This window comes from Phacochoerus africanus, chromosome 3, assembly GCF_016906955.1.
Source record: "Phacochoerus africanus isolate WHEZ1 chromosome 3, ROS_Pafr_v1, whole genome shotgun sequence".
NCBI lineage: Eukaryota > Metazoa > Chordata > Mammalia > Artiodactyla > Suidae > Phacochoerus > Phacochoerus africanus.
The window spans coordinates 3920377-3981324 of NC_062546.1; the positions used below are offsets into that span (position 1 = coordinate 3920377).

General features: G+C 46.8%; 3 protein-coding genes across 7 annotated transcripts; 2 read left to right on the top strand and 1 right to left on the bottom strand.

Moving 5' to 3' along the window:
- Positions 1-35053: 35053 nt before the first annotated feature.
- PRELID3B (PRELI domain containing 3B) lies at positions 35054-44803 on the top strand. 3 transcript variants are annotated; one of them, XM_047770745.1, is made up of 7 exons: positions 35129-35278; positions 39408-39576; positions 40687-40776; positions 41150-41220; positions 41340-41442; positions 42066-42189; positions 42760-44803. In XM_047770745.1, exons 1-7 carry the CDS (start codon positions 35247-35249, stop codon positions 42789-42791), a joined length of 621 nt encoding a protein of 206 aa, XP_047626701.1. In that variant the 5' UTR covers positions 35129-35246; the 3' UTR covers positions 42792-44803. The 3 variants fall into 3 exon arrangements, with proteins under 3 accessions (XP_047626702.1, XP_047626701.1, XP_047626703.1); XM_047770746.1 differs by lacking the exon at positions 42066-42189 and having other exon boundaries at positions 35054-35278; XM_047770747.1 differs by lacking the exon at positions 42760-44803 and having other exon boundaries at positions 35130-35278; positions 42062-42131.
- A 573-nt stretch (positions 44804-45376) lies between these two features.
- Positions 45377-49204, top strand: ATP5F1E (ATP synthase F1 subunit epsilon). 2 transcript variants are annotated; one of them, XM_047770750.1, is made up of 3 exons: positions 45377-45531; positions 47307-47433; positions 47944-47962. In XM_047770750.1, exons 1-2 carry the CDS (start codon positions 45500-45502, stop codon positions 47428-47430), a joined length of 156 nt encoding a protein of 51 aa, XP_047626706.1. In that variant the 5' UTR covers positions 45377-45499; the 3' UTR covers positions 47431-47433; positions 47944-47962. The 2 variants fall into 2 exon arrangements, with proteins under 2 accessions (XP_047626706.1, XP_047626705.1); XM_047770749.1 differs by lacking the exon at positions 47944-47962 and adding an exon at positions 49048-49204 and having other exon boundaries at positions 45378-45531.
- Positions 49205-53097: 3893 nt separating this feature from the next.
- Positions 53098-58470, bottom strand: TUBB1 (tubulin beta 1 class VI). 2 transcript variants are annotated; one of them, XM_047770752.1, is made up of 4 exons: positions 58288-58470; positions 54851-54959; positions 54433-54543; positions 53098-54316 (listed from the first exon to the last, which is right to left on the bottom strand). In XM_047770752.1, the coding sequence occupies exons 1-4, from the start codon at positions 58342-58344 to the stop codon at positions 53244-53246; spliced, it is 1350 nt and encodes a 449-aa protein (XP_047626708.1). In that variant the 5' UTR covers positions 58345-58470; the 3' UTR covers positions 53098-53243. The 2 variants fall into 2 exon arrangements, with proteins under 2 accessions (XP_047626708.1, XP_047626707.1); XM_047770751.1 differs by lacking the exon at positions 58288-58470 and having other exon boundaries at positions 54851-55139.
- Positions 58471-60948: the final 2478 nt, after the last annotated feature.

Here is a 60948-nt window from a genome sequence, read left to right on the forward strand (position 1 = left end):
TTCCCGTCATGGCTCAGTGGTTAGCGAATCCGACTAGGAACCATGAGGTTGCGGGGTTCAATTCCTAGCCCCGCTCAGTGGGTGAAGGATCTGGCGTTGCCGTGAGCTGTGGTGTAGTTTGCAGATGCGGATCCTGCATTGCTGTGCCTGTGGTGTAGGCCGGCGGCTACAGCTCCAATTAGACCCCCAGCCTGGGAACCTCCGTATGCCACAGGTGTGGCCCTAGAAAAAAGACCAAAAAATAGCAATGATAATCTTCTGTTTTTATAAACAGTGCTGTAGTGAACATCTTCCTAGCACTATCCTCATACAAATTCATTATTATGTCTTTAATGCATATTTCTAGAAGTGGATTTTTTGGAGTTCCTTGATGGCCTAGCAAGTTAAGGATCCAGGGTTATCAGTGCTGTGGCTCGGGGCACTGCTGTGACACGAGTTTGATCCCTGGCCAGGGAACTTTCACATGCTTCAGATGTGGCCCAAAAAGAAGAAAAAAAAAAGTGGACTTGTTGGAGCAAAAATAAAGCTAAGTTGAGAGTTCCCATTATGGCTCAGAGGGTTACAAACCCGACTAGTATCCATGAGGATTCGAGGTTCATCCTCACCCAGTGGGTGAAGAATCTGGCCTTGCCGTGAGCTGTGGTGAAGGTCATCAGCTGCAGCTCCCATTGGACCCCGAGCCTGGGAACTTCCCTATGCCGCAGGTGCAGCCTTAAAAAGCAAGAAAATAAAAAACTAAATAAATAGATAAAGCTAAGTCTTTGGAAATGTATTGACAAATTGCCTTCGAAAATATTGATGCAGTTTATACTTCTTGTCATATCCTACATCTTTTTTGGTAAGTTAATCATTTCTGCCAGGATATGTAACAGGGTTTTTAAAAAAATGATCACCTGCCATAAAACCTGCTGGTACGAAGCCTATATAAATCTTTGTCACTGATTTGCACGTATGGATTTTCCCTATCTTTTTTGCTAAAAAGGACATCCAGTATTGTGCTTTAAAAGTATCTGGGGAGTTCCCGTCGTGACTCAGTGGTTAACGAATCTGACTAGCATCCATCAGGATGCAGGTTCGATCCCTGGCCTCGCTCAGTGGGTTAAGGATCCGGCATTGCCATGAGCTGTGGTGTATGTCACAGATGTGGCTCGGATCCTGCATTGCTGTGGCTCTGGCGAAGGCCAGCAGCTACAGCTCCGATTGAACCCCTAGCTTGGGAACCTCCATATGCCGGGGGTGCAGCCCTAAAAAATACAAAAAAATTAAAAAATAAAAGTATCTGGGAGATATGACACTTTCTTCAAGGTATGTGGAAAACCCTTTATCAAGTCAGCACCATTTTTAAACAGTCAACTATAACGATTGGGTTGTTGACGTTCAGTAAGTTGGTTTGAGCAACAGCTCACTGCTTGGTTCATCCTAAAACTAGGTATTCCATTTGTATAGTCAGATGCCGCTTCTGAAAATTCATCACTTCTGTTCCTCAGAGGCAATGTCTGCTCTTCCCTCTGCTGCGTGGCCATCATGATGTTGGACTTGAGCTTTTCCTTAAGGCGATGGTGGTTTATGTCCTGTCACCTTTAGGCTGGTGAAGCACCGCTTTGGTGATGACCTAATCTCCCTTCATGGGAAATAAAGTAAAGTAGTGCCAAAGAAATGCCATCTCATGCACCTTGCAAGTTCTGCATATAATTAGGAATAGAAGAAAACGAACATTCCGTGAACAAGACGAATAGCAATTTTAATCTTTATGGCTTTATTTTGTGTTACTTCTAGGATTTTATGAATAAATTACACAGTAGGAATTTGGATATACCCACTTGGAGTAGAACTTAATAATTGGTGAATTGGTGGGGTTTTTTTACAGCATTCTACTTTATCATAACAGGAGTTTTTATCTTTTTTTTTTTTTTTTTTTTTTTTTTTTTGCTTTCTGGGGCTGCACCTGCAGCATATGGAGGTTCCCAGGCCCAGGGGTTGAATTGGAGCTACAGCTGCCGGCCTACACCACAGCCACAGCCACACCAGGTCTGAGCTGCCTCTGCGACCTATACCACAGGTCATGGCAATGCCAGATCCTTAACCCACTGAGCAAGGTCACGGATCGAATCCAAAACCTCACGGTTCCTAGTCAGATTCATTTCTGCTGTGCCATGCTGGGAACTCCAGGAGTTTCTGTCTTTTCAAAGCCTGACTTAATAAAGTCGATACTCCATAAGCAACGGCAGGCCCTGTTTCTAAAGGAAAGTGTTATTGTAGCTTGAGGAGTGTGCAGAGGTATGGAGTCCGCTGGACTATTTGGGAACATTAAAATAACTAATTCATGAAGACTGGGAGAAACTGGAAGATATTGAAGGGGCAATTTTTAGCCTAGATGCATGGCACAGGCAATCATTGTGGTCATAATGAACAAATCATTTCTGCCCCAGGAAGAACGGTTCTGATTTAGAGTGAGAAAGTGATTTATAATTCATACTCCCAATATATTAGCGTGCTCTGGGAACATACCTGCTTCCTGGTGTCATCACTGGTCTTTTTCTCAGAATTGAGATATCCCAAATAGAGCTAAAATACAGGAATATTTATTACACAGTTCATTAGTTTCAACCACTGGGACCTAATTAATAACTCTCTAGTTAATGACTAATTTTCTGATTTCTATTCTAAAACAGTTCCTTCTTTATTAGTATTGAAATAATGAACAATTTTCATTCTCTGCATTTTGATTTTATTAAATGTTTAAAGTTTCTAGTCTTTCATGTTAATATGAGTTTGTCCCTTAGATTGTATAATTAAGCTATTTCTACTCACTAAACCATTTAGATTTTAGGTCACTTTATTCAGAAAAGGCTTATATGTTTTTGAAAAGAACTTGTTCAGTCTGCTTTAAAAGAGTGTCATTGGGGAGTTCCCTTCATGGCTCAGAGGTTAGCGAACCCGACTAGGATCCATGAGGATACAGGTTCGATCCCTGGCCTCGCTCAGTGGGTTGAGGATCCGGCATTGCCATGAGCTGTGGTGTAGGTCGGCAGCTGTAGCTCCAATTTGACCCCTAGCCTGGGAACCTCCACATGCCACAGGTGCGGCCCTAAAAAGCAAAACATTTAAAAAAGAAAGCCATTGGAAAAAAGCAAAATTTCTTCCCTAACCTAGTGGACATTGCCTACCCCTTCCTCCTCCTCCCCCTTCCTCTCTTCTTCCCACATTCTCTCTACTCCGATAATATCCTTCGCTCTTGGTGAAATTCTCCACCTTGAGGTCCCTGCCTCTCACTTGGGAGCCAAGGCAGGGATGCAGATGTGCCCTCTCCCCAGTTCCCAGCAGCCAGGTTGTGGGCATGTACCTAGGCTCAGCCAGTTGTACACTCCTGCCCATGGCTTTAGAATTTTAGGGAGTGATCCTAAGAAAGAGATGCACCTAAGCACGGTGGCAGCAGAGTTGGCCCTGAAGCGTGGTGGTGGCCAGCGTGCAGACAGGTGCCAGTGAGGGAGACCCGGCCGCACGCTCCTCAACAGGGGGTCTGGGTGCTCTGGGCTCCCTGATCCTGCACACCTCGCTCGCATCACAAGATGTCCCAGCCTTCTCTTTGGTTCTGCGAACTGTCGATGTCCTTCCAGTAAAGTCCTGTCCTCTCAAGTTAATCAGGATCTATTTCTGTCGCTGGCAGTCAGAACCCTTGACTGATACAGTGTGTGTCTCAGCTAAAACTTGAGACACAAATCTGCGGTTTGTCACTGATTGACTCTATTAATAGAGAATAAATTTGAAATTCAAATTCAATAAATATTTGTTGAGGAATGATCCTGCTTAAGGCTTTATTCTGAGGAATGAAAAAAGGCTAAAGATGGTTTTCTTTTTCAGACCCACACGACAGAGCCCATCACGCAAAGTCCTGCGGTTTGGTTAGGAACCAAAACTGGGGGCCTGTGAGAAGGTGGAGAATCACTTCACTTGGCTGACCCAGGAAGACTCCCTGAAGGAGATGAGGCCTGAGTTGGCCTCAGCCCTCTAAGTTTGTCACAAAGGATCACCACATTCTCCATTTCTTGTTGAGGACAGTGATGTGCTGAGAGCTAATGGAGAGGGGTTAAAAAAAAAAAAAAAAAATTCTGAAGAGGTAGGTCTTTTTTGAACTGAAATATAGTTGATTTGCAATGTTGTGTTAGTTTCAGGTATTCAGCAAAGTGATACACACACCCCCCCATCTACATATTCCTTTTCAGATTCTTCTCCGTTACCGAGTATTGTAAGATGCTGAGCATAGCTCCCTATGCTGTGCAGCAGGTCCCATGTACAGTAGGTGTGTCTGCTCATCCCAAACTCCTTGTTTGTTCATCCCCACCCTTTCCCCCCTTGGTAACCACAAGTTTGTTTTTTAGGTCTATTTCTGTTTTATAAATAAGCTCATTTGTATTATCTTTTTTAGATTCCACATATAAGTAATATCATATGATATTTGTCTGTCTTTGTATGACTTACTTCACTTGGTGTGATAATCTGTAGGTCTGTCCATGTGACTGCAGATTGCGTTATTTCACTCTTTTTCATGGCTAATATTCTATTGTGTGTGTGTGTATATATATATATATATATATATATATATATCACCACATCTTTTTATCCATTCATCTGTTGATGTCATGTAGGTTGTTTCCATGTCTTGGCTGTTGTGAATAGTGCTGCTATGAACATAGGGGTGCATTATCTTTCCAAATTAGAGGTTTCTTCTTTTGGGGGGGTTGCTGGATCACATGGCAGCTCTATTTTCAGTTTCTTGAGGAACTTTCATGCTGTTCTCCATAGTGGCTGCAGCAGCCTATGTTCCCACCAGCACTGGGCTCGCTTTTCTCCACGTCCTCACCAGCATTTGTTATTTGTAGGCTTTTTGATGATGGCCTTTCTGACGGGTGTGAGGTGGTACCTTGTTGTAGTTTTGATTTGCGTTTCTCTAATAATTAGCCATTAAGAAAATGCTTTCTGGAAATGGCAGACTAGTACATCAGGGAACTCTTGAGCTGAAACCCTGATCTCACCTGGAAGTCACTGGAAGCAGGGCAGGATCAGCCACACGGTGGGCACCACAGTCCTGCATCCCTGCTTCGTCAGGAGAGCGCCTCCTCCTGGCCCCTGCCTTCTCTGAGCTGAGGGCAGAAGTGCCCAGTGAGACGGGCTGTCCAGTGACATCCCGTGAAGACATCCTCTCTGTTGAGAGATGAACGGAGCTATGAGCACGTCAGTGGTTCCACTAAAAAAATATTTAGTTGGTTGAAATGCAGCTCTTTCTCACAGTGGGCTGAAGGCTGAGTGGATCGTTCTTGTGCCATTAACTCCTGTTTCCTGGTAACACTAACATTGTTTCCAAAGTTCCCCTCCCAAAAGGCGAAGTACTCATCGTCATGCTTTGTCGGCTCCAAAAAAAATTAAAGACATAAATGAAAGCATCAGAAAAATAGAACACAAAAAGTTTGAGTTTCATTATGGCTACTCTCTACTCTCATCTCATTTCAGCTGACCATTCTACATTTGAACAAGGTAAAAAGCCATTTCTCAACTCTGATTTCCTATAGCAAAGGGTAGAAATATTTTGGAATAATTTGCAAATTGTTCCCGTGTGTTACATGGACCAAGAGGAGGCATTTGAATAGTCTGTACTTTAAAATATTAGATATGCTGCATTTAAAATTCATTTACTTGGAAAATCTTAGACTTCTTTTGCAAAGATAAAAAAGTAAAATTTAAATGTTTTCTTTAAAGAAACGTCCTTCTGTCTGAGAACATGCATCTGCAAATCCGGACACAGGCGACGTAGAAGTTCAAGGATAGGCTGAGAGCAAGCGGGTGCCTCGAACTCACAGAGACCTAGGTCCCAACCCAGGGGTCTTCTCTTGCTAGTGTGTGACCTTCCCACTCTGCAGATGGCAAAGTCAAGGCTCAGAAGGTTAAGGGACCCACTAGCTGGCCAGTAATGAGCCCAGCAGAAACCAAAGCAGCCTGCACCCAGACCTGTGGGCTCAGCCATTCTTATCCCCACGACAGCACTGGAGCTCACATTCTCTTGGGCTTGCTGTTGGGCTTCCAAGGTAAAGAGACGAATCAAGACTGCATGTCGCCCCTGTGACAGTCTACGTGATGCAACTGGAAAAAATTAGCCACCTAGCAGGAGAAGGTACGCTCCCTCTGGTTCTTTGTCCTCTAGCTCTCTCTCCGGTTCTCCCTCTTCCCCTTCCACTGTGTCCTCTAGCTCACCCTCGCTTGCTAAGGGCACAGGCCAGACCCCGGCATTTAGCTGTGATGCTCTCTTCGCGCCCAGGGCAGCTGCGTATCAGTGTCCAGGCTGTGCACTGTGCCATATCTAAAGGGGTGCCATGCACATCACAGATTAACTTATATGAGGACACACAGGTGGCACAGAGATTGTGGGCATCCGAAACACGTCTTGGTACAGCCAGAGAGTGGGCACCCTGGGTAAGCCCATACTTGCATGCACGGAGGGGCTCGTGCCTGCATGTGTTCTCTGAAACACGACCTCAGGGCTGCTCTCAGCCCTTCTGCATCATGTCCCCACTCCCTCACCGGACAGGAACCCGACTTGGCTCCCTCCTGAGAGTGAGGGTAATGGGGGGGACAGGGTGAGAAGAAATGTGACTGCTGCCCCTCCTTTCCCTTCCTTCCGGCATCCCCACACACCCCCTCTCCCCAAAACTCTGCCTCTTGCTGAGCAGGAGCTGCATCCTCTTCATCCTTCAGAACGGAGGTTAAGTGTCCCCTGCTAAGGTAGGCAGACCCATCTTCCTCAGCAGCCATCTGCCTCTCCCTCTGTTTCCACAAGGCATCCTTGGTGTTTTGATCATGCTCGGCTCTCTCATGCTCTCCCACACTTTGTAATGAATAAGGTGTTTGCTTGTTAAGAATAATCTTTCTCCCCCACTAGAGCGTAAACTCTGTCAGGTCAGGAGCCATCTCGTTTTTGTTCTGTTATCTAGTGGGCACATAACAGGTACCAGATAAATACTGGTTGAATGAGTAGATGATTAGAACACTAGAAAAATCTAAAAGAATCAGCTCTTAAAAGATTCTTACTGTTTCCTCAGAACTTTAAAATTCTTCCATAGAAATTTCCTTTGAGAGAAAAAAATTAGTGGGTGCCCCTTTCACATGGAAAAGGTGTTTATAATGACAGTGAAGCCGAATGGTATGAATATAGGCCTTGAATAAAAGCTAACCTGCTAACCTTTCTCGAATAAATCCATTAGTCTCTCTCCTCTTTTATAAATGAAGACAATGCAAGGAGCACCGGTCTGTTTCTTCTGTTCTCCCCTTTGAAGTTTGGCTTCTGAAGTAAAATCTCCGTCTTCCATGTTGGAACAGGAAACTGAAATGGAAGAGATCTGACCTTTCGTGGAGGCTGTAACTTAGTCACTTGAAGTCAGCAGAAGGTTGTGCACTGGTGAGTGTGAATCAGTCTTAACTACTTAGGGCTCCCTTTTTCTGTTCTAACACCCTGTCACTGGAAAGACACCAGAGTGAAAAGCCCATTGTATGATCTCTTCAGGCCCTGTCCCTGCAAAGGGAGATGAAACAAACAAAGCCACCCAAGTTCCTTCCTTCCCACTGACATTTCTCACACCGTGTTTTTAAGAAATACAGTCTTCTTAAATTATCCAAAACGTCTTGAATGTTCTTGGAGAATAAATGAGGCCATTTTCAAAATTATAGGTGAATAAAGAGCCTTCCTTTCTCATTAGAGCTTGACAATAGAGACTGCGTTTAAGAAGACATTTAAATGTATCCCATTGCATTCTGTTCAAGTTCTGAAAGTGGTTCCTGTGGAACTTCCAGATGGAGTTAGATAATTAAGTGCATTATCTTGGGGTAGTATTGCTTGTTTAAATGATTGATAGCCTGGTCATTCATGATTTGTTATGGTCAGGATAACTCTCTGCAACCCATACTTTGGGTCAACATTTTGTTATTAAAGAAACTCTTTTTGAAACTCCAGTGTCAGTGTTATTATGAGTCAGCCAAGTTGGATACTTTATTTCCACAAGTGCTATGAGTCATTTGAAATTATGTATCATTCATAAGCAGAAAACTTTTCAAATTCTGTTGTATCCCACCTACTTGTGACATTTTGATTCTTTATAGAGTGGGAAAAAAACAGTATACATTGTAATTTGGTGTCTATTCTTCAGGTAATTGACTTAATAAGTTGAAATGAAATCGTGTGCCACCCAGTTTGCATAAGAGATGTGGCATTAAGCACTAACTTTCTGAGAGTGGCATCAAAGTTCAGCACGGTAACTCTGAAAGTTGTTTTTCCCCCTTGTAAGAGCTGGGAGGAGAGCAGGCAAGTTTTTCTACCTCAGAAGAGCTCCTGAGCTCATCAGAATAAAGGACATTTAATACATTTCTACTGAATTTTAGGCATCAAAGTCCATATCTGGAGGCCTCACACTAGATAAGATGCACACTGGGTGGGGTCCTGCTGCGCACTGAGCGGTGAAATGGACATTTTCTGTGACCTTCTCTTAATGCATTTCAGTCTTCCTTACGTGATACAGTGGTGTACTGCCTCACTGAAACCGGCTGGATTTTGATTCTCATTTCTTAAGAATTCATAGAATCCAATAACAGTGCCTTCTAGACAGAGGGCACAAGGGAGAGAAGTCCACATTTTGGGTAGAGTTTCTCCCTGCACCCGTTTCGGAGGAGTAGGGAGGTGCATGTGTCACATTCATTTAGTCTCTGTGACCGAGTGACTTGTTTGGTTTGTGTGTCTGTGTATTTCTCATTGCTGCTACCAGTTCAGGAGCCTCCCGTGCTCCTTGCTCCACACAGCGTAGGCTGCGAATTACTAGCTCCCCCTCTTCCCCCCTGCGGACCCTGCTTCCTCCCCGACCCAGCGCTGTGCTTCCTAAGCTCCTCTCTCCTGCCCTTCCTTCTCCCACCCACCTTCCCAAGAAAGAGACTTAGGAACTCCTAAGAGCAATTCCATGTACTCCAAAGATTGCTGTGAAATTCCATTTATGCCCTTGTTTCTTCAAGACAGCAATATAAAGCAGGGGGGATAGTCAGGCTCCCTGCAACCAAACAATAGGACAGTCAAAGCCGGAAACATCCTGTTTGGAAGAAGCTACTAAGTGAAATCAGAGGAGAAGACAGCATTCTTCATTTGGCCAGGAAGCACTTGGGAAGCATTGCTCTGGATCAGGAAGTGTGATGGCTTTGCCACTCCTGGACCAGTGAGGAGGCCTGTGCTGTCAGGAAAGAAGAGTGGGCTCTGGAGCCCTCGGGCTCTCCAACAACGAGCCAGCTGTGTGACCTTGGCTACACTGTTGTTAAAGTGGCTGCACTTGGACAGTGGCTGCAGCAGGGATGGTACTTGGATGTCAGAGTTTTGAACGGACCCGATGAAAGCGGGGGAAGGTGAGGGAGAGGAGGGCTCACGGGAACCCGTGTCTCCAGTCTGGGTAACTGAGGGCAGGGTGGTTTGCAGGAGGAACAGCAGGACTTACCACCTTGGTTAGAAACCCAGGGCAAAGTAAAAGGTGACTTCAGAGCTGCACTGTGCATCAGTGCTTTGCATTGCCACCCCCGCCCCCACACCTGCCACCCATGGCCATCCTCCAGGCTGCTCCAGTCCCTGTTACCTGCCCTCTGCTTTATTCTGAAACTGCCCCCAGGCGGTTCTTCTTGCTCAGTGGCACATGGCAGCCAGTCAATAGAGGTGGTGTCTCTTGCTTACACGGTGGAGGGGAATCGTGTAGAAGCCCTGCCAGATCTTCATCTTGCACCTCTAGCCTCCATGACCACGAGCAAAGTTTCTGCTGTTTAAGCCACTCAGTAGGGGTGCTTTCTCCTGGCAGCCCTAGCAAACTAAAACCCTCGCTCCCGGCCTAAGGACCCAACGTCATCCCCTGAAAGGTGCTCTGAAAAGGTTCTTGAGTGTCTGACTTCAGCAGTGCCACGGAGGCTGACCGAGCCTCTGTCTTGGTCCCGGGGCTCCTCGGGAGCCCTGCTCCCCTCCGTGCACTCTCAAACTCCCCACATGTGACATACACCTGATTTTTCCCAATAACAAATGAATCAAGAACTGTCAGTTAAACTCCCACCTGAACCAACCTCTCCTAGCCTCCTATTCAAAAATTAAAATCTTTACAAAGAGGCTTTCTTTTAAAAGATAAAACCAAGATGACTGCATGTGATGTTCTCTCTGCCAGTATTTTCGAGGACATTCACCAGTGGAAGTGCCCAGTAGAATCCCAGGGCATTGGGAAACTTTCAGCTTTTCATCTTAATACCCCAGATAACAAAACAAGTAAATGTTTGGGGCTCCTTTTAAAAACATCTTAAGGAACCATACCTGCTTTCAAAAGAGGTTTCAGTTAAAATACTTGATGACCACAAAATTACCATTGAGAATAAGTAATAAATTCTCCCCATCTATGTTCTACAATTAGTTAACAGTTTTTTTAAATGTTTAAATCATTTTTGGAAGTCTTTCCACTACAAATGTAAGCTGTTAGGGTAATACAGTATGAACCCTGAGATGTATGAAACAGATAAACTATTATTCGTTTTAACCACAGGGCTTTAAGATTCTTTTGTAAATGATTTAGTTTATAAATGTTTGGTTTTACATTATTTTACAGCTCATCTATTGCAAAAAAAGAACTAAATCTCCAGTTCCTAATCAAACAAAAGGTTTACTGAGAAGGTTCTAGATGCCCAGTTCTAAATTTGGTGCTTGGGGGGGGGGAATATACTGAGACATAAACTTTGACCTCAGTAAATTTGTGGAATTCCCCTTTAGTCTGCTTGTAAAGATTAGAAAATCTGTGCAGTTCAAAGCTAAAGAGGTAGAAAGATTCCTACACGCAGTCGCTGATCCAAGAGGACCGAAGTCCTGGCAGCTGTGGCGAAACCACGGGGGAGGGAGGACGTGGACCTTTCTTTCAGCCACACCTGGAGGGAGTGCGGTCTGGATTCTGGGAAGGCTCTTCTCTCCTCCGGCTGCCTGGGCTTTGCTGCCCCCTTTGGCTTCTTCAGCCCGAAGAAGCACTGCCCCTCCCCTGCCTTCCTCCTCACGTGGCCTTTTCCCTTGTGTGGCTGTGTCTGGATCCAAATGTCCCGCTTTTATAAGGACACACTGGCCATCGGGCTCACCCTGATGACCTCGTCTTAACTTGATCATCTACAAAAATTCTGTTTCCGCACAAGGTCTCCCTACGGATGGGGGTTAGGGCTTCAGCATCCTTGGGAGCTGGGGGCATAATCTCATCTGTAACAGGGGTCGGTCTTTTCTGTAAAGAGCCAAATAGTAGATACTTGAGGCTTTGCTGGCTGTGAGGCCTCTGCAGCACCTACTTCAGCCCGTGGCTTTGGCCTCAAATGCGTGGTTGACAGTATGCAAACGTGTGGGGGTGGCACCATTCCAGTAGAACTTTATCTGTGGACAATGAAATTTGAATCTCATGGTTTTTGTGTGTCACAAAGTACTATTTTAATTTTTTCCCCCAACCATTTTAAAACTGCAATGATCTTTCGTTCATGGGCTGTACAAAAGCGGGCGGCTAGCTGGATCTGACCCTCGGGCTGTGCTTTGTCCACTCATGCTTAAGATCACCTGCATACATTCTTCCCCAGGATCTCTGTACCTGGAGGTATCCCGACTGCGGAATGTGCCTGTGGCACATCGGAAAGCGGCAATCTAATCCCTGTCTATTGTGAGAAAGCAAAACAGTTTACAGAGAGTCAGTGTCCTAGAGCTGCAGCAGCCCTGACAGTCTTCTAAAAAGGGAGGATCAGTAGAAGCCTCAGAAAATTGAAATGCTGGAGACTGCATTGAAAACCAAGGAAATCTGCACCCTGCTTGTGTTAAAACAATAGGCCATCAGGTTTCCCATCAGGTAGCTGAAAATGTCTGGGGGTGGGGGAAGATGCCACTCCCAGACAGCAGTGCTGGAACGAACAGGAAATTGAAACAAGTGATGAAATGGCCATCAGGAATCTTTTACGTGAAATTTTTTTCCAAGTTTGATATCCTGTATTTGAGTCTCTAATGGAAGCATAAGTGAAGAGTTTCATTGCTTCTTGGGTGATAAGGGTGAGAGATGAAGACACCCCTGTCAGGATTTGGGGGCATTTTTCTTCCCACGAGGTCGGGTTTGGGCCGAGAAAGAGAATGGAGATGGAGTCGGAGTGTCACTGAATGACACGGATAACACACTGAATAGTTAACTCTTACCGGGATTTGGCATCACAGTGAGACCCAAAATCAACTGCCAAATCTTGAAACAATAACACTGCAGTAAAAATATGTTGATCAGAATAACTTTACATCAGTTTTGAGGTTTCCAAGCAACTGTTTCCTGTATTATTTACGGCATGATGTCCCTGATCGTGTAACGGAAGAGAGACTAGATTAAGCATGTTCGTATTTTTAAATAAAAGGTAGAGGATATTTATTTTCCTTTTCTTTTTCAGTGCGGGATAACTTAGAGACAGCACAGTGCCCAGATCTTAAGGGCCCTGCGTACGAAAGCTCTTCCGCTGACATCACGCTCAAGGTCAGGAGCAAGAGCCAGACGGCAGTTATGACCCCGGCCAGTTGACATTGTGTGGGAGATCATAGCCAGTCTGGAAGCGTTTGGATATATTCTAATTCGTCTTAAAATACTTCATCTTCTCATCCGTCCACATTTGTCTCTAGTTGCTTTAGCATGTTCATAATTGTTAAGTACTTTTTTTACTCACTCCAACATCTGGATAACCTCTGGGTCTGCTTCTGTTGATTCTTTGAGCTTCTTGTTTAACAGCCACCTCTCTTGTCTATTCCTAAATCAGCTAATTTCTTATTATATGCCAGACCTTGTGGACAATGCTTTGCAAGATTATGTTATATTCTTCGAAAAGGTGCCTTTTAAAATATTTGTGATCAGTATGTTGTGATCATGAAAGTAAAAGCATTCCTCTGTCATGAGGGAGAATATTTAATTTGTTATTTATTCTGAGCCAATATCCTTGTTATTTATCCTTCGGCAATATTAAAGGCTGAAAATTTTTATCCAATCTATAGAATCAGTTGTTCAGGATAGCTTGGAAAAATGCAAGAGTGTTCTGAAACGTATTTCATTTCTAAACCATTCTAAATCATTGCAGACTCCAACTTCTTTCAATATAATAGCTGCCTACTTATCATAAATGTGTTTCATGCTTCTGAATCCTTTTAGAAAAAAAAAAAAAAGCAACGACTGTCTCTTCTATGGTGTGACAGAGAATGTGGCTTCCCTCTGAAAAGTCCTAGGATTTCGTCTGAAGAAACAATTACCTTTATCACTTCCCTGGATCATGAGACATTGTCTTGGTGGTAACTGGAGAATTAGAGTCATAATGTCCAGTTCTGTAGTCAGAATCTTTGCCTTTCTTGATATCCGTGTAATTTTCTTTAAACCTCTAATGCAGCCTGAAGGTTTTCGTTTTATACTCTTTTCATTTTGTAATCCCAGCTCAGGTTTCCATGGTGTATTTCTGCCTCTCTATAGATGTCCCTAGAGCTCGCTGCGCCATTTGTCGCTGGCCTCTATTGAGATAAATTATTAGAACCCTGCCCAGCAGCTCAAACGGATACTTGTAACAACTCATTGATGGTACTTAAGTGCAAGGGGGGGGGGGTAAAATAAAACACCTTTACTTTCTGTCTTTTTTACTAGTATAATATTTAATTTTGCATTGATGTTTTATCATATGGATAAAATTACATAAAGCAGGAAAAATCCAGTGTGCCTCATTAAAACCACCGTTTCCCTCATTTCACAATTTATGGCAACAGCCTGATGGTCTATAAAGAGTAAACACAGAAACTGAAATTAGCATGTTTGTATTTCTTCCTAAATTGCTTCAGATGATTTAAGAATATTTAAGAAGGAGTTCCCGTCGTGGCACAGTGGTTAACGAATCCGACTAGGAACCATGAGGTTGTGGGTTCGCTCCCTGGCCTTGCTCAGTGTGTTAAGGACCCGGCGTTGCCCTGGGCTGTGGTGTAGATTGCAGACGAGGCTCGGATCCCGTGTTGCTGTGGCTCTGGTGTAGGCCGGTGGCTACAGCTCCGATTCGACCCCTAGCCTGGGAACCTCCATATGCTGTAGGAGCGGCCCAAGAAAAGGCAAAAAGACAAAAAAAAAATTTAAGAAAAAGAAATATACTTTCTAGTCTCCTGTACTGTTCATTATTTTAAAAATTAGAACTAATTTTATAAAAAGACTAAAATTTTATACTTTAAACAACTACAGTGTTTATCGGCCTTGGTCGGTTCTTATAAATAGAGCATTTTTTATTCGGTAGGTGAATCCTATTTTTGCACTTATTACCACAGGCTTGTGAATCACTAAAGGAAAACAAAAAAATCTAATTCCCACAGGTGATTGTTTTTATTATTAATGTCACAGAATTGATTTTTAAATTTAGAACTATTGCTGTCGTCTGACTAGCCGTTTGGTATTTATTAAATGCCAGCTGTGTGTCAGGAATACTATTTTTGTGATGATATGCTTGTATAGCATTGTTCACTAAGGGATTGAACCACCCCATCTTACCGAATTCACAAAGACTTTGCAGGCAGAGGGGCAATTTGGAATAGTTACTAATATGTTTCTATTTTCCATTAAAAGGAGAAAATCATTACATTAATTACACTTGGCCCTGCCTAAGTCTGGTTGAATGTGGCATGCTAAGCATATACCAGTAAACAACCTGGGCTATTCAAGTCGGGGCAGGTTATGCAACCCTGAAACATACCTGGGGCCTTTCTGCCTTGGGGTTGTCTTGGGCAGTGCAGGCTCTGTCACCCACGCCCATTGACACCCCGACCCTGAATTCTCTAGGGACCCACCGGAGACGTGTTATTGGTCCTAAGGGAGAAGCCAGTGGTCTCCCCTGCGCAGGTGACTGCAAGGGGAGAGGGTCAGCTCGTCAAGGTTCCCGAATCCTGGGTTACTGCTGAGAACCTTCTAAGTGACTCCGGCTCTGATCGAAGTTTCTGAACACTTAAAGCACTTCGGAGTCTCTTTTGATGTGTAACTTTGCTTGTCCCGAGGTCGAGCGTAAATTACTTTTACGAAGCAGTAGAACCTTCCATCCCGCTTCGTTTCCTCCGCATGGAATCATTTTGATTCACAGGGCACTTTCCCTATTTTTAAAGCCCGGCTTCGGGCCTGACGTCACGGTGCCTGACCTGCGAGCATCTCCCGCGGCGCCAGAGCCTCTTCATTTGCACCCTCCTCCGCACTCTCCCCCTCACTCCCGGTGACTCACTCTGCCGTCACCTTCATTCCGCGCCCACACGGACGCGGGGCCCTGCTCCGGCCGGCACAGAGCCCCGGGCCGGCTCCGCCTCCAGAGGGGTCGGGAGCTGCCGGGGCAGTTCGAGAAGGCGGCCCGGGGAGGGGCGGGCAGGAGAGAGCGGCCGGCGGCCCCGCAGATGCCTCGCCCCCCGCCCCCGGAGAAGAGCCTGCGACGCGGCGGGAGGCGTCCGTGTGCGGGGAGGGGGATACGGACACGAGCCCCCGTGTGGAAGGGCCGCAGAGGAAGGCCGCGGGCGGAGAAAGGGAGCGGCCCGGGCTCCCGTCCCCGTCCCGAGCTGGGGGGAGCATTTGAAAGGCATACTTCCAGTCGGATTTTTCTATGTTGCTTTGTTTATCCTGCTGGAAAGGAACACCAAGGTTATGCATCCTATTTTGGTGGTGTCGGATTTGTACTTATGCATATTATATGCAATCATTCTAAAGTGATTTTCCTCCATTTGGGCCTTTTAGTGCGAAAGGAAAGTCTGCTCCCATTGTTTGCCTCGGAAAATCTGTCAGCTTCTGAACGTCATCGAAAAACGGGCTTTGACTCTCCGCTGATTTTCACATTCTAACATTTTATCTTCTCATTAGTGACACAGCGATATCTTTGTGCAAAATAATATTCTGTCCACCCCCACAGTATACACAAAAACTGTTTTCCCCTTTTAAAATCGCCCGCTTTTAATGTTCTGTAAATGACCTGGTTGGAGGTTAAGCAAGTGTATACATATGTAAAAAAATATGTACATAAAAATACTTAAGGGTTCCCGGTGTGGCTCAGCGGATTAAGAACCCAACAGAGCGTCCATGAGGCTATGGGTTTGATCCCTGGCCTTGCTCAGGGGGTTAAAGATCTGGCATTGCCACAGGCCGTGGTAGGATGCAGGTGCTTCTTGGATCTGCTGTGGCCTAGGCCAGCAGTTGCAGGTCCAATCTTACTCCCAGCCGGGCAATTTCCATATGCCTTAGGTGCAGCCATAAAAAGAACAAACAAACAAAAAAACAAAAAAAGGTTAAATGCACTCTACTCTGTTAAGTCATACTTCAAAAACAAATAAAATCACCTATTTTTCTCTCTTCTCGGCAGCCATTTTATTTCTTGTTATTGTACTGCTAAGATACTATTTTCATCTAATTAATGGAATTTTTAAAATTCACCCCAAATCTCCCTGCTGTGATAAAACTGTTTGTCTTTCAGTATCTGCTCTCGCTTTGGCCCTGTAGCTGTGACTGGGAAATGTCTGCCATTTTGTATTCCGCTTTTGTTCCCCTGTGATATTGTACCAACTACTTTCCGGTCTTTCGTGATCCTCATAATTTTCCATTTTAATGGCTTCAAAGTCTTCTGCTAAGTGATTACAGCACCGCTTGCTTATCCACTCCTCTTGTATTGGACATTGAGGTGACTTCAGCTTATTCATTAAAATAAATTACCCTCCTGTAAACGTTTATGCATGCATGCATGCATCCATCCAACGGATGGAATATTAATCTAAGCCCCTGTTCTATGCAGAGGGCACAAAAAATAAATGCAAATGTGCGGCCTCTCCTGAGGATCAGCGAGCATGGCCTGCGCGGCACCACTGGAACGGCTCCTTAATTATAGAGAGCTCACGTCTGTTGAGGCCTGCAGCATGATGGCCATAGACAGGCCCATCCCTGGACTCAGCTGCAGCTGGACGCGGAATGGCCAGTGGGGCTTGCCTGCTTCACCCAGTGTGGCCAGCACTGGTCAGCACCTTGTCACTACTCAAGCCTAGGGGTTGAAGGAATGAACGCAGCATCTGATTTCACTGTCCCAACAAGCGTGTGAGACAGGCATTATCCCCAAGTTGCAGATAAGGAAACTAAGGCTCATGGTCAAGGGTACAAAGTGTCACGGAAACACAGGGGCTTTTCAGTTGGCGTGCACAGTTGCATCTAACCCTTACCCAAACCCTCTGAGGTACAAATGATAATCCCAGCTTTGCCGATGGGGAAACTGAGGGTCAGAGAGGAATTAGACAGCTTTCCCAGGATCACTCAGGTTGGAAGTATTAGAACCAGTATTAAATCTAGACTCTCCAGATCCAAATTCCATATTCTCTTCATATATTATGCTTTTTCTCAGGTAGGAGATTATGGAATAAAAAGGCAGAAACATTGCTTAATTCTATTTTTAACATTGCCAATGTTCTTTTCATTTCTGTTATTACAAAATTATTACCTGTAACACACACAGTTGTCAGTGTAACTACAGCTATAGTAGCTGTAGGTGTGTCTTTTAAAACCGTTTTTGCCCATGTAAACTCTTTGAGTGGTACCTCTTGCACGTTATTTAGCCTTTCTTTCATTCGCATGCAGCCCAGCACTTTTTCCTGTTAGGTTACTCACTGTGTTTGCGTACACTGTCTAATTATTACCTTCGTCTCTTGCTTCATTGGACTCTTCATTTTACTGGTGTATACTGAAGTGGCGTCTGTAGATATTAACCATTTGTGGTGTTTGATTCCCACATTTTTTTCCCCAAATCGTTGTTTGTTGTTGTTGTCACTGTTGTTGTTTTTCACTTTATAAGAGTGGTCCCCAGTCTTCATTGCCAAAGGCTTGGTTTCCTCTATTGCTTTATTCCTTAGAACGTTGTGTCACTCTTCCGACTATCTGGTGAGCATCAAATACATTTAATGTGCTGATTCATCTGGAGTTCAATATCGTATAGAACATGGATCTAAAGTGTATTTCCCAACTTCCTAATTCAAGCCAGGGCTGAGTTAAGTTCACACCTACCTGTACTGCAGCACCTGGGGGGATGGCCAACATCTCTTCTCATACCTGTTCCATACTGTTGTTAATATTTTGAACACCACCTGGATTATTACCCAGTACCATATATCAAATTATTCATTCTTTTATCACTTTTTTGTGACATTTCTCATGTTGTTACATTTTACATATCAATGGATTTTTTTTTTCTATTCTTATGATTTATTTTTCTACACCATTTGGGTATCCTGTTAATCATTGTAGATTTATAACGTAATTTTGCATCTGGCATGGGAGAATCAAACACTGTGGTATCTGGAGCTTAAACAATTTTGGAGCAGGGGCTCATAAAGAAAATATGGGTGTTCCCTTTGTGGCACAGCAGAAATGAATCTGAATCTGACTAGTATCCGTGAGGATGCAGGTTCGATCCCCAGCCTCACTCAGTGAATTGAGGATCCAACGTTGCCGTGAGCCGCGTGTAGGTGGCAGATGTGGCTCAGATCAGGTGTTGCTGTGGGTGTGGTGTAGGCCGGCAGCTACAGCTCTGATTCCACGCCTAGCCTGGGAACTTCCATATGCCGCAGGTATGGCCCTGAAAAAAAGAAAAGAAAAAAAATATATTTTGGAGTTCTCATTGTGGCGCAGTGGTTAATAAATCCAACTAGGAACCTTGAGGTTGTGGGTTCGATCCTTGGCCTTGCTCAGTGGGTTAAGGATCCGGCATTGCCATGAGCTGTGGTGTAGTTTGCAGATGCGGCTCGGATCCTGCATTGCTGTGGCTCTGGCGTAGGCCAGCAGCTAGAGCTCCGATTGGACCCCTAGCCTGGGAACCTCCATATGCTGCAGGAGCAGCTCAAGAAATGCCAAAAAAGACCAATAAAAAAGAAAAGAAAAGAAAAAGAAAAATATATTTACTTTTTATGAAAGTAATAAAAGCAAATGACCATGAGACCACATTGCTAGAACACCTCCCGGGACATTGGGAAGGTCTGCACAGAGGAGGCATAGGAGCTTAGGCTTCATTAGCCTCATGGTAAATCCACCTCTACCATCTGGGCTATGCTTCACTTATTGAAATTATTTATATTTTCTTATGGGCATTTTTTTCCTAATAAATTTTGTAATTATTCAGTTGTTTTCATTTGTTCTATTTAACATCTCCTAGGGATTTTAATTAGACTTGCAAAGAATTAGTCTTAAAAAGTGAATTTCTTTTCAAGAACACATAGCTCTAAATTCCATCATTTCCCTTTGTACCTAGTAAATTTTTCATTGTTTCCATGCACCTATCACTTGTCAAGTTTATTCCTAAGTAATCAACATAATTAATTTTCTTGTTATAATTTATTTCTTATAGTTAAAGAGATGTTAATACTGGTACATAAGAATATTATTGATTTTACACATTTCTTCTATTTCTGGCACATTTTTGCAGGTTTATTTATACTTCCCGTCACCTGAAATTGAATATTTTGTCTCTGTGGGTCCAAACTGTATTCTTCTCGTGTCTTAATTTTGGTTTCTAACTTACTAAGCAAATACAACAATGTTAAACTAGGCCAGCACCTTAATTTCATTCTGCTTTTAAAGAAATGTCTTTAGGATTGTCCATTGGTATAATTTTGTTACAATGTTATAATGTGTTAAGGTCTTTTAATAAAAATGTAGTTGGAATGTGTGTTGATTTTTTAAATTACTTTTTAGCATCTGTGGAAATGACCACATGTGAACACTCATTTAACTCATTGATGTCCTAGAAGACTTTGCAATTGAACCATCCTTGAATTCCAGGGGTACATTTTACTTTCTGAGTAGGGCCCTTTTGAAGGGTTTTATTTAAGATTTCTCCATCTGTAGTTAGAACGTTGACTTTTTTTTTTTTTTGGAGTGTTTATATTATTCAGTACTGTATTAAGTGTTTCTAGTCAGGAACACTCTTTGTAACTTAGTATCATCTATTTCTTAATATACTTTTTAAAAGTATTTTAAAAGGCTCGTATTCAGAGCTTTTTTCTTGGAATCATAATAGTTCCTTGATGACTTTCTAATTTTTTTCTTCTCTTATCAATCTGTAGATATTATCTTTGTCTTGCACCAACTTAAAATTTTTTTATTTTGTATGACACACCATTGAGAATTACAAATACAGTAACGTATTTATAGGTATTTATTATAGTTTTTATTTCAATAGTGTTTCTGTTTCCTTTCTGATTTCTACTTTTAACTACTTTTTGTTTTTCTTGATTAGACTTATCAGAAGTTTTTTTCTATATTATTAAAGTTTCAGGGAATCATCTCTTGCTTTTGTTGACTTTATTTTTTGCTTCTTTGCTTTCCAGTTTATGACTTTATCTTTTATTTCTTTCATTGTGTTTTTCTTCTCTGAGATACTAGATTGAATGAATAAATTATACTTTCTCTTTTTTAATTTTAGCAATAAAACATTTATAACTCTTATTAATGTTTTCTCTAAGCACTGATTTTAGTATATAGGACAGTGTTGTTATTTTCTAAGTTATCTTTTATTAAGTTCTTGATTTTCCCATTGTCCCCACTGCTGTTTAGGAGATTAGTTTCAAAATATCAGAGTAACTTGCAATTTTATTTCTTTATTCTTAGGGATTCTAATTTTAAGTCTTAGTTGTATTTTGGTTAGACTATAGCCTATAACACCTCTGACGGAGTTTATTCATTTAATTTTATGTAAACTAGCAAGAGATAAGATTGATAAGTGTTTTTTGAGTAATTCTAAAAAAATCAGATCTCATTTATAGGCTACAGAATTTTGCCTACTTGCTATGGTTTTGACTATAAAGAATTTAATTCTCCCCTATAATTGAATTTTTGTTTGTTTCTACATGAAATTCTTATATTTTTTGCTTTGTGTGTTTTGTTGCCATGTTATTTGGTGCATATGACTTCACAGTCATTATATCTTGCATAAGTACTACATTTATTTCATTTAATATGTTTTATCTTGAATTATTTGAACTTATTTCAACCTTTGCTTTCCTGAATTTATTATCATCGCTAGTTTCTTTGTAGAAACTTTTAATCTTAGGTTGTCTGTATGACTTTTTATAAGTATGTTATTCATGAGCAGCACAATGCTGAAATATTTTTTAGAACCCCTTTTGAGAATCTTTGCCTTTTACTGATGTTTTTACTTTTACTTTAGTCTCATTCTTTTTCCTTCTACAAAGTTTTAAAACTTTTGATTGAATTGGATTTGCCTGAGTGATCATTTTCATAGCTGACAGTTTCTTTTCTTTTAAGCCACTTTGTAAACACTTAGAGAAATTGATGGGGAGAAGATTTCCAAAGAGCACAGCATTGTCTAATGAAATGTAGGCATGTTCAACTTTCCAAACTCCCCACCTCCACAAATAGTTCTCTTTTCCTATTCAGGCTGTGCTTTCTTGAATTCTGTAATTGTTCATTTGTCTTCCATCAAGTGCTGATTCCAGTTTCTTATGTTTTGATCCCAAGACTTACTATTCTGGTACAATAATCTTAGCTATAGTCTTCAAATTTTAAATATGCCATCCAGGTTCCTTTCTGTGCCAAAAATACAATATACAAACCTCACTATACTTTCTTCTCAATTCTTCTACACAACTCCACAGTTTCCTTTTTTCTGAAATTTAAATAAATCATATCATTTTATTAATTCTGTTTCATGAAGAACGTTGAGAAGGTAATGTTTCAAAAGCCAATTCCTTCTTTTTAATGAACACTTTATGTAATATTCTTTCTCTAAAGGTCACTATTACTCTTGTTCCAATTATAGGATTGGTGTTCACATGGACTATTAAAATATCACCTCCATTTTTTCCTAGTGCTTTCTTACCTATTCTGATGGAAAAATGATAAGCATAGTTTAAACTCTTCTCCTTATAGCACTGGGTTTTTTTGCAAAGTCACATTTGCCTGTTATACCTACAATAAATAGCAATATTAAATTAACTCTTTTTAAAACCCAGTTTTGTAACTGGTAGTTTTGAGGCATTATTATCTACTAGTAGTATGTGTGTGGTAGTGAGAAAAATTATGAGGGTAGAGAGTGGGAGAGGGGCACAGAGGAGACAGAGAGTAACCAGGCTAAAGAAGCTTAGGATTAATACGTAAGCATTATTCTATATTAATATTAGAATTTCCAGATTTGGTGCATCCCCTACTGACTGAAGTCCAAATAAATTCATTTTAAAATATTGTTCAGTGCATGTCATAAAAATGAATCAATAGAGTTTCTTAGGAAGAAACTCTTTATGAATTTTCTCCCTAAGAAACTTCACCGGAGAAAGAGTAACATCATAGCTCAACAACACAGAACTTAAAGTAGTCACGCACCATTTGAAAGAAATCTGCTTATTTATTAACCAACAAACATTTCCTAAGCACCTAATAGGAATCTGGGGGGAGATAAAGATGACCTACACAGACTCCCTACATCTTGAATCTCGAGGGCAGCAGATGACTCCATTGGAGCTTCTGAGCCTCACCTCTTCCTACTCCCGCTAACCGCCCCACATCAGCCACGACAAGGCGCGTGACAGTCCCCAAGCCGGCCATGCAGGGAGCTTTCTCAGACCCTAAAACCGCCACGCTCTTCCGTTCCCCCTAGAATCCCCTCCTGCCTCTTCTCTCCCCTTGAAAGACTTCTGTTCCTTCCTGACCCAACCCGGGAATAATTTTTTGAACATTTAAAATTTTCCGGTTTCACGTTATTGCAAATAATTCTGTGATCTAGATCTTTGTCTAATCTCAGATTATTTCATTACAGTAGATTCCTGCATTAGGAATCTCTCTCTCTCTCTCTCACACACACACACACACACACACACACACACACACACACACACACACACACACACATGGGCGGGGGTGGGGCACCCATAGAGAGTGTTTAAGGCTCTGAGAGATGTGGCCAATTTAAACTTTCAACAGAAATGTGTAAAAGTGCCTATTTCACTTCACACTCACGAATTCTAAGAGCTACAGTTTAATCATTGCTAATTTAGTAGGTCAAAAAATTGTATATTGTTTTAATTTCTATTTCTTGGTTCACCAGTATGATTGAGCATTTTTTCATATCTATAACCGTTTTCACTTTGTCCACCAATTGTCTGTCCGTGGCATTTTTATTTTCTAAAAGATTTTCGTGGACTTTAATAGTTTATATGAGGGGTTTTTTTTTTGTTGTTACGCTTTTTTAGGGCCACACCCATGTGGCATATGGAGGTTCCCAGGCTAGGGGTTGAATCAGAGCTGTAGCCACTGGCCTACCCCACAGCAACGCCAGCTCCTTAACCCACTGAGCGAGGCCAGGGGTCAAACCTGCCACCACATAGTTCCTAGTCAGATTCGTTTCCACCGCACCATGAAGGGAATTCCTATATGAGTTTTTTATGGATGGATGGATGGATTATGATGGATGGATGGATTATGTATGTATTATGATGTGGCACAACGGGTTAAGGATCCGGCACTGCTCTGCAGCTGTGGCATAGGTCGCATCTGTGGCTCAGATTCAATCCCTAGCCTGGGAACTTCCAGAAAGAAAGCAAGAAAGAAAAGGGGGGGGGTGGGGGGGAGAGGAAGGAAGGAAGTTAACACTTAACCCACCGTATTTGTGGTAAATATTTTCATGTGGTATTTTCCCTTTAAGTTTGTTTTTTGATGGTTTTATTTTTGTGAGCCAGTCCTATTAGTGCAGTTGAATCTGTATGGATAATTAGATTTTTAATATTTATCTCTTTAGTTAATCTAGAATTGATTTAGATGTATAGCCTGAGATTATATAACTTACTGTTTTTTCCAGATACTAAATGGACGGTCCCAGCACCATTTTATTGACTAATCTATTTTTTCCCCAAGATTTGAAATGCTGATTTAAATCAAATGCTAAAATGTCATACATACTAAGGTTAATTTTAGGCTATCCATTCCTTTTCACTAATTTCTGCCCAGCTGCACACTATTTTGGCTACTGTAAGTAGATAGTATGTTGTAATACCTGGTACATCAAATTTTCCTATTTGCCTTTTCAAAACTTCCTTGGCAATTCTTACCTCTTTATTCTTCTAAATGAACATTAGAATCACTCTGTCAGTTTCCAAAAGCATACTGTTGGGGTTTTGGCTGGAATTTCATTAAACTAATTTGGAAAGAAATGACAACATCAAAACATTCAATCTTCCTTCCCAGAAGCATGGAAGCTCTTCCTTTATTCAAGTTTTCGCTTATATTCTAATGAAAAATGTTATGATTCTTTGTATGGGTCCCATACATCTCTTGTTAGGATCTTCTCCTAGGTATTTCATTTGGGGGATTATTTTTAATGGAAATTTTTCATTATTGCATACGGCTGATCATTGCTGGTATGAAAGAAAGCTATGGATTTGTGTATTTTAAAATTAATTTAAAATTAAACAAAAATTTTTATATTAGCTTTTCAAATAAATCACAATTATGCAATGTATAATTTTAATAGATCTACAACCAGTTCTGTGTGCTATTGATTCTGTTAAAAACATAAATATCCAGGAGTTCCCTTTGTGGCTCAGCAGTAATGAACCTGACTATTGTCCTTGAAGACATGGGTTCAATCCCTGGCTCCCCTCAGTGAGTTAAGGATCTGAGGTTGCTGTGGGCTTTGGTGTAGGTTGCAGACGTGGCTCAAATCTGGCATTGCTGTGGCTCTGGTGTGAGCCAGCAGCTATAGCTCCCATTCAGCCCCTAGTCTGGGAACTTCCACATGTCACAGATACAGCCCTAAAATAAATAAATAAATAAATAAATAAATAAATAAATATCCAGAGTTCCCTGGTGGCCCAGCAGGCTGGGGATCTGGCATTGTCGCTGCTGTGGCACAGGTTCCATCCCTAGCCTGGGAACTTCCACATGCCATGGGCATGGCCGGGGTGGGGGGGGGAACATGTCAATATCTGACGTATGCGTGCTGAGCACGAGTTGGCTGATGGAAATAACTAAAGCTATGTGAGGATCTCGTCTTATTCAGTCGATGCCATTTGAAGACCTGAGAAACCACTGAAATTCCTTCTTACGGCAGGCTTGTTACGTTATTTAGTGAACAGACAAGGCAGAAGAGGACAAGGCGTGGGCGTGCCAGTGCGGTCTTACTCCACTGCCTTCCAGGAGTCTCTGCCCAGGGTGCCGGTGCTCCTGTTTCCCCATCTGCCAGGTGTCTGAGGTTTTTGGAAGGAAGGTCTATGTGAATTTTAACTTCCATCACGGCATAACAGCCTGCGAGAATTCATAAACGTTTTCATCTTGTTTAATGTAACACAATCCATAAAAGGGCATGTTTCCTGTTAGAGCTGATGCTTTGCTTTGCCATCCTAACCCTTAAGAAAATGCCTTACTCTCCTCTCTCCTCCAGTGGTTATAGTACATGCATTTGTCCAGTGTTTCTTTGTTGAAAAATGGAAGTGCACAGGGCCGGAGATTTTGATACATTTTGACGCTAAGCAAACTTGCAGCACAAAAGTAAAGCAATATGCAGGGCTGGCTGATTATTTTCTAATCAATCATTCAGGCACTTTTTCTAATAGGGCTTCGCACTAATTTCCTCAGGCCATCTGGCTCAGCATTTTTTTTAACCAACCTTAAGGCCCAAGCAAACAGCTGTTGTCTTCAGTGAAGGCAATTTGGGCTATGGGCACTTTCTTTGCTCCAGGCCTGCCCTGAGCCACCTGCCAGAGTCCTGGCCCCATCCCTGCTTCTCTCTGCCCTGGCCTCCAAGATCAGTCTCCCTAGGCTGACCCGTAGAGCTGCTGGGGGCACCGCTCAGACTCAGGCACCTGCCAGTTCTCTCCCAGTTTCCTTGGGTTCTTTCTGGCTTCGAGACCTTCATGTTGTGCCTTGCAAGTTCCCAATTCTGGTAATTATCCAGCTTCATAAATCTGTCCACACTGTTATTGACCCCCATCGATACCTGAAGCACAGTGTTGTCCAAGGCTCGCTTGGCCTGCTTTCCATTCATTCTTGTATGCACTCAACAAACGCTCATTGGGCAGCTCCTACGTGCCTGGCACTGTGCTAGGTCACGGGTAGGCACTGGGGGCACAGCTGTGACCGAGACAGACCACCTCTCTGGACCGTTCCCTCTGTCCAGGTGGGGCACTCAGAACAGAAGATGAAAAGCCTGGTTTCTCACAGGCCTCCCCACTCCTCCAGCCTAAGTGCCGGGGTTTAGGTCTGCTTTGTGGTCTAGAGTGGTCTGAGTTTATACTTCATGGAAAAATCTCTTGGCAAGTCCCCCGCATTGCATCAGAGCACTCAGATGTGAATGGAGCTGTTTTCTCAGCCAAGAAGCTCGCACGAAGATAGAAAGGACAGGAGCTCCCGTCGTGGCTCAGCGGTAACGAACCCAACTGGTACCCGTGAGGACACGGTTTTGATCCCTGGCCTCGTCCGCTGGGTTAAGGATCCAGCATTGCCATGAGCTATAGGGTAGGTCGCAGATGCAGCTCGGATCCCCCGTGGCTGTGGCTGTGGTGTAGCTGGCAGCTGCAGCTCTGATTCGACCCCTAGCCTGGGAACTTCCATACGCCATGGGTGCAGCCCTAAAAAGCAAAAAAATAAAAATAAAAAATAAAAAAATAAGGACACGGTTACGTCTTGTTTTGTCTTGTTTGGGAAAGGGCCCAAGACCACACACTGGGAATGGAAGCTGACGTCTCTGTGTCACCTTTTGGCACATGTCTTCCAGCCTGACGGTCAAGTCATCAGGCTGAGCCCACACATTACCAATGAGGCTGGCCGCCCAGTGTTCTGGTTTCCATCTTGGATGCCAATAATCCAGTGGAGTTTTTCTTTCATGAACTGATTGAATCACCTAGTTTAGGCATCATGGCCACATGAAAAGCAGCAGACTCCCAGGGAAGGGCTACCTGCCAGAGCCGCAGTCACCTGTTGTCAGTGTTCTTGAGTCCCAGGGCTTTGGAAACGAACCCGCAAATACTTCTCGTGGATCCACACTCAAGAACCTTCTACCCACAGCCTGTGAAGCTCCTCTGTGTGCTCCCCAGGATCAAGCCATCCTTCTGTGCTGTGGACAGAGACCATGAAATCACGCATCTTTTTAAAAATGATCCAGGTCTGTCACTACAAGACGTTTATGGCAAAACACTGACTTTCCTTCCACTCTTCCATCCTTTTGTGCTTGTTTTTAAGGCAATCTCTCGACCGTACATACAGTGTCCCCCTTCTGCAGAAGGGACCTCTTAAGAAGACATAATAAAGCAAACAGCTGACTCTACCCCAAATTCTGTGCAGAGAATGCAGCAAGTATTTCCTGGACTTTCACTCACGTTCAGAACATTGTAACGTGCCCCCTTCTTGCAGGAGGAGTGAGGGTAACCGGGCACATCAGACTCTGACTTCAAACATCCTAGCTCTGCTGTGGCCTGGCCACCTACAACCTGCCAGACGAGGCAAGGACACGATACAAGTTTTGCGTGGCTGTGTCGCCCCCCCTGCCCTGCTCTGGTCCCCACACCATCTAGTGACGACAGAATAAGTCTGGGAAGTGGAGGCACCTGTGACAGCAGAGGCACAGCCATGTCTTTGCCTGCATTTTTTGGCTGTAAAGTAGGAATAACAGTCCCTTCCTCCTTTGTTTACAAATGTCACTCTGGACAATGAGAGGACAGTCTGATGTGCTCTGAGGGGGGCCGTGGAGAAGATAAGACATTGCTTAACCCCAGAATACCACCCGGGCATTATTTATTATTGAATTCTTTGTTATTGAATGGGTTGGACCGCAGGAGGTTGAAAGAGGTGTGGGTTTGATCCTTTGAAGCCACAGTCAGCGGAAGTGCTTTCAGAAAGTGGATCGAGGCTGTAATTGTTCCCTCCCTCTGCATTCACGCTGTCGGCCCCTGAGATGTAATATCCGAAAGGTCATCTAGACAAAGGCTGCGCACAGAGGACCGTCTGACTCCGTCTGAGGCCAGTGTGCGGCTGCATTTGTAATTCCCTCCTTCCAAGGTGCCCTGTGGGTCAGGCCCTTGGGAGGGGGCCCCATGCAGGGCCTGGCCTGCTGCTGAATCGGCCCATCCGCCTCCAGCGAATTGGAGAAGATGGCCAACCTCCACAGACAGCGAAGAGCCAGGCTCCGTGGGTCCTCTGTGTAAACCGAGTTCCACCTCTCACGAAGAGGGTGGGTCTCAGCCCCTCCGTCCACGGCACAGACCCCAGCCATGTTGGCCTTGGTCTTCCCGTGGAGGCCGGGCCTAGGCTGGATGACTTCGAATGAGAAATGTCCATGGAGGGTGTTCCCATCGTGGCTCAGCAGCAACGAACTTGGCTAGCATCCACAAGGACACAGGTTCGATCCCTGGCCTCCCTCACTGGGCTAAGGGTCTGGCATTGCCCTGAGCTCTGGTATAGGTCACAGACACGGCTCCAATCCAGCATTGCTGTGGCTGTGGGGTGTTGGTCAGCAGCTACAGGTCTGATTCGCCCCCTAGCCTGGGAACCTCCATATGCTACAGGTATGGCCCTAAAAAAAAAGCAAAAAAAAAAATGTCCTTTACAAGACAAAAGAAAAAAGGAAAATGCAGCTGAAGGCTGCCCTGAGCTTTCTCTGGTCTTCAGATGCTTGGTGGTTGGCCAGGTGCCTCCTTCCACCTTTTCACCTCCTAACAGGGTTGCGGGGGCCAAGCAAAGTGCTCTAAATGACACGGAAGAAAGGACTGCTGGGACAGTTCATCTCAGTGACGCAGGCAGCGATGACCTCAGCATCCCGGGCAGGAGCCCCGGCCAGGTCTGAACCCCTCCGTGTGAGGATGCGTGTGAGGGAGGGTCCCCATGGTAGACACTCAGCCCAGGATGGCAGTGACGCTCCTTTCAACGTGGACCAGCTGGTTACGGGAAGACGGCGCGTAAGACAAACGGACCTGGCTTTAAGAAATTATCCTTGATTTCTCAGGATGCGGAACTACTGGGAAAGTCAGAGTCCTCCCCGGAGAAGGGATTCATGTCTCAGGGTGGGAACTGAGGGATAGCTTGGTTAGATACTTTGGTAAACAGCGAGCAGGGCGGGGAATCACATAGGTAGGAAGCTCTGGACCGTTACCCCAGTCTTCCATCACTAATGGGAACAAAATTGAATTTGACTCAAGATTCTTGTTGAATTAGAAGCAATGTGAGATTCCTGAGATGGGGACGTCCCCCTTTGTAGAGACAAGAGAGTGGGCCCAGGCGGGGCCCCTGCAGGGCTCTGAGCCCCTCCTGCTTTCTGGTCTCCTTGCAGGCCACAGAAATTCCTTGGGGAGGCCAGGCCACAGGAGGCTGCAGTCTGGAGCTTGGCATGCAGGTCACTTCTCTCTGGCTCATCCCATGGCCACACAGATCCTGGCCCTCCATTTACAAAAGGGCCTTTACAAAGGCGAGTGGTAAAAATGCCCCCAGCACGCCCTCCCCTCCTTCCACCTCTGTCCTTGCCGTTTCTCACCCTAAGCTGTACTTATTTGTGCATCTTCCTCCCAGGTGCTCTCCCTGGGTAGTCCCAGCACTTGGAGTTTAAGAAAGCCCCCACTGTCACTCCCTGGGGGCCCTGGCAAATTAAGGATCCAGTATTATTACTGCTGTGACTTGGGTCGCTGGTGTGGTGTGAGTTCCATCCTTGGCAATAAAGAAGGAAAAAAGGAAGTAAGGAAGGAGGGAGGGAAGCCTTCATTTTCGTGTAGAGTTGATGCCCAATAAACTCACAGAATCTACTTACGACCAATACCAAAAACTCATAGTAAATAACAAAAAAAAAAAAAAAGTGTAGCCTGGCAAATGAAATACAAAATGACAATGGTAAGTTTATATATACCCACAGGTGCATATATGCATATGCATGTGAGTTAGGAGACACCCCCCCCACACACACACACTTTTGCAGGTCAAAATTGTAACTCTGCAAATTATTTTACATAGGATGAAACAAGTCCTGGGTTTTGCCATCATTTTCCCCACCAACTGGAAAACACACTACACAATATGTTGGAATCCCACAGCCCAATCACCGTGATGGACATCTCTGCAGAAACATTCAAGGACGTGACTAGCGTTCCCCGGGCCCTCCCACTCCTTAGCGACTCGGAGCACTGCCTCATGACATGCTTTCACCGTGGAAACCATCTCTTGCCGACTTTCTCTTCTCGGTTGCCAACGGCCTTCACTGCACAGGAAGTCATCTACTGGTGGCTTCCTGTGTGACGGAGGAGGTCTCAAGGGTCGCCTGCTCAACCAGATGAGATCCTGCATCTTCTCCCAGTTTCCATTTCCCTTTCCAGCCCCTGGCGGTGTATCTCAGCCGTGGACAGCAAATGAGAGACTAACTGGAAGACGCCTGGGCTCAAGAGGTGAGAGGGTCAAGCAGAGAGTTTTCAGCAGGTGCCCAGTTTCTAAGCGTTTGGCTCAGTCGTAAGCATTTTCATGGTTTGATGGTTCTCAGCATGGCCACAATTACAGCAAGGACTCGAAAAAACTGGATCCTCTATCACAGAGGTTGCTATGGACTTAATGTGGTGTCGCCACGAAATTCATGAGATCCTAATGCCCAGTGTGACGCTATTAGAAGGAGGGGCCTTTGGGAGGCCCCCAAATGAATGACAGCAATGCTTCTTTTACAAACGAGGTCCCAGAGCACTCCCCTGTCCCCTTGCACCACCAGAGGATGCAGCGAGAAGTCAGCAACCCAGCCATGCTGCACCCTGATCCTGGGCTTCCAGCCTCCAGAAATGTGAGAGATACATCTCTGTTGTTGACAAGCCACCCGGTCAGCGGCACTCTGTTAGAGCAGTCCCGACAGGCAAGACAGTCGTCGTCGCTTTGTGCCTTGCCCCGCAGTGTGGACACACACACTATGACCCAGGAGTCTATATAAAATGCCCACGGCCGAGGGCAGCAACGAAGCCTTGTGCCACGCTGGGGAGGCACTCGGGGGCAGGGAGTGTTTGCAGCCTCAAGATGTGAGCCCTTGACCTAAGTCTCTTTAGGGCAAATAAGGGGAGAGTGCTTTCTGGGCAGAGAACACTGTGTCCCAAGCTCAAGGGTGTGGGACATGTGGCCTGTGAAGGGACAGCTAGCAATCCGTGTAGCTCGCTGGGCTCAGGTGAGCTAGTGATGGAAGGTGGAAAAAGATGGGGTCCAGACAGATAGACCCGTCTGACACAAGTCCGAATTATAGGAGCCTATCAGCCAAAGCCCAGTGTTTCTACACTGTGACACTGCTGACCCTTGGGGTCAGGCACGTTTTTTGATGTGGGAGGGACTGTCCCTCTCCTGTGCACTGCATCCTGGCCTCTGTCTGCCCCGTAGATGCCAGGAGCACCCCGCTCCCCAGCTGTGACCATCAAAAAGGTCTCCAGACATTGTCACATGTCTCCTGGAGGAAATTGCCCCTAATCGTGAACCGCTCGTGTAGTGCAAACTCCATGAGCGGCAGGGTGGCGGGGGAGGGGGGTAGGGGGTGGGGGGGGAGTGTTTAACAACAGGTGATCTGCAGCTACCTGGCGAATGAATGAATGAGGAGAGCGAAGGCCAAAGACCAGAAAGAGGAAAGAGTCTGTCCTCTGAGCCCAGAGGAGCGATGAGATCGCAAGACATTTTAAGGAGGGAAGTTGAAGCAGCTCACAGTAAATTCAGAGACAAAGGTCACGGCCAGGAGGTTCAGAGGAAAAGGCGGCTTTGCGCTTTGAAGGGAATGAATAAGCCCAAAGAGCAGTTAGGAAGCTTGGAAACTGACTGCCCCCCATCCAGAGACACACCCCCTACTGGAGTCTACGAACAGTGCTGGGGGGCTCAAAGGCTCACTGTTTTGCTTTAATAGTAATGTAGTCAGTGAAATTCAGGGGGGAAATATCAAATTTTCTATTGACAGTAGTACCATAAAGTATCACTTAAAGTTTGTTTGTAGGGAGTTCCCGTTGTGGCTCAGCAGTAATGAACCCAACTAGTTTCCACGAGGACGCGGGTTCAATCCCTGGCCTTGCTCAGTGGGTTAAGGAACGAGCCTTGCCGTGAGCTGCAGTGTAGGTCACAGACAAGGCTCGAACCTAGCATTGCTGTGGCTGAGTCCATAGGCTGGCAGCTGTGGCTCCAATTCGACCCCTAGCCTGGGAATTTCCATATGCCGAGGGTGCAGCCCTAAAAAGACAATAAATAAATAAATAAAATAAAATAAATAAAGTGTATTCATAGGTGTTCCTTGGTGACTCAGCAGGTTAAGGATCCAGCCTTGTCACTGCTGTGGCACAGGTTCAATCCCCAGCCCAGGAACTTCCGCATGCTAGGGGCGTGACCACAACAGAAGTGTTTGCACAAAAGCTGATGTAAGAAACTTAAGTAATACGGCGCCGATGGTATGAAGATAGGGCAAACTGTGAGGACTGCAATAGAATAACTGAAGCTTGGGACTGAGAGGAGCTGGCGCCCCGCTGAAGTTGGGGCACCTGATGTCCACCTGCCAGGCCTGTCCGTGTGCCCACAGAACGAGGGCCGCCCCAGGTGCTGCGGGCCTGCCTCTCCGCTCCCAACCCCGAAGCCCGCCCTTCCGCCAACCCTCCTCCTCCGCCGCCGTCTGAGGAGACCCCGCCCACCCGCCCCGGGAAGGCGCTGCCTCGGTGGGCCTGGGACCTCTGCTCTGAACACCTAACTGCTGCTCCGAACACCGCCTAGTTCTTTCTGGACTTGTTTTGGGTTCCGCAGCCAGAAGTGAAGTTTCCCGCTGGGTAGGAATCCTATCTGTATACTCCGCCCCGCCCCCCTCCGCCGCCCCCAAGCACAGGGAGGGGCGCACTGGTGTGGGGGTTGTGTGTGTCACCCTGGAAGTGCCAGGAGAGCCAGTCGCCTACTTAATTTCAAGTCCAACTAATGGCCTGCTAATAACTTCCCTGTCTCTGTGAGAAGCACAGTCAGTGACAGTTCAGGTATCTAAAACAGTTTAGCCTGTTTATTTAAGGCTATTTAAGGCTTAGGTATCTAAAAACCATTAATTTGTTTCCTCTGTGTGTTTCTGAGTCTCCAGGAGATAATGGATATAAAGGTCCCGCTCTCCAAATCCAAGTATAAGGTCATACTACTTCCACACCGGAAAGACACTTCGGCCTGGGAGTTCCCGGCATGACTCAGTGGTTAACCAACCCGGCCAGTATCCATCAGAATGCGGGTTTGGTCCATGTGCCGCGGGTGCAGCCCTAAGAAGACCACAAAAAAAAAAAAAAAAAAAAAAAACAAACCTTGTGCCTAGATCTCAGGCTTCCGTGCTCCCATTCCCAGCACTCAAGGTATAGGGAGTTAAGTCGATAGGCTAATGCATTATGGTGGGGGTAGGTGTCATTCCGTTTTCACAACTTTACAAAACAGAAATCTTGAACTAGGGGGCAGAAAAACGTTCTCTAAAAGAAACAGAATAGAAATCCTGGGTGGCGAACAGCTTCAGGGTGCTCCAGGAATAGCAGGGACAGGCTGTTCCCTGCTGATGGTTCCTGAACCAGTGTTTTTAACAGCCAGCAGCATTAAATTCGCACCTTAATCACGGCTGAAGCACTCAGCAGCCCTTAAAGCATTAACTCCCCAAGAATTCACTCTAACTACTGTAGGATTTGGGGTTTTTTTCAGTCCTAGGTACCACAAATTGCACTTAGCAACTACCTAACCGTATTATTTCCTTCCTGTCTAATGTAATTTTTGTTTCTTTTTATAAAGGGCTTTGGCTATTTAAAAAAATTATCCTCCCTCCTAAATTAACCTGGCTTTTACTTGTTTTTAACAATCAAAGGAGCTAAGAACAAGAATGAGGCAATGCTTCTAACTAGCTTCTAAGTAGCCAGATGTAAAAATCTTCCTCCACAGCCATCGTTCAAAACAGCAAATTGTTTTCTTAGGGGGTACCGTTTGTGGATTGTGGTGGGGACCGGGGGAGGGAGGGCTTATCCTGAAAGCTAGGCCGGTTGGTCCACTGATCAAGGCTCATTTGTGGATGAAGCCACGTGCCGTTCCTTCCTGCCCCTCACACCTTAGTCATTCACTCATTTATGCAACAAACATTATGTAGGTGCAGGGGATGGTTGGACAGGTCTGGCAGGGGCCTCACCCTCAGGAACTTACAGTCTAGTGGAAGCCAGACAGATAAAGAAGGTGACGCCATTAGTTCGTTCACTCTGCAAATAATTATTGCCTTTTTCACCAAATAGCCATTGAGCCCTTCCTGAGCATCATCTTTGACCACGACAGGCAAGATCCTTGTCCTCAAGGGCTTACATTTGAGTGGAAGTTAAACAAGGTGACCTCAGGGAGTGAGAAGTGCTAAGAAAAATGCAACAGGATGTTGTGACGGAGGCACTAAAGGCTGGGGGCGCTGCCAAGGAAGGGGACACCGAGCTGAGACCCATCCCCTAAACCCAGCGCCAGGGAGCTTTCCATCTGCACTGCTGAGCAACTGCTGAGCACTCGTGCTTCCTAACCACACCTCTGCCGGGCGCTAACCGCCGAGGGGCAACATCTGTGGGAGGATGGGTGGAATGAGCAGAGGGCTGACTGCCTGGATGGTGGTTTGACTGGTTAGCTGATGAACTGGTTGACTCTGGTCCCTCCACTGCCTGGGCTGAGACAGGAGGTAGGAGGAATTTTCTAATGGGGCCCCGTGAACATCTGCTCAAAGGAACACCGAACACCGCAGGGACTGTCAGAGTAAGCGGGGCCGACTGGACCCGTCCACAGACCTCGCAACACAAAGCAAGCACCGGCCGGCCGAGCGAGGAGGTAGAGGGCAGCCCGGCCCTGACCAACTCCGCCCAGAGTTCAGCGCTCCCGCCGACGCCCGCGAGGGGGCGGGCCGCGCCTGCGCAGCACGGCGCCTGCGCTGGCGGCCCCGGACCCTGCCCTCGGAACTGCGCCGGCGCGGTGCGCCTGGCGCTAAGGGGCGGGGTTCCGTTGCGCCGCGCGCAAGGCTGGGGCAAAACCCGGGCCGGGATAGGGCGTGGGGCCGCGCGTCGGGACGTCCCCCGCGTCGGGCCCGAGGGCGCGTGCGCACTGGGCGGCCGGCGGGGCGGCTGAGGGGCGGGGCGGGGGCAAGAGTGGCCTCCTTGCCTCGTTGTGCCCTATCGCCGCCCGGACACCGCGCAGGCCGCCGGCACCATGAAGATCTGGACTTCCGAGCACGTCTTCGAGTAAGTTTGGGGCGGGAGTGGGTCGGCGAGGGGCACGGGGCCACTGCGGGGGGCAGGGCGGGGCGGGCCTGGAGTCGCAGCGGGGCCGGGGCGCCCCTCAGGAAGCTTCCCGGCGTCGGGCCCTCGGGGGGAGCTGGGCCCGAGCGCCTCGGAACCCTGGGGGGCGCGGGCTCAAGGTCACGTCTCCGGCGACGCCCGGGGCATGGCCCGCAGAGGAGACGGCCTGGGACAGACTCCACTCCGGTGACGGGGGCGTCGCCGGGCACGAGGTCCTTACCTGCGCTCGGGGTGGGCGAGCCCCCTCGTCGTCACCTCAGGCCTTCTTGCACAGCCCCGTGGGACGTGACCCCGAGGATCCCCGAGGAAGGCGTGGAGTGTCGAGGTCTGGTCGCCAGGTTTGGGTGCAGTTCCTCACCCGGAAGGTGGATCTAGGGTGAGCCCGGGCGACCAGGAAGCAGAACTTTTCCGGCAGCTCCTTGACCTGAGGATTGGAATTTGTGGCCTTGGAGTTTGAGTCCAGGGTCCAGATTGGGCTCCAGCAAGCTGTGTGACCTTGGGTTACCCGGTTTCGTCCGAGACGTGGAAGGTGGTGGTGTCCTCAGGGCCTGCCAGCGCTGAGATGCCTGCGAGGCCACGTTCGTTATCATCTTTTGGTTTCGGAGAAATACTTAGGAATGAAAGTAGGCCCTAAACCAGTCGAATGTTGGGAATTAAATTCCCTTCCGGGTCTGTGATGCTCCCTGCAGCAGAACCACACATTTAGATGGCTGGATCCTTTTCTGCCTAAGCGCATAGTTGGTTGGTAATCTCATTCCTTTTTATTGCCTAGTCTTTTTCTTCTTGATTTGAAATGCCACCTTTGTCCTAAACACTGTTGTGATTTATGTTTTAATTCATTTCTCAGCTAACTGCTCTCTTCCACTGATGTTGCTATTGTTGCCACACTGTTCTAATTTTTATAGCTTGGTAGTTTGTTTTAGCTTAACCGTTTGATTTTGTTTTAAACAGTGTTTCCAAGGACAGTTTTTCAACGAAGCTGTAGACTTTTTACATACTCAGTGACTCAGGCACAGGCCAGAGGTCACTGGGTCCTGGAAAGTATAGAATGTTGGAACCAGAGGGAAGAATCCTTTTCTCCCTCATGTTTACAGGCTTTCTAGCAGGGAAGACCCTAAATTTGTAGTCTTTCTGATGTTCTTTGACTGGGTCACATTCTTCACTGCTGCAGTTCAGCCCTTGCGATCACGAGGGGTTTCTTCTTTACACGTCTCATCTGGGTTTAAATGCTTAGGAGTTTTTGGCACTGTGTCTCCTTAGGATTTTCTTCCTTAACACTCTTCTTCCCTACTTGTTCCCCATCCTCTTCCCATGCATTCTGCCCTTCTCTTGAATGCGTCCCTCTTTTCTTCACTGTCCTTATAAATGCTCAATGAGGAGAGTTCCCGTTGTAGCTCAGTGGTTAGTGAGTCCGAGTAGGAACCGTGAGGTGGTGGGTTCGGTCCCTGGCCTTGCTCAGTGGGTTAAGGATCCGGAGTTGCCGTGAGCTGTGGTGTAGGTTGCAGACGCGGCTCGGATCCTGCGTTGCTGTGGCTGTGGTGTAGGCTCTGATTAGACCCCTAGCCTGTGGGAGCAGCCCTAGAAATGGCAAAAAGACCAAAAAAACTTTTTTTCAATGAAATTCTCTTGTTGGCCTTCCTTTTTTGCATCTCATCAGGGATTCTTAATCTTCTTTTTCTCTTTCTGTCACAAACCTCTCTGAAATTGGATGAAAGCTCTGGGACTCCTCCCAAAAGATGGGCCGTATTCCTGTAACTGCTGTACATGTCCTGGAAGAAGCAGCCCTGGTCCTGACTCTCCCCAGATAATCTAGGCTTTTGGATCAGAATCCCAGCCGATACACATTTATGACACCCAAATCTGTTGCTTGGGCTCCAGCCTCTCTTGAACTTCAGGTCTTTGTTGCCAGTGCTTAGCAGGTGTCTCTACTCATGTTCCTGCAGGTTCTTCAAACTCAGCTTACCTCTCTCCTCACAAATCTCACAGTTTCCCTATGTTTCCCTTCTTCTGTGTCTTTCCATCTTTGATTTTTCCAACAGTTCCCTCTGAAGTGTAATATGTAGCTGGTATCCAGTCGAAGCCATTCATTGATTTCTTCAGTAAGTGTGAAAGCCCCCTGTGTGCCAGGCACTGTTCTTTGGGTTGGTTACACTTTGGTCAATAAATCAAGACACCATTGCTGCCTTGATGAGTTACCAGCATTCCCCCATCTTGTTTTGTAGGTGGAAAAAACTGGGCAGCTCTCTAAGCCACCACAGGGTTCTACTGACTGCCCCTGGTGCCCCCTTTGCATGTCTTCCAGTGTGAAGTCTTTTCACATAACTCATTAATTCCGTTAATATGAATCGCCGGAAGATTGTTAATTGTCCATGTGCATCCTTTGTAATTTTCGAGCTGGTTATGTTTTCATCCGTCTGTTTTGTCCAAGCTAAGTCAACAGCAGCGTTTTCAGGTTGGCCCAGAGAGGAGAGGACTAAATGACAAATACCACATAAGCACCCTGCAGTTAGGAATTTTTTTAGAGGAGGTGGGGAAGAGCTAAGTGCGAGGAAGCCAGCTACCATGGTGCATGACTGGATGGAGACGGGGAGGGCTCCTCTGATTTTCCTCTTAGATCGTTTCCTTGGTAACAGTCAGAGTGCTTGGCCTGTATCACCTCTGTGGGGACAGACAGTTGATGAAGTAGCTCTGCTTATACACCTGCACTGATTGCTGATGGGGCTTGAGACTAAAATTGAATGGGGTTCATTTGCATATAACATTATAGCAAAAATGAAACACTGCAAAGAACAATACTGGTAGTCCAGGGTTTTGCTACATGAGTGGGATTTAGATTTTCCTTCTGTCCACAAAAAAATTGTCAGGCTTAATTCTCTGGAAAGTTGAAAAGATTACTGCCTACCTGTTGTGCTTTTAGAAGAATAAAAAGTAGTGCCGTGGGGTTTATCAGTGTCGTTTGAACCAGTACCTCCAGATCTTGTCTTTCATGTAGAGGAGACCTGTAGAATCGGGCTGCATGTGGACTAAATCACTTTTACTATTCATTGTCGTCAATTAGAGGCTCTTTCGAAAAGGAAAAGCATTATCTTTTACAAGCATCTTACTCAGATAAGTGGTGACGAGAACACGTGTGCATCCCATCTTGCATCACCCAAGTACATGTGCTTTTTCACGACCGTAAAGATGCTGCAAGTTCCATGATCTCGTTAGCATTTCAGTCCTAGGCAAGAAGCACGGGCCTGTCCCGGGGAATGTTAGAAAAGAGCACACTGGGAGCACCCTAAAAACACTGTGTTGTATTGAGTGACCTTCAGAACCCATCAGAATCACTCCTCTTAGGAAAGCAGTGGTTGAGGACTGACTAGAGGGGCCACTGTTATTTAGTACATTAATAGAGGAAAATACTTTCTTAATATGGCTTTTAAGTCAGTCATGCTTTGGATCTTTTTGTAAAAAACCCCTCTAAAAATCTACGTGCCTATAATTTATTTTCCTCTCATTACTTCGTTATAGCTTCGCAGAATTGGGGTTAGAAGAATAGATGGTATAATGGTAACATTTTTTACTGTTTGTTTCTGTAGAACATCTGTTTTTTTAAGTATTGTTGATTCACAGTGCTGTGCCAGTCTCTGCTGTGCAGCAGAGTGACCCAGCCATACATAAATATGCATTCCCTTTCTTATAATATCCTCCATCACAGTCTATCCCAAGAGACTGGCTATAGCATAGAACATAATTTTTAAATACATTTTTATGAATCAGTGGTTCTTAGAAACAGAATTTCCACGTGGGAATGGCCACTGGTAAGCAGGAAGAAACTGGTGAGAAACCGCCGTCGTGCTCTCTAGGTTGTTTTAACTCTTAGGCATCAACTGTACCATATGGCCTGTGTGCCGAGAAGCTACTGAAATCTGTACATGCTCAAAACGTAGACTGGGCCCTCCCCCCATTGTTCAGTCAGTGTTTCAGAACATCATTTTCCCTGGGCAAATTAAAAATAACCTGATGGGTTATAAAATGGTTTAATTCGTATGCATATTTTAAGGGTTTGATTTTGGGTTCCTGTCGACAGCCACCCATGGGAAACCGTCACAACAGCTGCAATGCAGAAATACCCCAACCCCATGAACCCCAGTGTGGTCGGAGTTGACGTCTTGGACAGACACATAGATGCCTCTGGAAAGCTGCACAGCCACAGGCTCCTCAGCACAGAGTGGGGACTGCCTTCCATAGTGAAATCTGTAAGTGTGTCTTTCTTCCCGAAGAAATGTGACTGCTGAAGAGAAGTTTTCTAAACCACATTATAATTTCAAATAGGTTGTGGGAGCCGATCTGAATGTCATTTTTGCATCAGTTCAAATTGTATTATAATAAACTTGAGTTATGAGTGTATAATGAATTGGAAATATTATTACAGTCTTCATGAAGCCACCTGATAAAACCTGAAGGAAGCCAGCTAATGCTCTAATCTAAAAGTTTTATTCTGCTGTTCCTACTTTACCAGCAACTTGAGACCAGCAGTAAGCTGGGGAGGCACTGGTGGTGGCCCGCTGACACGGACTGTGGCTGGGTCGTGAGGACCACCTGCCCCCTTTGCCCCGTTTGTCCCAAGATCTGGCCCTGCGGCCTGTGTTGAGAACATAGCTCTGTGTCCTTGGCAGGGAGCTGGCTTTAGTGAGCCTTTGTAGCCAGCAGGAAACTGAAGCCAGTTTGTCGTGATGGGAGAGAAGCCTGCTGTACATGCATCGGGTTGTCTGTGGAGATTCTTCCTAGAAGGTGGGCCCACTCCCGAAAGCAAAGGACGCGTTTTTCAGCCGGAATGTGCTGATTGCGTCCTTGGTGCGACCCCTGCCCTGGATAGTGAGGACGCAGAAGAGAGCAGGACCGGGGCTGTGGCCTGGGCTCAGCCCGGGGGTGGCACGGGTGGGTCACGCTGCCTCCCTCACGAGGGCTGCGCTTCTGTCTGGAGGCTGCGGCACAGCACCCTCTCCCTTGGACCCCTTTCGCTAGACGCTGTGTTTCCCCGAATATTCTGACTTCCAGATTTGGGGCTCCTTGCTCCACTGTCATACTTTGGCGGTTTCAGTGTCCTGCATGCATTCTCAGTGGGCAGGCTGCTGGTTGCCTCTGGGAAGGGTTTTTATGTCTGGCAGTCTCATCTTTCCATGGTGTGTGAATCCTTTTACCCTGAGATGGGCCTCCTTTCTGAACTTTGTCTGATTCCTCACATTTTTTATGAAACAGATTTTTGGTTCAAGATATTAACACATTTTTACCTTCACATAAAATATTGATACACTTGTTAAGAAAGCCTTCCTCTTCTGATTACTAATTCTGAATGTTTTACTTAGATTATTGGTGCAGCAAGAACCAAAACATATGTGCAGGAACATTCTGTAGTGGATCCGGTAGCGAAAACAATGGAACTTAAATCTACTAATGTAAGTCAAACGGTTTGGCTTGTCCTCCTCTCTTAGGTGGTTGAGATGAGTGTGTGCGCCGGGAGGTCGGTGCTCACGAGCTGCCTCCTTGCTCTGCCTGCTCGCCTCCCTGCTCCCGTGCTCCTGCTTTACTGTTTCTAGGAGACGGCACCGGATAAAGTGTATTTGGATCATATGCATATTATTACTGTTACAATATTTTTGTCACATTTACTGTTTTTCTAATAAAAAGGAAGCAACAAATAGAGTTCTAGTCACACAGTAAGATCTTTTGTATATTTAGCTAACAAGATTTTGGTTTGTGAATTAATTTTAGAAATGTTTTTAATCTTGATTTTCAAAATGATTGGACTTTTTCTTTTTAATTCTGTAGATTTCATTTACAAACATGGTTTCAGTAGATGAGAGGCTTATATACAAACCACATCCTCAAGATCCAGAGAAGTGAGTGAAAAGTGTTGTTAAACTTACTTTACAGTATGTTTTAATTTTTTTCATCAGACATGTCTTCAAAAAGTAGAAGTTAGGGCTTCCTGAAGTGCTGTGAATGTGCTTTGTTCCAGAACTGTGTTGACTCAAGAAGCCATAATTACCGTGAAAGGCGTCAGTCTGGGCAGTTACCTCGAAGGACTGATGGCAAGTACGATATCTTCCAATGCGAATAAGGTAAGTAGGGCTGCTCCGGGCGTGCTTTCATCTTGGTTTCCAGGATGCTGTGACTTTCTTGGAGGAACTGTCCCTGTGGGTGGACTCCGAGCCAGCACAGTTCCCAGCCACACGGGCAGCTCCCAGTGCAGGCTCGGGGCTCCCATCTCAGTACCACTCGGACCAGCCTCCTGCCTGTGAAGCGGAGGTTAATTACCCCCGTCGCGGGGTTGGGCATGAAGAGTCCACGAGATGATGCGGAAAGCGTGTGGCCTCGGGCCTCGGGCCTCGGGCGTGTGACGCGTAGCTGGTGTCATGGCATCAACTCGCAGCCTTTTTTTGTGACCATCCCTCACCCCATATCCACTGTAGATACTTGTCTCCGAGTAGCCCACCCTGCGACATTATCCCATACCACAGGTTGTCCCTGTTGATAGGGATGCGTGTGTGTCTGTGCTTTATGCATGAGGAGAGTGAGATTTCTCTACACCCTCCCCCGACTAATGTTTGCCCCATTGAGAATAAATGACTTCTTAAGAAGTAAGTTTAGAGAAATAGATGCCTACTGCACTGTCTTATAGCACGTTTAATATAATCATTCAGCAGCAAAAGATATTCATAGATGCCTTCTCTGTGCCAGGCAGAGTGCTAGGCTAGACGGGGGATACAGCGGGGAGCAAAACAAACCTGGTCCCTGCCCTCGTGGAGCTAAGAGGAAGGCGCCATTAATCACACAGCCCGACATTAGGAAAGGAAAATTACTGAAAGGTATGAGAGTGTTTAATGAGTGTTAGTAAGTGATGTTGCTGCGAGTCCTGAATGAGGGGTGGGTAGGCTGTGAGGGGGCAGCCAGGAAGCACTGCAGGCAGAGGAGCTGTGTGTGCAAAGGGCCTGGGGCCAGGAGCAGGAAAAGCTCCTCTTTCTGTTGCTCGGGAGCTCCAGAGTGCAGGGGAGGGGGCTTGAAGAGGAAGTCAGGGACCAGATCTCTCAGAGCCCTGTACAGGGTTTTGATGAAAATATGCACCTCAAAAGGGAGTTTGACCTCACCCCCGAAGGGGGGCCACTGTAATCTTTAAGCAAGTAAGTCGTTGAATTGCGGATTCCTTTGAGAACATGTGTTTCACACGAAATAGCCAGTTTATAGATAAAGCCAGTTGCTCAAGGCATGTGGTATTTGGTAAACAACATTAAAGAAGAAAAAGCAGAGATAAAAACAATCAGTCCTGGTGAGGTGTGGTTACGCGTGGACTACCCCTGTTACTTCCCCATGGGACTTTTATTTGACATGTGCCGGTGCTCTCACTTGGTAGCAATGAGTGTATTGGATTTTTTTTTAAGGGCCGAGAAGCAATGGAATGGGTAATACATAAATTAAATGCTGAAATTGAAGAACTGACGGCTTCAGCCAGAGGGAGCATCCGGCCACCGATGGCAGCGGCAGCGTTTGTAGAGAAATGATCCTGAAAGTGGACGTGCGCACCCGGTCCCCCAGGTCTCTACACGCTGGCGGTGTATTTATTTGTTATTTAAAAAATTCAACTATATTTTAGGTAGAATTTTTTTTTTAATAAGCTGAAGAGAGGCTGTGTGACTGGATCAAAACAGAGGTGCAGGATTTCTAAATAAAAGGGATTGTCTGAAATTAGTGTTGTTGGAAATGATGTCTGCTTTTGAGGATTCTCGTATTTATGTGAAAATGTAACAATATTTGAAAAGTATTTGTAAATTGGTATTGGCGGATTAAATCTCCTTCAGGTAGAATTTTAAAGCTTTCGTGCATTAGAACTCTGCCTGGCTTTGGACCAACCCCAAGACAAAGCAGAGCCACCTCTGACACACCCCCAGTTGCCCTGCTGCGGTAAACTTCCAGAAGGCGCCTGAGAGGACTCACCTTGAAGGGAGGAATCGGATAGTTGTTAAAAGACAGTAATTTGCTCTGCTGTAAATCACCATCGAAGGCCCCAGTGGTTTAACTTGGTACTCAAATAACATTTTTGGAGTAAAAATGATCACAAAAGTAATAAACGACTCCAGCAAGAACACCCTTTTATTGTGTTAACCAGTACTGTACTGGTTTGCCAAAGCTGTGTAACTTAGTAAAGGTACTGCCTTCCTTGGATCTGTACTCCATGACTTGGTATGCCGCATCGTGGGCTGGTTATATTAACTGAAGAAATCAAGTCACTACCGGAATCTTGCAACACTCGAAACTTAAACAGAGGAACAGCTGTTCACATCTTTTAGCTTTTCACATTTGCCTAACTTATAAATTGCCATGTGTCAAAATCATGGTTCTGTAATTGCTAAAGCATGATATGTCAGGTTATTTGAATATAATTACCTTTTGAAGTAATTGTGACCACAAAAACATCTTTTTACGTGAAGAGCTGTACCTCATTTGAAACTACTCAGATGATGTCTTGATCCGAAGCATAAATCCCAGGGACTTAATGTTTTTAATAATACGGTGTCACTGCCAGGTTGGGGGCGGCATCGAAGAAGAAAGAATAATTGGGTAGAAAAAAAGCGTTGACCTAAACCAACCACTACATGAATCGCTTTGCAGCTTTTATTTATGGGAAATCCTTGCTTTGGATGCCAGAGGGCAGCTGCAATCTGAAAACCAATACAATAAATGCATTTTGTTTTGTATCTGGTAGCAGGCAGTTAATTATCAACCACTAAAAAAAGAGTATCTTTGATACTTGGAACAGTTGCATAGAGAGTATTTTTATTAAAAGGTGATTAGTTCTTGCCTTTATTTCCACAGTGCTTAATGTGATAAACTTCTAGTCAGGTTTCCTGTAAAACAAACCAATTAATATATGTACCTAAACCACAAAAACAGTATACCAAACTGTTTAAAAACTAGTGCTTTTCTACTTAAAATATTGTTAGCTTAAGACTTGGGATATTTGTAAAAGCCAGTAAGGTTTTTGGTTATCTTTTGTAACCGGAGATGATTTTTACAATTAAAATCACATTTCAGCTAAACATTGCTCAATGCTGATATCATTACATTGCCTGTGTAATTTCTGAAAATTATACTTTTTCTGAAAAAGATGTGATAATACCCTAATGATAAAAAGACTTCTGAACAAAATTTTATCCTGTTTTTTTTTTAAATCTGATCTTAATGATAAAATTCTGTAAATTTTCACTTTCCAGTGTAATTGCTTTAGTTAAGTAGCTGGTACTTATGGCTTTTACATGTTAAAATATAAATAACATAAGCATTTGAGAGGGCTAAACTGGAATAAAGTGTTCGTGGATTAGAATTAGACTTACGGATTGTGGGGCATATTATCCTATTTAATATGAGAAATGGATCTTATATGAATTAAGAAAAATCTTGTTAATAAAAACTTATTTTTTAACTATGTTTTTCTTGATTATAGTTTCCTTCTAATAACTGCAAAGAGCAAACGAATTCGCTCAATTGCCTCGGGCTACAAGCGGCACAGCGCTGCGAGCTCGACCCTCGCTGGACCGGAGCGGAGGGTTTACGCCCCTTCCTGCCCGGCCTGTCTCTCGGCGCCCACCCAGGGTTGTCCAGAACCTCTGCGGCTTGTCACGGGGTCGGCTCGCCTCGGCCGAGGTTCATTTTTTTTAACTGTTAACCCGGGGTGGAGGCGCCCGAGTGCTGTCAAGGTCGGGACGCGGCTCCGAGTCTCGCGCCCCCGAAGCCACGCGGTCTCACATTCCCTCCAGTTCCCTCCGGCTCGGCTCTCGGCACCGCGCCCCGCCGGGGTACTACGGAAGCCCGCGGGGCACACAGGCGGGCCGCCCGCGGAGCCAATAGGCAGCCCGAGCTGGCCGGCCCGCCCGGCGATTGGCACTGCGGCCCGGGCCGCGCGTCCTCATTGGCTCCCGGCGGGGGCGGGTGGGGGGAATTCTGCGACCGGGCCGCACAGGCCGACCGGGGGCGGGGCGGGGCAAGAGGCGGCGGGATTGGCAGGTCCGGAGCCCCGCCCCTTCCGCTTCTCAGACCTGACCTTCCGGCAGCTGGGCCGCGCGCTCTGAGCCGACATTGACGGGTCCTCGCGATTCGACCCGACGCGCCCACTCTAGCGACATCATGGTGGCCTACTGGCGACAGGCTGGACTCAGGTAGGCCCGGGCCTTGGGAGGCGCGGACAGGTGGGGCGCGGGGAGGCCCAGCGCGGCCTGGGGTCGGAGGTCACGCCGAGCGCGGCGGGGGTGGAGGTCGGGCCCGGCGAGTGCGGCCCCAAGATGGCGGCCTCCGGGAGGGGCGGGGGGCTGGAGCCGGGGTGGGGGGGGGGCCAGCGGGGCGGGGCGGGCGCAGAGCCCGTGGGCCGGCACCTGCCCGCACCTGCCGCCGCCATGAACGCCTTCGACCGGTGCCATGCCTTCCCGGAGACGGCACTGCCCACGTCCTGGACTCTGTCCTTACTGGTTGCGCTCAGTTTACGCCGTAGAAGTAACACAGTTACATAGTTTGAGAACCGAGGAGCGGAGAGAGCTCTCTTGGTGTGACTTATGTCACCATACCTGGCCTTTCTTTCCAGCATCAAGGTGAGGCCTTTTACAGTGTCACACACATCTTTTTGGTTGTTATTAGCCCCTGTTGCTCTCACACTTCTTCGTGGGTACAACGGGCGAGAGCCCCCTCCGAGGCGTAAAGAGCACGAGGTGAGCGGCGCCTCCTGGGGAGCTCAGGTGTGGAGCCCATTGGAGGACATGGCTTCTGGCGAAGTGGTGGCACACCTGATTCCTTACCCTGGGCACCCACTTGAGCGTCTCACCTGGCTGAGGCTAACGCACCTTGTTACTCGACCAGATTAAGTAGCACCTTCTAGTGGTGACATTCTGGGAGCATGTGACCCAGGAGTCTCCTGACATTCAAGGTCAAGCCATATTTCCTAGAATTGGAAGGATCTGGTCCCAGTCGCAGGTAGTGTTTATCAGGCACCTACGAGGAGACAAGTGCGGGCATCCCTGCTTTCCACGCTTTGCCTCTCCTCCTTCCTCCCACTAGTGGGGCCAAACTTTATCATCCTTCTGTTCTGTTTTGTTCTGTTGACTTGAATAGGTGAACAAATGAGCCAGTTTTTTGAACAGCCTGAAGGTCACCAATTAGTGAAAGCAGGAATTAGAATTCCTACGTCTGGCCCAGAAAATCAAATCTGAAACATGAGAAAATAGTCAGCGGCACCCTCCTCCCCCCCACCTTCCTGTTTTCAAAAAGTGTAAAAAGTGAGCTGACATCTTTTGGAAAATAAGATGTTGATGGGAGTCCATCTACCAAACAGGAAGCAGGCTGTTAGGTATTTTGCCAGAATTGATGAAGTTCTCTAAGGACTTCTCAGTCTCCTTTAGAAACCGTGATTGGAAGGTGTTTTCGGTGGCAGGCTTCTGAAACGGAATCCAATATCCTCCGGAAAACCTTTAAGTAATTAATCAGAAGTAGAACTGTTTTAAATCAAAACAGGTTTTCTCCCCTCTTAATTATATATACTTTGCCCTGTAAGAATAATAAAAGAAAGGAATTTTAAGTAGAGAAGGGGGGGGCACCCGCTCTTGTCAAAGTAGCCTCTGAACATTTAGGACTCTTTCCTGTGCCAGAGGATTTTTTTAATACCTGTGCATCTTTTATGTTAATATGTATTCAAGAGAGGAAACAGTTCAAAGGAGAAAAGGGAAAAAGCCCCCATTCTAATACTGGTTACGATTTGGATACATTTCCTTCTGGTTTTTTTCTCTGTATAGATTCCTTGTGGCATTCGTCATTTTTTAAATTCACTTCTACAATGATGTGTAAATCAAACCCAAAGTAAGAGCCTAAGAAGAAAAAACACAGTAACCTAGCCAGTTGGGTTGGCTCACTGGTAATTAGCTTTATATTGTCTGTCATTTTCCCTCAGCTACATCCGATACTCCCAGATCTGTGCAAAGGCAGTGAGAGATGCACTGAAGGCAGAATTCAAAGCGAATGCCGAGAAGACTTCTGGCAGCAACGTTAAAATCGTGAAAGTGAAGAAGGAATAATCTGTAAGTGACTGATTTATTTAGAAACAGTTTTTTGAGCACTTCTAAAAATCCAGGTAATTTTAAATTTAAGTTCTGTCCATTTTGGGTCATTCAGAACATTTAGAAGCTAGTTAGTGGGGGGAGTTCGCTTCATGGCTCAGTGGTTAATGAACCCGACTCGGAACCATGAAGATGTGGGTTCGATTCCCTGGCCTCACTCAGTGGGTTAGGGATCCGGCATTGCTGTGGCTCTGGTGTAGGCCGGCCGCTGTAACTCCAGTTAGTGCCCCCCTGGGAACTTCTATATGTCAGGGGTGTGGCCCTAAAAAGCAAAAAAAAAAGAAGTTAGCGGGACAGTCATTTGAAGCATGCAGGTCATAGGATTCCCAGGGCATAATCAAAGAATGTCATTTCAGGCCCCTGACAAGCAGCAGTAATTGCCACATTGATTTTCGGTTCATTTAGCGATGCTTAGGTAGAGAGCCATCTTATTTTAATTAAATCCGTTTCATTTGTCTGCACAAAATCCAGTAATTTGGAGGATAAGCTCCCCACTTTTCTAAGTGCCACTGGAGTCGCATCAGAGTTGAGGAGCGTGAAGAACTGCTGTTCTCTGAGTTCTGTCTCCTCCACGTGTACTAATGTTCTCACGACTTCCTGAACATAAAGGCCACGAGAACAGGCGAGGGTCCTGCTGTTTTGTATCAGGCAGTAAAATCAGCAAGACCCTGCGGAGAAGACTGCTTTCCAAAGATGTTGGCAGTGCAAAGTTAAATTCTGAGCAATAAAAGACAGTTTCGTACAGTTGATAAGTTCATACTTCTGTGCTCCAAACAACTAAAGCGATTTGATCTCTGCACCGATTTCTTGACATTGTTATTTCATAGGTAAGTAAAGCAAATTACCAGAGAGATGGTTTTCAGATTTAATTTTCTTGTTTTGCTTTAAAATAAGCCTCAGACCCACAGTAGCAAGGAAACGTGATACATATTAATCCTTTGGCAGCTTGTGGTTATGAGCAATTTTACTTATTGGAACTGTCTCCCCTAAGCACTTTTCATTTTCATTTTGAATTAGTAAATATTTTATTACAAGTCTGGAGATGCGAGGTTTTGAATTTAGCCCTTTTTCTCGGGCTCTCTGTCTAGTCTCATAATTCTGAGGTTGGGTTGTTTTAACAATGAGCTAACTGAGAAAAATCACTCGGCAGCCTCTGACTGTCGCATGGATGTGCCGAACTCTGCATCGAACTCCCTTGACCTTGCGTCATCCTTGGGGCCGGGAAGTAGTGTCCAGCTCTGGTAAACAGTACACTGACCATTCTCTGTCTGCCTTGTAGTGGACAAAGTCCCCGCCGCCTCAGTGCAAGGGATTTAGCATCTTTTAAAGGCAAAGCATTTCTTTATTGCCCGGGGGAGTGTTTGGTTTTTCTTAGCAGGGAGGGGCCCCTTCGGCTAAGGCCGTGGCTGTCAACCAGCACTTTTCGCAGCTGGGAGCCAGGGTTTCTGACCCCCCCGGGCCCTGAAGCCACAGCTGTGCAGTGCAGTTCCTTATGAGGAAGTCATTTCCCTCTTCAGGTGGGATTCTTAAGAACAGACAAAGGACCAGCAACTGCATTTTCTCTTTTCCTCCTAGACCCTGACTACAGCTTGAAGTGCTGCATGTTCACTGTGAGGAGGTGTGGGCACGTGTCGTGGCAGATTGAAAAGGATCTCACCTCCTGGGGAAATACATACATACCCGTCTTGTGCATAGATTGACAATGCCAATAAAGTGAAGCATGGTCACTCTTGCTGTTGGTTTTTGGTTTCTTTCAGACTTTTTCTTCGTAGGAACTGGCTGCACAACTGCAGGATTATGACCATATGAAGTGGGGTTGTTTTGTTTTGTTTCGTTTTTTGTCTTTTTGCCATTTCTTGGGCCGCTCCCGCGGCATATGGAGGTTCCCAGGCTAGGGGTCTAATCGGAGCTGTAGCCGCCAGCCTACGCCAGAGCCACAGCAACGCGGGATCCAGGCCGCGTCTACGACCTACACCACAGCTCACAGCAACGCCAGATCCTTAACCCACTGAGCAAGGGCAGGGACCAAACCTGCAATCTCATGGTTCCCAGTCGGATTCGTTAACCACTGCGCCACAATGGGAATTCCATGAAGTGGGGGTTTTTTTTAAAGGGGAAACAGAGGGCATTTTGAAAATGTCTCTGAATGGAAAGCTCCATTTTTCATGACATTAAGCGACAGGGTTAGGCTCTGTCACTGAGGCGCTCCAGCCCCTTATCTTTGAGCCACAGAAGTCACATCAGCAGCGGGCAGGGAGTTGTCCACTGGCCTCGGCCCGGGCAGGCAGCGGGAGCTGGGTGGTGCTGCTCGGCTGAAGGAAAATGATTACCCGAAGCCCAGATGAGGAGAAGCAGTCCTAAGTTGTTCTCACTGTTGCTGTGAGGTTAAAACCTGTGGAGAATAACGAATGTTGGGATTCTCTCAGCACGGATGCATTTCATGTTCCATAAGTCGGTCATTTCTCATAGGGAACAAGGCAAAACCGCTCAGTCGCTTGCTTACCAAGTGGATGGCTGAGCAGAGATGAAAATCTAAGGTTCTTTTTTTTTGCTGTTGTTTTAAGGGGTCAAATCAGAGCTAGAGCCACCAGCCCACGCCACAGCAATGCGGGATCCCAGATCCACTGAGCAAGGCCCGGGGTAGAACCCGCATCCTCATGGATACTAGTCGGATTTGTTTCTGCTGCACCGCAATGGGAACTCCGAAAATCTAAGGTTCTTGACCTCAGGTCTCAGGTGTGATAATGACAGCCGCTAGATGGTGATTCACTTACTCCTTAGATAGTCATGGGTGAGGAATTGTCGCAAATGCTGTTTTTCTCTCTTTGAAACTTGGAAGCACTTGGCTGAGTAAAACACCACTGCAAAGTTCACTGCTTGATTCTTAACTGTTTCTGGAGTATGGAGAAAGACATCTGGACAGGAAATTCTGAAACACCGTTTAGCTTCTGCCCCAGGACCAGTTCTCACCTTGGCACGCGAGCTCCACAATAATGTATCAGGGCCACTCAGCGATACCCAGGACAGGCCCAAGATGTCTTTGTCCTCGGCTTCTGGAGGGCACTTTCTGCCCTGGGACACTTGGCCTGTAGGTTTGATCTGTTCTCAGCATAGTGCACTCAGGAGGGGCAGGGGTGCTAGACTGAAGCTGCTTACAGCCTCTTGCAAGGGCCCTGTGCCTCACACCCTGGGCTGGTTTTGAAGTCAAGGCCCTTCAGTAGTCAGTGCTTTGATCCCAAGGTTAAGGCACCAGGAGGCGTCTTTCATTTACAGGGACAGGGCTAAATGAATCACAAGACTGTCAGGCCTTTTTGATAACAGATGCGTAGAGTAACTGATAAGCAAAGGGCTAAATTATTTCCAGCCAAGTTCATTAGAGATAAGTCGTGTCTTAGGGAGGCAGATGGGATCCTCAGAGGTGAGACCTGGGGACAGGCCTTGAGAATAAGGAAAGGATTTGAGTGAAGGACAAATTCACTGCTTGGTAAAGATGCTCTGAGGCTCTTTCTCTGTGATGAAAAGAATCCTAAACTGATACTACAATGTCCTGCCTCACGTCCTCCTGGGTAGCTGACCGGGCCGTTGTGCCCAGATTCCCGGGGGGGGGGGGCGGGACCAAGTCCAGCGGTGGGTATTTATCACGAACCACTGGAGGGATCCTTGAGGGGCTCCGCCTCTCCATTCACACAGTGCTCGTGTGTGTAACTGAAGGAATCGGACAGGTGCTGAGGTTCTGTCCTACTGTCTCAGTCTCCCAGAGACCCCTGTCGCCGTGGCAACCGTGTGGCTAAAGGAACAGGCTCCTTGCAATCAGAGGGGACAGATTTCTTTCTTTCCTTTTTTAATCTCTTTCTACCATACCAAAGAGTAGGATGGTGAGATGCATTTTGAAATATTTTTAACTACTCAAATTAATCAGTCTGGGTGGTTAGGCTCCAAGAAAAGGAATTTATTTGGTCTGAAATGAAGCAATTTGGCCATTTAAAACGGAATTTCTTTGTGCTTTAATGATTACTATTGAGCAAACAAAAATCTCTACAGTAATATAAATCAGCAGGGTTTTTTAAAATTGGATCTATATCCGTTCTTGCCTCTACCGAATTGCCTTTTTAGATCTGAGAAAGTGAAAAAGGGCTCGAAGAAGCATGTGTGTAAACTCTTCCATAACGACAGGTTCTGAGCCTTGTTAGCGTCTAAGGAAGTTAGGAGCTTCCAACAAAGAGTAGTTTAGGTGCAGTTTCTTATTAAGTCTGCTTTTGCTTTTAGTGCTTCTTGAATCGCAAGTAGAAAACTTTTTTTTTTTTTTAATTATGTAAATAGAAGGCAGGTCATGATACCAACAGCAAGACTTCATTTTCTCTTGGTGCAGATTTTAGTTATTTTGTCATAACACATGCGTGAAAAGAGTGATGTTTCTCAAAATGAGCTACCGTCGGCCGTCCACCAGCTACCTCCTTACTGCAGATTACAAAGCAAATCCAAAGGTGAGAACCTGGTTGCCTGCCAGTAAATATTTCTCGCAGCAAGGGTCACTGCATCCTCCCATCCCCAATGGGTCAAATAGTGTAGCTCCATGGTAATTCTAGAAGGCCATTAACACCCTTATGGCGCTGGAAGGGACAGCAGTGCTGCATGTCAGAAACAGGTAAACTGTAATTAAGAAGTTATGGATGATTTGATTACGCTCTTGTGTATCTGGTCCTGGGGTAATGTGAGCAGATTAAAATCATGTTATGGTTAAAGCTATGGCATCATGCAAACATTGATGGCAACTTCTGCAAATTAATTGAACTGTAAAAGTTCCCTAATGAGACAACGTCCTCCGTAACCACGAAGGACACTGCAGCCGCCACAGCTCAATTCCAACATTTGAACGGTTGCCGGGCGTGCGTGTGCCCTTTCCATAGAGCGGAGCGGCTGTAGAGCCTTTTCAGGAGGTGATTTTACTGAATGAAAGTGAAAAGGGCCTTTCCAGATAGCCTTTACCAGGAAAACCAAAGATGAGGATTAATGGATTCCCAGAATCAAGCATTAGTAAGAAACGAAGTATATATAAAACTCTAGCTATGCAGACATAAAGATCAGAGGACTGGCGTTCTTGAGGTTTGCATGTCATTTTGGTTTTTTATTTTCTGCCCAGGCTGTTTTGGGGGGAAGGACTGCCCCTCTTCTTCCCTCCCTTTTCCCCTTTGCAGTTAGTACTCTGAAGTGCACACAAGGCCCCACAACTTACGTTTACCTTGGTAGCTCCCCCACACCAAGCAGGCACCTGGCCTTTTCCAGAGGCCGGCAGGTGTGAGCAGGTGCGATAGGAACAGAACTTGCAGGCCAGGGCTGCCGCGTCCACTCAGCGGCTCACCAGTGCCGCGGAGCGCCTACAGCCTAACCTCAACCCCTGTCCGCGCCGGCGGTCCTGAGGCCCCACGGCGCTGGGCTTACCTTAAGTACCCAATCCAGATCTCTGGACAAAGGGAGTGCTCTGGGAACAATTCACTTGGTTTTTAAAAACAAATGGCGCGACTGTGCATGGACTATCCAGCTCCCCAAGGTTAGCATGTGCCAGCAGAAGGCGAAAGCCGTAAAGCCGTCCTCCGTCCCCCCCACCACCACCCCACCCCACCCCCGCCCCGGTGCATGCCCTGTGTCAAAGCTCCCCCGTGTGTGGTTTGCGGTGCTGTAGTGCCCGGTGGGCTTGGGGCTCCTGCGGGGATCCGCTCATCCTAAGTGACTCCTCGCAGCAGCCCCCCCAACACACACAGCTGCTCTCGCCGTTAATGTCCCAACGGGTCCACCTCGGCCTCCGCCGCCACCTCCTCGTTCTCCTCCAGATCCGCTTTGGCATCCTGAAACTGTTGGTACTCTGACACCAAATCGCGGATGTCACTTTCGGCTTCGACAAATTCGCTTACGTCCATCCCCTCGCCCGTGTACCAGTGCACGAAGGCCTTCCTCTTGAACATGGCCGAGAAGTGCTCAGACACCCTGCCGAACAGCTCCTGGATGGCCGTGCTGTTGCCGATGAAGGTGGCCGCCATGCTCAGCCCCCGGGGCGGGATGTCGCACACGGCCACCTTGAGGTTGTTGGGGATCCACTCCACGAAGCAGCTGCTGTTCCTGGTCTGCACGGTGAGCAGCTGCTCGTCCACTTCCTTGGTGGACATCTGCCCCCGGAAGATGCAGGCCACGGTCAGGTAGCGGCCGCGGCGGGGGTCGCAGGCGGTCATGGTGTTGCGGGCGTCGAACATCTGCTGGGTGAGCTCGGCCACGGTCAGCGCGCGGTACTGCTGGCTGCCCTGGGCGGTGAGCGGCGCGAAGCCGGGCATGAAGAAGTGCAGGCGCGGGAAGGGCACCATGTTCACGGCCAGCTTGCGCAGGTCGGCGTTGAGCTGGCCGGGGAAGCGCAGCGACGTGGTGACGCCGCTCATGGTCAGCGACACCAGGTGGTTGAGGTCGCCGTAGGTGGGCGTGGTCAGCCTCAGGGTGCGGCAGCAGATGTCGTAGAGCGCCTCGTTGTCGATGCAGAAGCAGGCGTCGGCGTTCTGCAGGAGCTGGTGGATGGACAGCACGGCGTTGTAGGGCTCCACCACCGTGTCCGACACCTTGGCCGAGGGCATGACGCTGAAGGAGTTGAGGATGCGGTCCGGGTACTCCTCGCGGATCTTGCCCATGAGCAGCGTGCCCATCCCGGACCCCGTGCCGCCGCCCAGCGAGTGCACCACCTGGAAGCCCTGCAGGCAGTCGCAGCCCTCGGCCTCGCTGCGCACGGCGTCCAGCACGCCCTCCACCAGCTCGGCCCCCTCCGTGTAGTGGCCCTTGGCCCAGTTGTTGCCGGCCCCAGAGTTCCCTGTGGCACAAGGGACTCGATTACCTCCCGTGGGGCAGAGGAGGGGCGGGGCGGGGGCGGGGCCCACCAAGAGGCACGCCCATCTCCTCCTCATGGAACCTTCCAGAAAAACCCACCGTGGACAAAACTGTCGGGCCGGAAGAGGGCTCCCAGTCTGCTGGATCGGATGCTGTCCATGGTCCCAGGTTCCAAGTCCACCAGGACGGCTCGGGGCACGTATTTCTTACCTGAGGAGAGGAAGAGGAAGCAGTCAGTAACCGTGTTTTTCTGAAGGTTGATGTTTCGTCAAGATAGGACTTTGTGACCCCGGTCTGGAAAAAAAAAAAAAAATAGAAAACTACGAGGTGTCTTGGGTAGAAAGCCTTGAAATGGTATCTTTGACCCCAGCAACAGTCATGCACATCTGTAAACTGCTTCACCAGTAACCTTTCCATCCTTGGTGTGTGTGCTGTCTTGCCCATGGCAGAGACTTTGCTCCTGTGGGAGATGGTTCTGCTTTTCACTGAAAAACCAGAAGGGAAGACAGCAGCCTACCGTGGGCTTCGTTGTAATACACGCTGATCCTCTCCAGCTGCACGGAGCAGTCCCCGCGGTAGCTCCCAGCCCCGTCGATCCCGTGCTCCTCGCCAATCACCTCCCAGAACTGAAAGCAGAAGGAGAGGTGGGTGTCCGGAGGGACCCTGTCCACGGCCGCGTGGGTGCCAGGAGTGGAGACAGCTAGGGCCTGCTTCCCTCCGAAAGACGATCTGGGGGGCCCTTTCCTAACTGCCCTCCCCAGGGCACAGTTTAGTCTGCCTCTGCTACCCATGAAGAGGAAGACTGCAGAGCTCCTGGCATGGCTCAGAGGAAACGAATCTGACTAGCATCCACGAGGACGAAGGTTCGATCCCTGGCCTCGCTCAGTGGATTAAGGATCTGGCGTTACTGTGAGCTGTGGTGTAGGTCGCAGACACGGCTTGGATCCCGTGTTGCTGGGGCTGTGGTGTAGGCTGGCGGCTATAGCTCCTGCTCAACCCCTAGCCTGGGAACCTCCATATGCTACGGTGAGGCCCCAAAAAGACAATAAAAAAAAAAAGAAAAAGAAAAAAAAAGATGACGATTGCATTCTATATCTGCCTGAACTACTTCAATAAACTGGCAACACAAAAAATATTAAATTGGATTTGGCTGCTGGTAAATTCAGGCCTTTGTATACGTTAATGCTGTTCTTTTAGAATTTCATATCAGACAGTCTCGCTCTTGAGTTTCACCTTGTACTGCGTCCAGCTAGCCAAGTATGGATCCCATGACATGAAAATAAACTGAATTCTTCTCTGATTTCACAGTAATATCTCATTTCACTTTGCAGGTTTATTCTCGTGCAGTTTTCCGGAAAGCCCATAACTGGGACACCTCCGCGCAGTTTTAAAGGGTGTGCGTTTCTGATGATCAGGTGTGTGCACACAATGCAGAGCTGTTCTCTTGTAACCATTTGAAACACGTTACCCTTCCAACCACATGTACAGTGTCTGTTAATACAGATATGTGCCAAGCTTTTAATATGGAAGCAGTTACTGAAATGGCCCCTTTGCATTACCCTGGAGAAGCACTGTTAAAAGCACAATGAAGGGGTTCCCTGGTGGCCTCGCAGATTAAGGATCTGGCCTTATCATTGCTGTGGCTTGGGTCGCTGCTCTGGCAAGCGTTTGATCCCCAACTGGGGAACTTCTGCAGGCGCAGCCAAAACAAAACAAAACAGAGCATAATGAAAACATACTCATTTACATTAAAATCCCTAATCGTGTTTTCCCAACCACAACTTGTAAACGATGGCTCTGCTCTGGCCATCGTCTTGCTAACAAGACTATTTTATAGTAAATCACCAGCACTGTTCAGGGTGTAAGAGAAGAAATTTAAATTCTATGCCATCGCAAATTAACGTGTCTTAAAAGTTCGTACAGCCCCAAACAGCAAGTCGTTGCTGGGGCTCTAACCCCGAGACGCCACAGTTCTGGAGTAAGAGCTGGCACCCTGTCTAGCCCGCCCTCCCTCAGGAGGTGCTCGGTCCATATTATCTTCTGACCCCGGGGCGGTTGGGGCCCGAGCCTCCCACTGCTCTGTGTGTTGTTTTGAATGGCTCATCACTGTGGCAGAGGGCGGACAACGACTTCTTTTCAAGCGGCAATTTTCTGTGGCCCAGGTTTTAAACACCTGAATTAAAAGACTTGCCTTTTTTGTCAGAGCCGCATTGTTTTACAGTCGCCAAAAGCTGAAAACAATCCGAGTGTCCATTGACAGATGACTGGAGAAGCAAAACGAGTATCCACACTGCAGACTTATTATTCCGCCTTAAAAACAAGGACATTCTGACACAGGCTACAGCAGGGATGGACCTTGAGGAGATCGTGCTACGTGAAAAAGGACGAATGCTGGGAGTTCCCTGGTGGTCTAGTGGTGAGGGTTCAGCATGTTTACCATGGCAGCCAGGGTTCAATCCCTGGTCTGGGAACCGAGATCCCACACCAAGCCACTGCACGCCACAGGCAAAAGTAAATACTAAACAAAAATAAAAGCAAAAATGAACAAGCGAGCGAAAAGGACAAATACTGTTATGTGAAATCACAAGCGCTGTCAGACTCATGGAGACAAGGTGGAATGGTGGTTGCTGGGGGTGGGGAGGGAAATGGGGCGTTGGTAGGTAAGGGGTGCGGAGCTTCGGTCTGGCAAAAAGAGCATTTGGGGGACTATGTGCTCCACAGAGCACATACTCGACCCTCCTGAGCTATACACCTAAACATGGTTATGACGGCGCATTTTATGCTCTGTTTTCCCCGTTTAATTTTTGTACGTTTTACTGTAATTAAGTGTTCAGGGCAATTCATGCTGGTAAAAGTAACTTCAGATATAGCAGCGGGAACAATCAGACATGGTAGAGCTTGATTACAAGTGATCATCTTAACATTAGGATTGGAGACGCTGGGCTCTATCATCTGGGTTTTGGTGTTGGCCAATAGAACGAGATAATTTATAGGAAATTTCAGGGGGCAGGAGAAAAACGCATTTCTATTCCAAAGGGTACATTTCCTTTTTTGTTTTTTCGTTTTTGCCCAAGCCCATGGCATGAGGAAGTTCCCAGGCTGGGGACTGTACCAAGCCACAGCAGTGATAATGCGACAATGCTGGATCCTTAACCTGCTGAGCCACACGAGAACTCCCCAACATATTTCTTTTTTCTTTTTTTTTTTTTTTTTGGTCCTTTTTTTAGGGCCGCACCTGTGGCATATGGGAGTTCCCAGGCTAGGGGTCAAATTGGAGCTACAGCCGCTGGCCTACACCACAGCCACAGCAACGCCAGATCCAGTCTGCATCTGCGACCTACACCGCAGCTCGGTGCAACACCGGATCCTTAACCCACTGAGCGAGGCCAGGGGTCGAAGCTGAATCCTCATGGATACTTGTTGGATTCTTAACCCACTGAGCCACAATGGAAACTCCCTCCAAAGGATATATTTTCATTATTTTTGCTGCTAGACACAAAAAACCTTTTAGATTTACCTCTTAATTTCTGCTGCATTCTAAATAAAACAGTACTTGATCTTTTCTATAACTTTATAACATAAACACAGGAGAGGAGGGAAAGATAGCTGATACAACATAAAAATTTCCCCAAGAAACTTGGAAAAACTGTTTTGAAATAAATTACGGTTTTCAGATATGAAAACATCATTGCTAAGGTGATAGAAAGTAAAAACGATGGACAGGAGTATTACACACCTGTAACTGTCAACAAAATGAACATGAATTAAACTAACCCTTTAAGCCTTCCCCATTCCCTGTGTCTCTTTAACCAAAGGCACTGCTTAAATAAGTCAGGTGCTCGGCGGGCGCTCCGGTCTGCTGGGCTCGTTGGCCCCCGGCTAACGGCGGTATCCTAGTTGGCCAGGCTATGGGCCGTGGAAGGCCAGCCCCAGCCATGGAACAACTGTCCTTACCTTGGATCCGATCTGGTTGCCACACTGGCCGATCTGAATGTGGACGATTTCACGCATCCTTGCTTTGTGTCTGAGTCTAAGATCTTCAGAGAGTGCTCAGCCTCTGCGAGACCCTTCACTGCTGGGAGCCCCACACAACTCTGGTCATCGCTGGGATGGGACCAGGGACCCAGCTACCCTCCCAGTGAAACCCAAGGGTGTGTCCAGCCCGGAGGCCCGGCCCCCGCCCTTCTATCATCCTTGCAGAGGGGGTGGGGGCTTTTCCTCTCCCACGCAGAATAGTGCCGGGTCATTTCCTAGAGTTCAAGGCCAGAGCCTGCCTTTCTGCATGGGCATCAGGGACCTGTTGGTGTGGCGCCTAACTCCCTGGGGTGACCAGAAGCGCCTCCGAGACCTTGCCCTGTCCAAGCCAGCTGTGTTATAGGAAACCCTTCTGTCTAAACATCTTTCTTGACAGATGAGGCCACGGTCTCAGAGCCTGAAGTGACTTCAGGACTGTCAGACAACCAGTAAACCTTCTCCCAACCCTCCCTCAGGAACCCGCCATGGCTCCCTGGTCCTCAGCCGTGCTTCCTAAGCCATCTGAAAGCCACAGGCGGCACTGAGGTGACTTGGGGCCGGGGAGGGGGAGGGGGTGCATAGGCGGACACTTTTTATTCTTATGTTGTATACTGTAATAGCCATAGAGAAAAGTTGACTGCAGTATTTATAATAGTAAGATAAGAAACATCTTTTTGAACTTAGCCAAATTGGACAGGGTGGTTCTCAACTTTGGGAAACCAGAGTCAAGATACCGGCTTGGGGTTCCTGTCGCGGCGCAGCAGAAATGAATCCCACTAGGATCCATGAGGTTGCAGGTTCGATCCCTGGCCTCGCTCAGTGGATTAAGGATCCCACGTGGCTGTGGCTGTGGCATAGGCCGGCAGCTGTAGCTCAGATTAGACCCCTAACCTGGGAACCTCCATATGCCGCAGGTATGGCCTTAAAAAACAAACAAACAAAAAAACCAAAAACCAATTGAACTCGCTGGCTTGCTCCCCAGGCCCCAAACTTCCTTCCCAGTACCACCTCCAGACTTCGGTCCTGAGAGAGCCTGTGTGGTGAGGGTTCTAGAAGCCCCCACCACCATTCCATGCCATCAGGCCCTCGGACCACAGCCGCACACGCGTCGACACCAGCACTCAGGCCTCGCCTCCTGCCAAGGGCAAGCTGCCCGGCTGTCCCGCCTCCCTGGCTCTGCGCTCTGCTTCCCCTTCGTTGCACTCTCGTCACGGGGGCTCGATGTTTGCTGCCGGTCCCTTTGCCAGATGGTGAGGTCCCCCAGAGCCAAGTGGACGTGAAGCCACTTTCCCCCGATGCCCGGCCACACAGGCCTGTGCTCCCAGTAAACAGCTCCCCAAGCCGGCCCAGGCCCATCATCGTCGCCCCGCAGGCCCATCCCGTGCCTTCCTAGAGGCCTGGGGGGGCCACAGTGTGAAGGCAGAGGGCAGGGAGGTTGCTAACAATGGACTTTCCAGGGGGTAACAGCTTCTCTCTCCCAGGACTTGAAGCAGAGAGCAAAGCCCGGATCGAACGCTGGGAGGGAACCCTGGGGTGGAGAACCAGGACTGTTCCGAGGTGCCTGGACCAGGACCACAGCTGCCCACCTTTGTCCGGTGACCTCCCCAGCCACTTGCCCAGCACTAAGAGCTCGGCGTGACCCTGGCCAGGCCCCGGAAGGGGGCCAGGAAAGCTGCTGCAAGGGTCACAACTAGGACAGTTGCGGACATTTTTCTGCAGACTGTAGATCAGATTGATAACGCTGCCTCCAGGTTGTATTTCCTGCACTTGATCATGACCCGGGGCCAGGCCAGCGCAAGCTCTGGTTTTCAGGAGATACTGCAAGGTATTTAAGGTCAGGAGTCACCACGCAACTTTCTCTGAAACAGCTGCGCAGCAAAAACAAAGTGGTCACTGGAGAGAGAGGTCAAGCAAACTTGGGGAAATATTAACAATTGGTGAATCTCTCCAAACTTAGAACAAGATTGGGCCTCTTGCAAAATCAAAGTTTGGAAATTTTTTCCTTCTCAAAGCGGAACAACCATATGATTCACCCCGCTTCTGGTCCAGACTCTGCCGCCCCTCAAGGCAGAGGAGACGGTGTCAGCTCAAGAGGAAGAAATCTGCTCAGCTGAGCATCTTTCACAAATTAAAAACGTACAGGGGAGCTCCCATCGTGGGGCAGCGGTTAACAAACCTGACCAGCATCCATGAGGTCGCAGGTTTGATCCCTGGCCTCACCCACTGGGTTAAGGATCCAGTGTTGCCGTGATCTTCGGCCCAGGTCGCAGAGGCGGTTTGGATCCAAGTTGCCGTGGCTGGGGCATGGGCCCGCAGCTACAGCTCTGATTCGACCCCTCGCCTGGGAACTTCCATATGCCAGGGGTATTGCCCTAAAAAAAAAGAAAAAAGAAAAGAGAAATGTATACAACCTGCTGTACCTACCAAACGGGGGCATCCACCCAAAGTTCTCCGCTAACCTGTACGGGAGTGGCTATGTGTTCCTGCCTGTATAATGGAGTCGCTCTGCGGTACAGCAGCAGTTAACACAACATTGTCAATCAGCTCTACTAAAATCAAATTTATTTTTATTTTTTGGCCGAATCCATAGCATATGGAAAT

Bases quoted from the DNA above. Each gene is read 5' to 3' on its own strand.
- PRELID3B (XM_047770745.1), top strand. From the start codon at position 35,247: ATGAAGATCTGGACTTCCGAGCACGTCTTCGA. The intron at 40,777-41,149 runs GTAAGTCAAACG...TTAATTCTGTAG, and splicing joins TGGAACTTAAATCTACTAAT to ATTTCATTTACAAACATGGT. The intron at 41,221-41,339 runs GTGAGTGAAAAG...GCTTTGTTCCAG, and splicing joins CATCCTCAAGATCCAGAGAA to AACTGTGTTGACTCAAGAAG.
- ATP5F1E (XM_047770750.1), top strand. From the start codon at position 45,500: ATGGTGGCCTACTGGCGACAGGCTGGACTCAG. The intron at 45,532-47,306 runs GTAGGCCCGGGC...ATTTTCCCTCAG, and splicing joins TGGCGACAGGCTGGACTCAG to CTACATCCGATACTCCCAGA.
- TUBB1 (XM_047770751.1), bottom strand. From the start codon at position 55,124: ATGGGTAGCAGAGGCAGACTAAACTGTGCCCTGGGGAGGGCAGTTAGG. The intron at 54,544-54,850 runs GTAGGCTGCTGT...TCCTCTCCTCAG, and splicing joins GTATTACAACGAAGCCCACG to GTAAGAAATACGTGCCCCGA. The intron at 54,317-54,432 runs GTGGGTTTTTCT...CTTGTGCCACAG, and splicing joins GCCCGACAGTTTTGTCCACG to GGAACTCTGGGGCCGGCAAC.